Below are 72,089 nucleotides of genomic sequence, written 5' to 3' on the forward strand. Positions count from 1 at the left end.
TTCTTAGCTAAACTCTTGGAGGAGACACTTACCTCCTTACACTTCTCTTTAACCACTAATGGTTGTCCTTCTTCTTGGGGGTAGATTTCTTCACTAGATTCTTCCCCTTTTGCTTTTTCACTTTCACTAGAGGAAGGTGAAGTAGTAGCCTCATCTTGGCTACTATAAATGTCTTGGCCCCTCATAATCATGGTTTTTGTGGTGGGGCATTGAGAAGTAATGTGTCCTCTTCCAAGACATTTAAAGCACTTTATAGAGCTAGTTTTCTCTTGCATACTAGCCTTAGGGGCTTGCTTTTCTATTGTCTTTCCCTTATCGTCTTTGGGCTTAGAAGGTGTCACCCCTAAGATGCCTTGACCTTGGTCTTTCTTTGGATAAGAGTGAGAGACATAAGATTTTGAAGTAGACATCTTTTTAAGTTGTTGCTCTACCCTTATTTCCCAATCTATGTTAGCCTCTACATTGTCCTTCCCATGGAAGTATGAGAGTTTAATGTTAGCCTCTTGAGGCTTTCTTTCCTTTTCTCTTCTATGGGAGTGAGGTCTAAGATGTGACCTATGCCTTCCTTCGTAATAGTCATGAAGTTCTTCACTTAGGCTTTTGCAAGAGTTATGACTTCTATAGGAGGCATGTTTTTCTCTTTTCATTTGTTTCATTATTTTTCTTCTTTCTTCCTCTCTTATTTTCTTTCTTTCATCTTGACTTATTTCTTCCACTCTTTTTTTTCCTTTTTCTTTTCTCTCTTGTTTTTCTTTCCATAACTTTAGGGAACTCAACTCATCTAAGATTCTAGATAAAGGGTCTGTATGACTAGTACCCTCGCCATTAACACTAGATGAATGATGACTCATGTTGGTTCCTAAGTTGCGGTTCTTTCTTGTTGGAGGTTTGAAAACAAAAGGTAAAAGAAATTATGGTTAAAACTATCCAAAATAAACACTAAAAGAGGTGTGAAAGATAAGGTAAAAAACTTATTGGTAAAAGGAAACCTATCTAGGCGGTTTGACAATGGAAGGTAAAGGAAATAAGCTATGAAAGTAAGCAAGAAATGTAAACTAGGCGAATCCTAAGAGTGTTTGGATGACCAAATTCAAGGTTCCCAACAAAACACTCACTATCCTAGGGAAAAAATTGCCTAAAATTATTACACACAAATGGAAGTTTGGTAACCTATTGGAGGCTCCCAACACACTTCCAATGAAAGGCCTTTTTGTTACAAAACTTGAAAGCAATGAAGGTAAGTAAATTGCAAATTACAAAATTAAAAAACGGTCCTCAATTTTGGTGTTTGTTCTCTCTTTGGTGATTCACTCAATTTGGAGTGCTTCTTAGTCCAATAGCTCTTAAGGTGGTTGGCCCCTTGCTTCTTGACTCAGATTCTTCAAGGGATGACACCAATCCTCCTTTCCAATTCCCTATATGGCAACTCACAAACAAGGAAACAAAGAGACAAGCAATAACCAAAGACCAAAAAAAATGAAATGAAAGATAAACCAATGGAGTTTTTAACAAGACAATTTTTCAAGGATTATTCAACAATTAAAGCAATGAAAAGGACATAGAAGCAAGCTAGGACTAAAAGAGAAACTTAGAATGGCTCTAGAGTAGAGTAAAAAAAACTAAAAAAAAAAAAGACTCAACAAACCTCTAGCTTTGGCACTTGTCTTCACACTAATTTTCAATTGAAATTTCCAATTATAGAATAAATTTTGAGCCAAAACAACAAGCACACTTCCCTTTCACCCTTTTTTTTTCTGGATACTGATTTTCCTGCCAACTTGTGTGATTTTTCGTATTTTTTCATTTTATCCAAATCACTTGTTTCTTTTTTTCTAACTTTTTTCCAGATGTCTATAAAATTCAGTAAAAAATTCAGCTCAAAATTCGAAGTAACCAATTCTCAGTAATTTTTACAAGTTTGTATGTCCAAGCTGCCAGCACCAGCGATTTTTTTTTTAAGCATGGTATATTGATTGCCTTGGGCTTACTTTCAACCTTCCTATGTATGTTGAACTCACTAGTATTGTTTACCACAGTTTTAGGAGTTCAATATTCACTTAGGATCAACATTTCAGCCAGCAATTCAATCACCAAAACTCAAATTCACAATAGACACAATCATAAAGAAACCTAAAAGTTTAAGAAAAGGTTCACAATCAAAGACTCTCTAAGAATTTTGCATGAACATGTTAAGGACTAATTAACATGAAAGATTTGACTCAAATCAAATAATAGGCTAAAATAATTTCATACACTCATGAACAAATGAGTTAGACAAAGAAACAAGAAAATAAAATTCATCACAACATAAGAAATCTTATGTGACAAGTTTGATGACTAGACATGACTTCTATGACAAAACTACAACAGGTGAACAAGTCACTCTAGATTTTTGAGGTTTTCTTCTACTTTTATATTTTGTTAAGAATTTTATGATTTAGGTTTCAGCCACAAAAAATAACAAGACAAAACTCAAAGGAACCTAAACTCAACACAATTCATGGTTCAAGAACAAGAACAAGAAATTTGAACCATAGAAAATCAAATGTAGCTTCTATAGCAAGTTTAATCAATGGAAACTCTAAAGAATCAAGTTAACAACATTTAGCACAAGACATATGAGGAGATACATGGAGAAAAAATGAAGAAACAACAATGGAAGAGAAGGTAAAGCAAAAAAAAAATTAATGGAGATTTAAGGAGCACCTACTTGAAGCTCTTGTGCTCTGATTACCACTTGATGGAAGCTTGCTTGTGGGGCTTCTATGGAGGCTAGATCTTTGAGCTTCAATGAGGTCCTTTAATGGTGATTTTCCACCATGGAGATGCAGCGGAAGACAAAGGAGAAGAGGTGAGAGGAGGCGCCATCCACTAGGGAATAAGCCATGGAAGAAGGAGCTTCACCACTAAGATAAGCCTTGGATAAGAAGCTTGAAAGGATGCTTCAATGGAGGAAAAGAAAGAGGGAGAGAAAGAGAGAGGGGGGAGCACGAAATTGAAGGAATAAAAGAGGTATAGAAGTGGAACTTTGAAGTATGTCTCACAAGACTCTCATTCATCAAAGTTACAACAAGTGTTACACATGCTTCTATTTATAGACTAGGTAGCTTCCTTGAGAAGCTTTCTTGAGAAAACTTCCTTGAGAAGCTTCTTTGAGAAAACTTCCTTGAGAAGCTAGAGCTTAGCTACACACACCCCTCTCATAACTAAGCTCACCTCCTTGAGAAGCTTCCTTAAGAAGATTCCTAAAGAAGCTAGAGCTTAGCTACACATACCTCTCTAATAGCTAAGCTCACCTCCTTGAGAGGAGAAGCTAGAGCTTAACTACACACCCCCTATAATAGCTAAGCTCACCCCCATGACAAAAAACATGAAAATAACAAAAAAAGTCCTTATTACAAAGACAACTCAAAATGCCCCGAATTACAAGGCTAAAACCCTATACTACTAGAATGGCCAAAATACAAGGCCTAGACGAAGGAAAAACCTATTCTAATATTTACAAAGATAAGCGGGCTCATACTTAGCCCATGGGCTCGAAATCTACCCTAAGGCTCATGAGAACCCTAGGGCCTTTCCTTGGATCTCTAGCCCAATCTACTTGGAGTCTTCTAGCCAATGCCCTTGCGGGGTAGGATTGCATCACTCTCTTACATAAGAAACTTATACTTTCTCTCTCCCTCTTTCTGGCCGAGTGAATGGCACTTTTCATTTCCTATGAAATCATTGCCTCATTCTGTTTCTAAAAGGTTCTTTTCATTGTAATTTACTGTTTTGTACGTATGTACTCGTATTCAACGAGTCCGTTAACAATCTCTCCAGAAATTCAAGTAGAAAAATAAATTTGATTTTACTTTTAATTTTGTTAATCCTTCAAAGAAAACGAGTGTTATAATATACACAATTTTTTAAAAAAATAAACAAATATAATTATTGATAAACATAAAACACTTGTAAAATCAATAATAAAAACAAAAGTAACACGAACATAAATAGATAAATAAATAAATAACATAAATTCATAATAAAGAAACAAACATAGATAAGTAATAAAATAAGAATACCAATTAAATAAAAATCAATAAATAAATAAATAAAAAGTAAATATAAAATAAAAGGCATCAAAATAAAAAATAAAACTCATCTAAACTTTCTTCACCGGATATTAGAAAAGAAGATAGAAGTGTTTATTCTGATTGAATAGGATATTATATTAGTGCAATTAAACAATTTCTATTGAATATAATTTCTAAAATGCTATATTAATCATAGTTAATAGAAAATACGGTGACTTAAAACTACAGTCAAAATATCGAGTCTCATTTTTTAAGTATAAGAATTGAGTTTAAAAAAAAAATTATAGGTAAAAGTGATTGTTTCTCCAAAAGTTGATTGGTTAGTCACCTTGTCTTGAAGCGGATGCAAAGATCATTCCATTCGACTGTCATATGTTATTCATGCACTCAATCCACTTGTGAAAGTGGCCACATGGAACAGTACGTGAGATAATTATGCATGTAAATAAAACTATGTGGATAATGATGTAGGGTGGACCAATGTGAGGGGCTTGCAACATTGATGAAGGTCAGAGGAGTAAAGGTGTGTGGAAGACACCAATAGTAACGAAAAAGTGGACATCATAGAAGAGGTCGATGTCAGGGTGAAAATTGGGGGATTGTGTGGAAGAAGGTTTGACGCGGAGGATTAAGAAATAGAAGATGAAGCTTCTCCTCCCACATTTGCAATCTGTGTTCTCATTCATGGAGGTCTCAATTTTTTAGCATCCTCGTTACTTAACTAAAGTTGTCCTGCACAACTCAATGGACAGAAAGACGACGTGCAAGTTGGGGGAGAGAAAAAGAGATTTTGAATTATTTTTATTTTAAAAATGAAATTAAATAAAATTATATTATTGTCCTTTAATTTATACTAATCTTAATAAAAGAAGAATGATATTTTTATTCGAATCAGATGGTGTTTCGTACTAATATACACCTTTAATTTTCAATATATATATATATATAATGTATTATTTTAGTGATTTATTTATGAAAATGTCTCACTTTAGTAAATCAGTTTAAAGTTAATGTTTATAATGATTTGCAGTATTTGTTTTTTAGATGATTTAATTTTTGTGTAATTATTAATTAATTAATTAGTTTGGGAGTACCTTTATGAATATTTATTGTAGATGTAGATTGTGACTACATGATTTATTATGTGCTTATGTGCTTGAATCGTTTTGATGTCTTTTTGTAATCAAAGTAAATCGGAGTTAATTCAATTATGAAATATTAGTATATGTTACAATGTTACACACTATTACATATTCACTAAAAAAATATGGTATGCACATTTATATTATATAATTAAATTCATAAGTAACAAAGTGTGAACTACAACAGAAAATTATGAATAACATATAGGCTAATTCTTGTCATTTTTAAAGAACCAATTAGTTACATGTATAACCACCAACTAAATTGTGCGGGAGCACAAGTATCTTGCTAGTTAAACCTAAATGAACTTTACAATATTTATGTCAATCTCTAAAAAAAATGCATATAATGCCAAATTACATAATCCGAGTCACAACATAAATCAACAATTAAAAGAATGTTACATTAATTAGCACCTTGTAACAACGTCCATCTTAAACACACCAATAGGGTCACAAAACCAAATCATTCATTCTCGATTTTCTAATCTCACTTCCCATATATTCCAATGAAATAGATTATAAAAAAAAAAAAAAAACCCCATTAGTAAAATTGTTTATATTTTTATTTTTACCTTCCTAGCACATGCTTGAGTTAGCAAAAAGGTTGTGACTTAATTATGTCATAAGGGTCATGCAAAGCTAGTTGAGAATTGTATCATTTTGATTCAGCAATCTCAAGTGGTTGTACACCCGGGGCTTAGTTAGGGTTTCTAATGATAACTCATCTCCTTACTGGAAAGCTCACTGCTGTCGTTAAATTCTTGGCTTGACATTATTGCCTGTCTGAACTTTATCATATCAGCATTATATTGCATTGTATCATATTCTGAGCTCCCATATGAAGAAGGGTAAGCACTGCTATTCCCATTCCCACTCCCTTTAAGCTTCATTCCATCTTTCAAGTCTTCCAATGAGGCTTCTCCTTCCAGTGCTCTTACAATCTGCCCACAATTAAGTCATACATTATATGAATATAAATTCATATCTCCATATAACTCAATTTTCAAAATGTGGAATTATGCATGCATGTCCAACAAAACAGTGATTTCTCTAAAAGTGCTTGTCATTGAACTCCCAAATATATAAAATGCCAAACATATATATCACCAAGGTGATGGCTTTACTTTGTCATATTCTACATATTTAGTCATATATGGTAAGCATAAGGCAACTCAAACCTTTGCTTTAAGCCCGTTAAAAAAAATAGAATTAGTATTTTTGTAGTTTTTATTATTACTTGATCTAGTGTAATGATAACTAATAAGTTGTATTTTTTTCTTGATAAATGATGTTCAAATCCTCTTAAAGTATTAGTATTTTTATAGTTTTTATTATTACTTGATCTAGTGTAATGATGATTAATAAGTTGTATTTTTTTCTTGAAAAATGAGGTTCAAATCCTCATAAAGGATTTTTTTTTTTTTTACTTCTATTAGTTTTAAAAAGGCGAGGCCTCAGAATTTGTTTTAGGTTTTAAAATATGTTGGATCACTTAATGTCGTGCATATTTGATTTGCAGTTAAAAGTTGAAACTTGAAATTATTGCATGAAATGCACATGTCAAAATAAATCCACCAAATAAAAATAAAACTAAGAATCTTTATGCTTTGGTAAATATATCTTTATGCTTTGGTTAACATGATCTCTTCTTCGCACATGCATCGCATGTATATATATACCTGACTCATTTTTGAACGTTTCTTGGCAGAATGACGAATGCTTGCAGCAGCGCAGGCTGCCATTCTTGTCATTTCTTGGGGATTGTATTTGCCTTCCAAAAATGGATCCACTAACTCTCTAAAGTTGCCATCCTCCAACCCTTTATTCAGGAGTGGTCGAGCCTGCACGTAACACAGTTTCATAATAATTTTAGATTGAAAAAAATAGTTGTAAGACAATGACCGAACTTTAAAACCAAAATAGATACTTAGGGTAACTACTACACTTTAAACCTCTATATTTGAAATCATTCCAATGAGAGGAGAGAAAAAAAATAGAAATGTATATTTTTTTTGTTTTCTTGGTTGTGTTAACTGTTGTTAATAGAAATGTATATAATATAATACTAACCCAATCCACTAAACTTTCATCCATGGCATTTGTCAAATCCACAGGTCGTTTCCCGGTTATGAGTTCCAATAGCATGACCCCAAATGAGAAAACGTCAGATTTCTCTGTCAATTTTCCACTTGATGCGTATTCTGGGGCGAGATACCTGTTTTAACATGCAAAATTAAACTATTAATTCCCATTTTTATCAATTTCTTTATAGTTTCTACGTAGGTATTAAACCATGGGGTGGCGAAATTACCCGAATGTTCCCATGACACGAGTAGAGACATGTGTATTAGTATCATTGGTCAACTTAGCCAATCCAAAATCAGAGACCTGGTTAAGATGAACCATTGGCATAATCAATGAGCTTCCTCAACAAAACATTGGTAATATGTGTGATATATTTTATAGTTAAAGTAAATATATAGACTTTATGAAAAAAATGTCGATATGTGAAACCTTTGCTTCGAAGCTTTGATCAAGAAGGACATTAGAAGCTTTAATATCACGGTGGATAATGCGAGGGCTACCTGAGTTCATTTGTAAATAAAGCAAAAATGAGTAAGATCTTGAAAGGGAAATAAAAAATAAAAAAGAGAAGTAAAATATGTAGGAAAAATCTTTGACTTACAATCTTCATGAAGGTAGGCAAGCCCTTTAGCGGATCCAAGTGCAATTCGCATTCTAGTAGGCCAATCCATCGTAGGCATGCCCTTTCCTGCATGTGACCATCAAATACATTAGCCAATACTTAACTAGACAAAATAAGAATTAAATGTTGGAAACTATACTATGCAACTTATTGGTTTCACAAGTGTGTGACCTTTAGTTATTTTCTACTTGTCCTACACTTTACACATGATTTCATAAAATCATACATATTTTCCCGATCTAAATCAAGCAGATTTTTCGTAAAAAATATTTGCATCAGCATGTTTTATTCCGTATGGGTAGAAAAAGAATCCAACTTGATTTTCTTAAAAAAGAATCAGAACCAAGTCAATTAAAAATAATCATACATCAATCAAAACCATACATAAGCAATATACTTACCATGAAGGTGATGTTCCAAAGTCGAATTGGGAACAAATTCATAGACCAACATTCTTTGCCCCCCACAAATGCAATATCCAACAAGTGACACAAGATGGCGATGATGAACACGGCTAATGATTTCAATCTCAGCTTGGAACTCACGCTCTCCTTGGCCACTACCCGCTTTAAGACTCTTAACAGCCACTTCCTTTCCATTAGGCAAAATTCCCTTGTGGACATAACCAAAGCCACCTTGTCCTATGATGTTCTCATTGGCAAAACCTTTGGTGGCAGCTGCAAGTTCCTCATAAGTGAATGTGCCACCATTGGCGTTGAGTGCAAGAGAAAGGCCTGGTGAGGAAGAACTCATTCCCAATGAGTAATTGGAGCTCATTTCACCACTGCTCATCATAGGATGTGGTGGTGCACCCCAGCCACCACTATGAGGACCCATTCCCATACCCATCCCCATTCCCATTCCCATTCCCATTCCTTGTTGTTGTTGTACCCTCATAACATGGTCACCCCCATGAGGACCTGAACCTGCTTGCCAACTAGGGAGAGGGTGTTGCCCACTGTTGTAATAGTTACTCGCTGTGCAAATTATTTTGTAGCCAGTTAGCTAAAGGGGAAAAAATCCAAAATTCTTTGAAACAATATTATAGTGTTAATAAAGAAAGTTCTTGTTCCGAAGTACAAACAAGTTTAAGGATTAACTATCAAAGTTCATTGTTCTAAGTTCTTCCAAAACGATTTTCTTTTAATAAATGACAAAACAGTCATTCGTAATGTCATGTAAGAGTGTATAATGTCAAATATATATGATGAGCATTATAGTTTTCGTGTACTATACTATAGCTTTTATATTTGTTAATTGTTCATTAAATATGACTAAGAAGAGCACTAATTAGACACAAACTTCACTATTAATTGAAATTATCAAATTATGAAAGAAATAAAAAATAGCACTAAAAAAATTATAATTTTTAATGAATTTCGTTAATAATAAAAAATATGTTAAAAAATGTTTTAAAAGTGTATTACTAATATTTCTTTATAACTATTTAGCATAATATATTCCACCTCTATATATTAAGTTTAGACAAACATTTCTTTTAATCATATTATATTTATTAACTAAAGCAATATTGATCATCTGTATGTATAGTTAAGTGACAAAAATTAACTCCTCTAAGTGCTTAGGTTGTCAATGCTCGTATGTTTCCAATAGATAAGTAGAATTATTAAAAGGCATATTGATAACCAATATCTTTAATGCATTGATTGATTAAGAAATTAAAAATAGAATGAGCAAAATTATATTTTTTATGATTTTTATTATACTCTTTTATAACTTTCATAATAAACATTTTTTTATTTTAATTCTTTAATCAATATCTTAAACGCACTAATTAACATGGTCCTTATAAAAAATAATGTTTTAGACAATTGTTACCTTTTCCTTGAGAAGGATCTGGATAATAATACTTTTGCTTTCGTTTTTTCTTCTTGCACCTCCAAATGAAACACACAATGACTAGCACAAGAAGAACAAACCCTACTCCAATCCCAGCTCCCATTGCTGCTTTATCACCACTGTCATTGTTTGAACCCGATGATTTCGCATTCAATGATTTATTTGGCGAATCTTTTCCCGATGTTGGAGTATTGTGTCTCTCCATTGAAGGAGGGGACATTGAGGAACTTTTGTGTGACCCATTGGAGTTATCGGGCGTGGAGTTATCAGGCGTAGAATTATCAGGTGTGAAATTGTCGGGAATGGAATTATCAGGAGTGGCATCATCAGGGGTGGAGTTATCGGGAATGGAATTATCGGGAGTGGCATCATCAGGGGAGGAGTTATCGGGAGTGGAATTATGGGGAGCAGAGTTATGAGGGGAAGACATTATTGATTTCTCTGGGTTCCGGCGAAATATTTTATATGTTAAAAATTACTGCAATATCGCCGGAACACCAGTTTTTCCCCTATCTCTTTCTTCTCACAATAGTTGAGCCCTGCCGATGATATAAAAAAAATTATCAACAACAAAGTAGATATTAATTTTGTTTGCAATTTGAAATGTTGTGACATGCGTTTTAATGTAAATCTAAAGGATAAAAACAAAATGAACATAAAAACAAGATGTATGATCCGTTGGTAAAATTACTTTCGCTTCAAACACAATTTTGTAACAGATTCCTAAACATATTAATCTTATCCCTATTAGATGACGTCGAATACATGAATCACATGATGTGATTCTCAATACGGTTAAAAATCAAAATTTTCGATCCATAAAAACGAATGGTTTATTCCCAGTTAGATTGTGGGGTTTGGGAAGAACAGTTTTGCAGAAAAAAATAAAATATTACCTGGAAGGAGGCCAATAAGAATTCTCGAAAGAAGGAAAGGGAAGAAACTATTGCATAGGAAAAGAAATATTGTAATACAAAAGGAACCAACCGTTCCTAAGAATCCTCTCAATGCACCTCCAACAAAGGAGGGCTTCTGCCACCTTTTACTTAGTTTAAGTCATTTATAGACCATACCATTTTCTGGTTGGTGTTTTTTTTATCATCAACAACCATTATTTGCTTTGAGGACTCATTTAACAGAACAAATATTAACCAGAAATAGCTTCTAACCTCGAAATATATCCATTTATATATAAATGTTTTATAACATTTTCTTCACTACGTATTTTAGATATTTTGTTTGGATAAATTAACAAACATAATGGAAAATTATTTTACCTATTAGCATATCATATAGTTATGAACATTATTAACTTCCACAAAAAATGAGTGGTTAATGAAAAAAAAATGCTATTCAACCTGAGGTTTTGCTTAATTTCCCCGTGCCCATACAAGGTAAAATTTCCTCATCATTATGTATTTTCTTTTTAGTGAAGAGACTTTTTTTTTGTGAAGCATTATGTGTTTTTTTATATTGACTTTATATTTTTCAAAGTTTTTGTTAGTCTTTACCCACTACTCAAATTTTCGAATTCCTAATGTACCCATCATGTAGTTGTCACTTGTCATTGTTCCCTTGACGAGTATTATATATTTGCTCTCAATTTTATGATTTATTATAAATCTATATTTATTTTCTCTTTCATTTCATTTCCATCTTCTTTCAATTATTTTATCATTTTTTTATTTTTTTTTCTTATTTATCTTTTTTTCTCTGTTCTAACTCATCCCAAAATAGGTAACGTTTAAATTATTTTTTGTGGTATTTACTATTCACTATTCACTATTCACTCTATTGACTCTACCGTGTAGTTTTGATTCCCACCACATAACCTCAATGAAATTTGTTGATGTTTTCATGTTGGACATATTAAAATGAGATAACGCAGCAGCGTAACTTGAGCTAATTACCATTTTTATTCTTTGTTTGAAAAGTTAAAAATCAATTGGAAAAAATGTCAATTCTTCAGGATTTTATTTTAGCATTGGCTCAAAAACAAGTAATTTAAATCATTCTTATTAATTTGCCTTTGTAAAAGATGTACTTAATACATTTTTCGTCATTGGTCATAGAGAAATGACATTATAAATCCAAACACATTTTGATAATTAATTTGGGGAGTTCTTTATTTATCTACTAGATCTAAATTGTTTAAGAATTTAATTAATATCTATCAAATAATTTTTTGGTAAAAGGAAACGAGAGCAAAATTTAATATAACTTAATGTAATTAATTTCATAGCAGAGGAATAGCTAGGGATAAAAATATCTCAAACAGCTAGACATATGACCTAGCTTTCCACAGGCACACATCACACCATATATTTTCACAAAATAGGTCAAATCAAGATTTTTAGTAAATTGTATTTAATTAAATACGTCAAATCCTTAAATCATTCAAAAAGTTTTATAGACCTACCATACTTGCTTATTTAAAAAATGTTTAGATATATTTAAGATCACATTCTAAATGATCGAATTTTGTTGAGTTTTTAATAAGATTTTTTTTTGTTTTGAGTTTATGATATATTAAAATTTTTATTTTGAGTTTATGACATCAGTTAAATGATGACATGTCATTCTATAAATTGATTTTTCTCATGTTATCAATGATTATTATGGTATCACATTATCATTTAACTGAAGACAGAAATTCAAAATAAAAGTTTTCATACATCATGGACCCAAAATAATAAAAAAAATTATTAGAAACTCAACAAAATTCAATCATTTATCATAAACATTAAACATATTTAAGTGTTTAAAAAATCATAAATAAAAATTCATTGTTGGTATTATTATTATTCTCTCTTATTTCAAAATTATTGATGTTTAAGATTTTCAAAGAGACCCATATAATAAGTATTCCAAGAAAACTAATATTTATTAAGAGACAATTTTATTAAAATATCCTTATTTTCTATCTTAATTTCAGTAAATATATTATTAAATCTTTCAGGATAACATTATTTATTATAACACAAAATTAGAATAAATATTTAAATATTTTTTTCTCTTTTTCTCATCTTCTCTGAATCTCTATATATTATCTAGAGTTGTCAAATGAGCAACACAGGTTAGCCTAACCTGTTGGCCAGTGGGCCCGGACCAAATTAGCTGATTTATTTTTGTAATTAAAACGTCTTCTGTATAAAAAATAAAAAATAAAAAATAAAACTTAGTCACTTTATTGCTCTATGGCTAGCACAGGACCAAAGGCAGCTGTTTGTATTGTTGTGCCACCTAAGATGCTTCACGACTCACCAGCATAATAAGCTCCCACCAAATCAAAAGACATGATATGAGCAACAACAATCGCGTGAAAGCTGAACCATGGCATATTGAGCCTACACCGCTCCCTCGCTCGCTCAACATTACATTGCGTGTGCCTCACGCGAGAATTTAGGTTTGTCTGAGAAGTCACAAGTAAAAATGGTGAGCTTATTGGATTCTATTCCAATTAGCTTGGTTCCAATGAGGGAAAACAAACTCAATGCCATAAACAATACTCATCTCACCGTCCAATTTGAAGATCAGGACCACGTGGCAAGTTGTAAAATTCATGTGTATTGGAGAGATAAAACCATCAAAATTCCGTCAATTTTTTGTTAGATAAAAACAATTGCAAGCATAAACCGAGGGCCCCCCCATTGGCACATTGCATGGCAGTTGACTAGTCTTACAGGACCAAGTTTTGCGCATTGTTATCATCAAAATAAATGTGAGGCAGAAATTGGAATAATTCCACGTAACAGCAATAATTTATGACCTAGCCACGTCATTACTACAATAGGCACCAAATTTGATCGATAGGAATCATTTTCATCATAAGAAAGAAAGAACTATCTACAGGTGTTTTTACAAGCTTTTTCCTTTTTCTCCCACCAAAAAAGTACTCTCAATAAACTAGAGGATTTTGAAAAACAAAAAAAAATTGAAAAGGTTCCCACCCTTTCCCTCCAAGCACCAGCCAGTTCCTTTACAAGCCAACAACACCAGCATCGAGCACATGACCGAGCGGTAAACCTCTGATAACTGCCATTTGAATATTTAATAGAGTAACGGCTCTATGTGAAAGGCAAGAGGGAAAAAACACTAACGACTTTTTGAACTAAACACATTTCCACCCAACATACAATTCTTTTTTTTTTCCCCTAATATGTCCTCTGTTCATGAGAGAGCTAAATTCCTAAAAACTAATCAATCGTTCTTCTATCTAAAACTGAGGTTTCCCTGCTTCCAACACATGGAAGCCTGAAACAGAACAAGAACATTGATATATATAATAGAAGTCAATGATGCTTCTTGGGTGACTTCGTGAATGCTACCACATCGTCATCGTCGTCCACGTCCTCTTCATCATCCCTCTTCCTCTTGTGGGAAGAGTCAGGAGGAGGCAACACCTGATCATCGTCGTCGTCATCAACTTCATCCTCCTCTTCACCATCGTCATCATTTCCACCATCCACATCAGCTCCTCCAGCATTGAGAGCATCAGACTGTCCAACTGGCTGAACAAGATACCCAGCACCATAGTCTTCTTCCTGTCATTACAGCAAAAATTCCATAGTTTGATTAAAAAACTGAGACATACTCATGAATAAAAATCAGGAAAAAAACAACAAAATAAAACAAAAAGTCAAAAGACAATAAAAATAAAAATCAGGAAATCACCAGCTTAACCAAATCACCAATCGTAGTTTCTTATTTCTTATGTTTTAGTAAACCAACTCACTCACAGCACATGGACATTCTATATTCTATCCTTTAACATTTTATTACCAGCCAAATCATTCAAAATTTTCTTGCAAAATCCATGTATTATAACAGTTTAGGACAAAAAAACCAAAGCAGGGAAATTCAAAAACTAAAATGATCATCAATCATTCTGGACTCTTGTCTAGAGAATCATAGCACAAAAAAATAAGCAGATCATAACAATATATTATATAGTATCTTAGTTTTGATATATTATTATTTAGTATAGTCTACAACCAAAATAAGCTTACAGAAGCATCAGAGCAGAAGTAGCACATGGAACAACAAAATCTCAGGAAACAGTTTTCGACCAAATGATACATGTCCCCAACGTAGCACATCAAAATCCTGATCCTAAAAAAATAACTTTGGTACAACAAACATATTACAACAAAACATGTTAAGACCCCTAAAAAGACAAACATTACAATCCTGAAGTAATCAAAATCAACATTCAAACAAATCGGGACTGCCAAACACATGTCATTGAAGAGAATAATACTAAAAAAGACACAACAAATTTCCTATAATCAAAAAGAAGAATTCCACAGAATAAAAATACATGGAATTACCAAAAAAAAAATACACAAACTCTAGAGTTTTCTTGCAGACAAATTAAAAATATCAAAGCTATTGACATTCAAAACTGAAATTGCAGCTTATACAGCTATGCTGTTTCTGGTATCTGCAAAAGAAATCATTTTAATCTCAATTCCTGCATCAGATAAATGCTTCAAGGATGAAAAAGGCACTGGTAACTAGACAAATATGCACAAAAAGTGCTTACATTTAGATTTAGATACAAAACAACTACAGGATATCAAAACAACAACACACAATAATAATACATACTGTTCATCAGATAAGACGGTGACAAATAGCTGAATTAGCGCATTCAAAATCACGGACAGTTGCCACTAGTTGGGTGTAGAACACAAAATATCACAAAGCCCATCCATCCATGCAAAATTGGCAAGGAAAAACCAAGACTACTCATTTAGTTCAAGTACAGAACATGCAAGACACAAGTCGTCCAAATACCACACAAAAGATATAAAAACACATGATGCAAATAAATTAAATCAAACAAACAAAAGTTCAAATCCATTTAGCAAAAAGCATCAGTCAACAAAAATTTCATAAATATCAAGAGCAACCAAAACCATCTCTTCTTCAGCAATCTGACAACATCAAAACATGACACCAAATAGAAGCCATTAGCACAAAAATATACAAAAATCAGGAAGGACAGACATCAACAAAACATGCATAAGTAAACAAGCATGCAATAAACAAAAGTCACAAATCAGAAGGGTTATCTCACTTCATCGTCATCTTCAAACTCCCCATCATCTTCGACCCCCATCTCATCCTCCCCAGTCTCCCCATTATCATCCTCATCCCCATCCTCCTCCCCCTGCTCATGCCCATCAATCTCCCCCTCAGTACTCGTCAGCCTCCCGGTACTCTCGGGTTCCGCAAAATCACCCTCGTCGTTATCCACCTCTTCCTCCTCCTCATCATCATCCTCGTCATCGTCCTCGTCATCGTACTCCTCCACTCCATCCTCATCATCACTATCTTCAATCTCATGAACCTCCACCACATCATCGTCATCCCCCTCCTCCTCATCAATCTCCTCCCCGGAATCATCCTCGTCATCCTCCTCCTCCACGTCGTCACCCTCGACGGGCGCAACCCGAAAACCGTTCTCCCGGTGGCCCTCCCCATTAACAACCATCCGCCTCGACGACTCCGTCTCCTCCTCATCCGCGTCACTCTCCTCCTCATCATCAGCATCAACAACACCATCAGCGCCCTCACTGTGCCCATTGTTAATCCCAAACGGACGATCCTCCTCACCTCCGTCAATCTCGCCGCTCCCGGGGTCATCCTCTTCTAACTCCTCCTCCTCCTCCTCGTCCTCATCCTCGTCCTCGTCGTCACTCTCGGGCCTCTCGTTCTCCTCCGCATCCATCTTGTCCAAGTACTTCAACGACTTGATCAACCCGAAAACCCTAGATCGATAGTCCTTCACGCGCGTCACGGGGCACTCGTACAGATCCAGCGAGACCAGCTTCACCTGCGCGAGGGGCGCGAGATCCTCAATGTACTGAATCCGATTGTTCGACAAATCGAGGTCGCGCAGCGAATCCAGCCCCGCCTGCACGAGAAACTCCAGCCCGCCGGCGATCCGGTTGTCGGAGAGGTTCAGCTTCTGCAAATTCCTCAGCCGCGGAAACTGCTCCAGCGACGAAACGCCGACGTTCGCTATCGATAGGTGCTGCAGGTTCTGGAACCGCTCCAGAAGGCTCGGCGGAGGTAACCGCCCCTGCACGCACTTAACGGCGCCGTCTAGGGTTAGCGTCCGCGCCGCCGCGTGGTCCTTCTCGCCGTCCAACGCCGTTTCCATAGCTCTCTCCCAGATCTCGTCCATCAAATACGATATCCTATGTCTCATACAAAACGACACCGTCTTAAAGCCCCCCCAACGCTTGTTTTAAGTATCGCCTCCGTTAACCAGTGGCATGAGAGTGGTGCGAGCGAACACACACACCAAACGCGTTTTTTGTTTCGAAATTGGATTGAATTGAAAAACAGAAAACCCGAGTGAGTTCTGGTGACGATGGTTTTTGGAGAGTTTTTTAGGTTTGTGTTTCTCTCTCTAAAGTGTTGTTTTATAAATTTCTCTCTCTCTCTCTCTCTCGGCAAGGCGAATGGGAGGATAAACCTCTTTTCTTTTCTTTCTTTCTCCTTGTGACTGGGCAAACGGGCTCGGGGTTTGGGTCTGACCTAGGGTTCAGGTGGGTCGAGCCTTTGTGGTTCGGGGCGTTTTGTCTTGTAGCGAATGGAACCGTTGGATTGGGTGCGACGGGGATCGGTGACGTGGAGGAAATGGACGGTTCAGATTGGGGTTTCTGTGTTTGTTTTCGACAAGGGTGAAGCGCGTATTGGACTGGCCATTTTCGAACACGTCATGGATTATGTAAATATCGGAAAAAGGCTTGATATTTGCATCTTTTTGAGACGGGATTTACCGAAATGCCACGCATGCGGAGTGTGAACTGCGTGAACCGGATATGGACGAAATCAATAATATTCATGACTTTCCAAATTCCATTTCCCAATTTCATATTAGAGTAATTTTAGGGGGGTGGATTTATTATTAGTACTACATTTTATTAAAAAGGCGGAAAATTATGAGTGTAATATTATTCTATTAAAGGGAAGAAACAGATTCATGTTTCAAAAACATGTAAATTGAATTTTTATTGTGAATATGAAAATTTTGTCCGTGAATAATCTATTAGTACATCGATAATCATTCAAAATCTAACTTAAAAAAAATTATAAGAAAAATATTGTTGTATTAAATATGGAATGAGACTTATATATTTAATAAGGTGTAATATATTTTAATATTTTAAAATTGGTATAAGTTTGGATTTAGTTTCTTAAATTTAAATTTGATGTTTTTAATCCTCCTACTCAAACATACTCTTCTATTCTCTTTTCTAAGTTAAAAATAATAATTTCATACTTATTAAGAAAATTATTTAATTTCATTAAATTATGTTATTTTTAATTAAAAAATAAATATTTTTACTAAACTACCCTTCATTAGAATTTGATATTAAACATAAATTATCTATTAAATAAAAGTATTTTAAACATAGTCTCATTAAATGAATCAAAAGTAATTAAAATTTGTTTATAAGAAAACAAAAAAAATTATTTTTGTAAAAATCCAACTCAAATCAACTTGATCATAAATGAGTTAATTTGGGTTCATCAATCAAGTCTGATCATTATAATTAATTTTAAATTTTCTAAAGGCGAAATAGAAATAAGAGATAAGAAAATAGTTAAAATTATCTTGAAACTAATTACTTTGATATTGATATGATTCTTGTTATTTATAAAATCACAATAAAAAATCAAAATGAACAATTGAAAATTTTAGGATTGAGATTTGATATTTTACATATTAATAAAATAGAGTTTAGCACTTGATTTCATTTAAGCATCTAAATGAGTGAGTGAACTGTTATAAAATACATTTAATTTTGTAATTTAAAAATACATATATGAATAAATAAATAGATGATAATTTCAATCATATGTCAACAAATTGGGTTTGCAAGTTTAAAAAATAAAATGTGTAACCTAACTTATACATGAACATGTTTGAACAAGTTAGGTTAGGTTTGACTCAAATACTAAAAAAATAAAATCAAAAGTGATTAGGTTGATCTAGGTCAAATCAAGTTTCGAGTTATTTGTACTCATGAACACCCATAGCTTGGGCAAAGGAGCTAAAATAAACCTTTTTTTTTCAAATTATAAGGACTAAAAAGATAAATTTTAAATTTAGAATACCTAAAATAAATTTACCCTAAATATGACTTTGAATATGGATGTTTGGCGGGGGGCGGGGGGGGAGGGTGAAGAACCCAACTCATCAGTCTGTTGTGGCCCGTCCCGCCTAACCTGTTAGCCCAACGAACCAATGGTGGGGCGAGACAATGAGCAATCACATAAGTGAGTTTGACATTATACTTTAACCCAAAACCTTAAAATTTAGATTTATGGGTATATACTTGTTTATGTGGAATTTCACCTCACACTTGTACTCCAACCATCTCTCCCTCAAGAGTGAGTCTTTTTCACATGGTAGTCTCTCCCTCGAACATGCTCTAATACATTGCACTGCCACTACTCCTATGGGATCCAATGCCTAGCATTCATGCATGGGCTCATCCATTATGAAGATTTTCAATACAAGGGATCTCCATGCCCATGGATCCACCACTGTCATTTACTCATTTGACTCAGTCACTAAGTTAAACCATTAACTTTGATACCAATTGTTGTGCAATCGTAGGGGTAAACACCAGGGAGATATACACCAATGGGCCATGAGCAACCACATAAGTGAGCTTGACATCATATTTTAACCCAAAACCTTAAGACTCAAGTTTATAGGTCTTATCCTCACTTATATAGTGTTCAACCTTCTCATTCCTATTAGATGTGGGACTTTATCTCATATTTGTACTCCAACAAATTGTAAGATAAATATTTGGGATTTTATTGAAATAAGAGGTGCATTTGTTTATCCTCATTTGAAAATAGGTCAAGGGGTTCAGACATAAGAGGATGCAAAATATAAAACTTTAAAATATATATATGCAAATTTATTAAAATGAAGGGTACATTGTCCACCTTCTTTAATAAATAGGTCTACCACTGGTAGAAGCATTAAAAGCTCGAACACTAACTAGTATGAAAGCATTAATAGATAACAATTTATGTTCCCTACGCCTCAACTTCTGAAAAGTTAAAGAAACTAGTAAGGATAAGTGTCTTGGTTTTGTTTTCTATTTTTTTTTTCAATCTATAAAATTTTTACTAATGATTACTAAAATGCTATGTTATTTTGTATTCTTTTCTTGCTTTCACAATTTTGTTAAAGAAATATAAAATATGTTTAATCATAACAAAATATTGTTTTCACCATTCCTTTCACAAAATCTTGATAAACAGAAACAAGCTTTGAAATCTACAATATCAAATAACTTACCTTTCCTCATCACCCAAAATATTTAAACAGAGAAAAACACTAAACCAACGTACCAAGATCATTAAAACTTTACAAGTGAATTTATTTCTAATTTATCAACCATACCCAAACTTCCATGTACTTATGATCCCCATATTGTTCATACAAACAAGTTTAGACCTAAAACTCATTACTTGAAAGAAAAAATTGAAAAATACTCTATTGTTGAATGTCCTTAAGATGTTCAGGCAAGGAAGACAGTTAATTCACATTATAATATATCACCAAGATTATGCAGACTACCCTAATTTACAATTACAATTTATAGTTTGTTTTCTATAAACACTTTCAACCTTGAGAATCATGATGATCACACTACCTAAATTAACCAATGATAATAGAAAAAAGAGTCAATTGAATCAAGTACTATAAAGCTCCTACTACTACGGGTATATTGTATAGGCAACCTTACTTTGCATTTACAAGAGCTTGATTCCTCAACCTTGAACCTGTCACCTTCCTAGTCACATGGCAGCTACTCTAAGTGTTGCACCAAGGATCCCCTTTAACTTCAACAAGTAAATAATATAAAATGACAAAAGTGGAAAATCTAGTTCTACAATGCCAATTTAATAATTAGTTGCTCAATAACAAGAATTCAATCTCAACAATTATCAATATTCTTTCTCTTGTCAATTCTTTTTCCAAACAATCTAACCTCCTAACCACACATCATTTCCACATTATCTTAATTGTATCACCCAAGTCTATAATCCACACTATCCAATTTTACTTCTTCCTGCTATACTGAATGGGATTCAATCCTTATATGAGTGGGAAAGGGAAGGCCTACACATTTGCCTCCTAGTTCCTATTTCAATTTTCAACAATGTCATGCTCAATTTTTTCAAACCCATTAGCAAGCATATCGTTGTAGTAGCCAATTTTGCAAACATAGCAATATCTTTGTTAAAACAACAGGGCCACATATGGACATTCAATTTGCATCTTTGCAAAGCCAAGAGTGGAAGATAATTGAAAATGGCACAAATCATATTAGAATTGAATTTTTGCAAGACAAGGAACAAAATTTGTAACCAAGCCAAAAAGTTTTTGATAACCGTAAAATATGAGCTATTTTTTATAATAAAAATATATTGAAAATATCTTTAAAAATATTTATTTAATAGTTATTTTTGGCTTAAATGTTAGGAATTGATATTTTCTTATTTATGACTTGCAGATATCAAAAAGGGGCATTAAAAGCAAAAAAGATTTAAAAAATATAAAAAATATGAATAAGAAATATTTTAGGCATCAAGTCCAAGTCCACTCCAACAACTATATGAAGGGAGTCAAGCCAAGGAGAAAAGAAACCACACCGAGTCTCAGAGCACTCTAATATACACCTAAAGCCTAAAAACTTCTCCTTAGGAAATTCTTTCTTCTCTTTCATCATTTTCTATTCCTTTTTTCCATCTTTTCTCCTTCGTCAATTCTTATACCCCTTTTCTAGTATAAAGCCCATTATGGCTATGAGAGGCTAAACCCTTAGTTGGGTCTAACAGGTCTAAAAAGCCAAAAGATGTATTGTACACTTCATATTTATCAATGCAAACAAGTGTTTTCTTTCCTATTATCCTTTCTTACTTTTAATTTCATGCATCATTCATCATTGCATCATCTTTGGGGGTTAGATGCTCGACAGAGGTAATCCTTAATAGAAATACAAGGAAGGTCTTGTATACATCTGTTTTAGGAATTAGTCACTCAACAAAGGGTAATTTCTAATAAAACTAAAAGAAAGGGGTATCTTAATAAAATCATTGTTAGACATAGAGTGATTGCATTATGTCCATGCATCAAAGTAAGCATCTAGAATTAGAACTTCATGCATTTTATCTATTGACTCTTTACAAAAATATTTGAGACATCAGGGACAAGTATTCTAATAAATGTGGCTAGGATAAATTCACCTGATTGATAGAGAAAAATCACAAATAATACCTCTTAGGTAAATAAGGCATGCTAGGTCTTAACATTCCCATCTCATTGAATTCCCTACTATTTCTTTTGTTTTATATTAATAGTTATTATTTTATACCCTATTCTTTTAAATTTATCTTTTATACATCATCTTATCTTTTTCTCTTATAATTTGAAAATTATCCAACACAAATACAAAATAAAGTACCTATGGAAATTGACAATTGAACTTTCGAGTATTTTACTACTTGAGACAAATTGGTACACTTGTCAAACCGTTTTGCAAAAACTTGTTAATGGTTTGACAAGTGTACCAATTTGTCTCAAGTAGTAAAGTACTCAGAAGCGGAACCTGAAGCCAAACAGCCTGATCCCACACCCAGGTTCCTCCTCCGTCATTGCCACCATGTCACTATCTCCGACAACAACCTCACCATAAAATGGAACCCGAAGCCAAACCCACGATTCGGCACAATGCATGTCAACAATAATCTGCAAATAAACTCAATTTTGTTTTTTCTCCCAAACATAGATCACATGCATTGCATTTTTCACTCCATGAATGGAAGGTGGATTTGTTGGGGCTCGACCCTGGACAAAAGAGACCTCGTCAAAGAACACTATGAGTTGGAACGATGGTTGAAGAAGGGAAGAGAAAGGGATTCTGATCTCATAGTATTGGTTTGCCTTCGAGTTGTTAGTCCATGAAGTCGATGGGGTTGTTGGTGTTGGAGAAAGTGAAGGTGGTGAAGAGATGAAGAAAAAATACGTCGCTATCGGAAATCTCCTCTGGCAATAACGACGGTTGTCTTTAGAGAGGTTACTAGTGGGGTTAGGGATCTAGTGCCAAAGGACCTATACTAATAAAGCTAATCTAATGGTTAAAAATCTTGGTCCATTTTGGACAACTTATGATATTGATCCACCGAAACAATGGCCTTAAACTCAATCCAAGTTTTACATTACAAGATCACACTTAATAAACAAGAAACACAAATAAATCCAATCTATTATTCGAATTGTATAGTATAGTGGAAATTTTAATTAGAAGGAGAAGATGTAACAATTGTAGAATGTGTAACAGAAGGCAATTGAAGATCGAAGAAGTGCAGAAATGTGTTAGCGATCTCAACAATGGTAATATCTCTAACCTCCATGACATAGCTGGTCAAATCCTTATAGGCAGCCTTGAAGGCTTTCTTCCAAAACCGTGGCAACCTGATCCCACAATTATTTGTGTACATGTCCCCCATGTGCCTCACCACCTTCTCTCTCTCCTACATTTCTTGCACTTAAGATCCCACGTCAACTAATGATATGACCAAATTAAAGTAGATAAATGAAAACAACCATAGTCCTCGTCTTATGAGTCGGTTTTATATGATTGAATTAGGCCCAAGCCTAAATTCTATAAGGAAAAACTTACGAGGATGTTGAGGTGGTCTTCAAGGGGCACGTGGAGGTTGTGGGAGAAAATGTTAAGTGTGTTGGACTAGCAAAGAGAAACTGTGCCAGTGAACATGGACCAGAATGCGAGGAGCAACATGGCCAACTAGCGCCTTGAATTTGTAATTGCCTTGTCCAAATAAACCAAAGGCATGCCCTTGGAAGAGATTGAGATGGTTTTCAACAAAAAAAATCCAGTGGGAAAAATGTAGCAATAGAACATGGTCCAAGATAGAAAGTGTAGTGTGTTATATCAATTAAGATAATTTTGACTAATATATATTAATTAGGATAATTAAGACTATTTTAAATGAAAATAATCAAATTAATATTAATTAATATAATTGCAACTAATATATATTCTTCTTTTTCTGCCACCCCCTCACACATCCTATTCTTGTGTGCATTTTGATGCCTATTACTAGTTCTTTTGAAAAAGTTTGCCATAAATAATGAAAATATGAATGATGTTTTATTTACAAGAAAATAGGAAAGATGTTATAGATATGTTAAATTGTACTAAAATGCTATAATTAAGTTGGTTGAGTAAGGTGTGTGAATTATTGTAAACTCTCTGATATTTGTCTTCAATTCTTACAAATAAAAAATATATATATTAAATTGTTTATGTCTTTCTTTTATTTTTTTAAATTATTTCTTCATCTTATTTTTATTCTCTTATTAGATACTTTACTTCTTTTTTTTATATATATAACAAATGTTGTCCAATATTTCAAGGGGAAAGGATTTTCTCCATTGAATTAACATGAGGGAGTAAAGTGCTTTCATCCCGTCCATTCATACATTTTAAACACAACTTCATAATAATTTTTATGAAATAAATTAAATAATTTTAATGGTTAAGATCTCATTTATCTAAAATGTTACTACAAAAGATCTCAACCTGTGTTTTAAAGGCATTAGTTTTTTCTTCGATAAATAAAATGTTTAGGTAGTTGGATTTTGAGGATTCACCAGGGTTACGATATGTCTCAAGATTCACTGAACACTTACAAAAATACTTATTGATCACTTACCAACAAGGTCCTCACATTAGCAATGGATTTAAACCAGCGTCCTTGTGGGATACAAGTCCGATCCTTACCAACTGGATCAATCTTTGTTAGCTTTAAGGGCATTAGTTAACGAAGTAAAAGAGAAAAGAATTTTATTCGAATGTATTAAAATCTTCTTTGCTAGGATTTTTAAATGTGCTCTCATATGATTAAAAATAAAATCTTTATTTTCTTAATTGGGTACTTTTTAGCAAGACATATTTCTTATTTCTTCCCTTAACATTTTCATTTTTCAATAAGTCGTTGGTCCAAATGATACTAGATTTGATTTCCTTAAATAAGATCTTAGATTCGAGTTATGTGGATGAAAAAAAATAATTGTAGTGAAATATCACATTAAAGATAGTTAGTCACCAAAAAGATTAATCATCACCGAAAATGATAAATACTCTGTACTAATGTCATAATAGAAAAAAAAAATATTTTCATTTAACATGTCGATAAATACATTTTGTGCAGGGAGATGTTTCCTAGTTTAACAAATATGGGAATATAATTAAGTTGATCTATCAGGGACAAGTATTCTAATAAATGTGGCTAGGATAAATTCACCTGATTGATAGAGAAAAATCACAAATAATACCTCTTAGGTAAATAAGGCATGCTAGGTCTTAACATTCCCATCTCATTGAATTCCCTACTATTTCTTTGTTTTATATTAATAGTTATTATTTTATACCCTATTCTTTTAAATTATCTTTTATACATCATCTTATCTTTTTCTCTTATAATTTGAAATTATCCAACACAAATACAAAATAAAGTACCTATGGAAATTGACAATTGAACTTTCGAGTATTTTACTACTTGAGACAAATTGGTACACTTGTCAAACCGTTTGCAAAAACTTGTTAATGGTTTGACAAGTGTACCAATTTGTCTCAAGTAGTAAAGTACTCAGAAGCGGAACCTGAAGCCAAACAGCCTGATCCCACACCAGGTTCCTCCTCCGTCATTGCCACCATGTCACTATCTCCGACAACAACCTCACCATAAATGGAACCCGAAGCCAACCCACGATTCGGCACAATGCATGTCAACAATAATCTGCAAATAAACTCAATTTTGTTTTTTCTCCCAAACATAGATCACATGCATTGCATTTTTCACTCCATGAATGGAAGGTGGATTTGTTGGGGCTCGACCCTGGACAAAAGAGACCTCGTCAAAGAACACTATGAGTTGGAACGATGGTTGAAGAAGGGAAGAGAAAGGGATTCTGATCTCATAGTATTGGTTTGCCTTCGAGTTGTTAGTCCATGAAGTCGATGGGGTTGTTGGTGTTGGAGAAAGTGAAGGTGGTGAAGAGATGAAGAAAAATACGTCGCTATCGGAAATCTCCTCTGGCAATAACGACGGTTGTCTTTAGAGAGGTTACTAGTGGGGTTAGGGATCTAGTGCCAAAGGACCTATACTAATAAAGCTAATCTAATGGTTAAAAATCTTGGTCCATTTTGGACAACTTATGATATTGATCCACCGAAACAATGGCCTTAAACTCAATCCAAGTTTTACATTACAAGATCACACTTAATAAACAAGAAACACAAATAAATCCAATCTATTATTCGAATTGTATAGTATAGTGGAAATTTTAATTAGAAGGAGAAGATGTAACAATTGTAGAATGTGTAACAGAAGGCAATTGAAGATCGAAGAAGTGCAGAAATGTGTTAGCGATCTCAACAATGGTAATATCTCTAACCTCCATGACATAGCTGGTCAAATCCTTATAGGCAGCCTTGAAGGCTTTCTTCCAAACCGTGGCAACCTGATCCCACAATTATTTGTGTACATGTCCCCATGTGCCTCACCACCTTCTCTCTCTCCTACATTTCTTGCACTTAAGATCCCACGTCAACTAATGATATGACCAAATTAAAGTAGATAAATGAAAACAACCATAGTCCTCGTCTTATGAGTCGGTTTTATATGATTGAATTAGGCCCAAGCCTAAATTCTATAAGGAAAAACTTACGAGGATGTTGAGGTGGTCTTCAAGGGGCACGTGGAGGTTGTGGGAGAAAATGTTAAGTGTGTTGGACTAGCAAAGAGAAACTGTGCCAGTGAACATGGACCAGAATGCGAGGAGCAACATGGCCAACTAGCGCCTTGAATTTGTAATTGCCTTGTCCAAATAAACCAAAGGCATGCCCTTGGAAGAGATTGAGATGGTTTTCAACAAAAAAAATCCAGTGGGAAAAATGTAGCAATAGAACATGGTCCAAGATAGAAAGTGTAGTGTGTTATATCAATTAAGATAATTTTGACTAATATATATTAATTAGGATAATTAAGACTATTTTAAATGAAAATAATCAAATTAATATTAATTAATATAATTGCAACTAATATATATTCTTCTTTTTCTGCCACCCCCTCACACATCCTATTCTTGTGTGCATTTTGATGCCTATTACTAGTTCTTTTGAAAAAGTTTGCCATAAATAATGAAAATATGAATGATGTTTTATTTACAAGAAAATAGGAAAGATGTTATAGATATGTTAAATTGTACTAAAATGCTATAATTAAGTTGGTTGAGTAAGGTGTGTGAATTATTGTAAACTCTCTGATATTTGTCTTCAATTCTTACAAATAAAAAATATATATATTAAATTGTTTATGTCTTTCTTTTATTTTTTAAATTATTTCTTCATCTTATTTTTATTCTCTTATTAGATACTTTACTTCTTTTTTTTATATATATAACAAATGTTGTCCAATATTTCAAGGGGAAAGGATTTTCTCCATTGAATTAACATGAGGGAGTAAAGTGCTTTCATCCCGTCCATTCATACATTTTAAACACAACTTCATAATAATTTTTATGAAATAAATTAAATAATTTTAATGGTTAAGATCTCATTTATCTAAAATGTTACTACAAAAGATCTCAACCTGTGTTTTAAAGGCATTAGTTTTTTCTTCGATAAATAAAATGTTTAGGTAGTTGGATTTTGAGGATTCACCAGGGTTACGATATGTCTCAAGATTCACTGAACACTTACAAAAATACTTATTGATCACTTACCAACAAGGTCCTCACATTAGCAATGGATTTAAACCAGCGTCCTTGTGGGATACAAGTCCGATCCTTACCAACTGGATCAATCTTTGTTAGCTTTAAGGGCATTAGTTAACGAAGTAAAAGAGAAAAGAATTTTATTCGAATGTATTAAAATCTTCTTTGCTAGGATTTTTAAATGTGCTCTCATATGATTAAAAATAAAATCTTTATTTTCTTAATTGGGTACTTTTTAGCAAGACATATTTCTTATTTCTTCCCTTAACATTTTCATTTTTCAATAAGTCGTTGGTCCAAATGATACTAGATTTGATTTCCTTAAATAAGATCTTAGATTCGAGTTATGTGGATGAAAAAAATAATTGTAGTGAAATATCACATTAAAGATAGTTAGTCACCAAAAAAGATTAATCATCACCGAAAATGATAAATACTCTGTACTAATGTCATAATAGAAAAAAAAATATTTTCATTTAACATGTCGATAAATACATTTTGTGCAGGGAGATGTTTCCTAGTTTAACAAATATGGGAATATAATTAAGTTGATCTAGGAGCTAGTTCAACATGATTGAGATTGCTAGATTATCCATATGCTTCAAGAAGGAAACTTTGTGCTGATTTTCTTGCAATAAAGTTGGGTTTAGATCCCCCCTACTTACTTTCTGATGTAACTGGGATTCATTGATATTATAATTTTTTATTTTCTTTGTTTTTTTTTCTCTTTGTAAAAAAAAAAAATCATACAGAAAATTAATTAATTAAATTAGTAATGTGATACAATGTAGTAACATAATATTTTTTGTTATTTTGCTATTTTTTACTTTTTGATTTACTTAAGTTATAAAATTATACTCAACTAGTCCAATCTTTTCAAATGTAGAGATATATGAGTCAAATATTCAACATGATAGTAAAAAGATAATAATCCGAATATTTTTCATCAATCAAAATTACGCTAAATTAATTTAAAGCAAATTTAAAAAGTATTAACAAATTAAAGTAAAGAATTATTATAGCAAAGAATTACAAAAAGAAAAGGATTATTATAGGACGTATTTTGAAAATGAAAAAAAATTATGTCATTATATTGTGTGAGTATCCACCAATTATATTGGTAACTAATTTTTTTCAGAGAATTTGACCATTTGTTTTTAGTGAGTTTTCTGACCAACAAATAGTAAATAAAAGTAATTTGAAAACAAATAGTAAATTTTTGGAAAAAGAAAATGATTATTTTAGAGAGAAAATTGTGACAAGGAAAACATTATTATAGCAAGAAATTCGAAAATAAAAACCATTTTGAACATTTAAAACAATTATAGCAAAAAAATACTATAGCTAAGAATACATTATTAATTTTTATTTTTTAAATTATGAAATTATACCCGAGCAATCATCCTACAAATACAATGATATAATTATTTGAATTTTAAACTTTTATTTGTTAATTTTTTAAATTATACTTTAATAATATTAATTAACAAGATGTAAAAAATTGATGATAACGTCCCCCCTCCCCTCCAAAAAATTTAAATGATCTTTCATGTAGTTAGTATTGTGAAAATATATTCTTATTTTTTTCTTTCTTAATCAGTATACTTTTTTTTGGCAAAAAGAATCAACTGCTTTCCATTAATATTACTTTTAAAACAAATTTTTTATTTTTATTTATTTTCTATGTAAATCTTGAAGATGACATCAATTATTATTATTATTATCTTACTTATATCCCTATCCCTATCTGCCAATATTTTTTATTTTTAAGCACTCATAGATCCAAGAAATTTAATCAATTAACATATGTCAACTATAAAAATAATGCTTTGTCACATGCATAAAAAGTATAATAATTATAGTTTTTTAATTTTTTGTTATAATAATTTTTATCTAGTGTACTTTTTCTAGCTTACTCTCGAATGACCTGTCCTATTTTATTAAATATTATATTTTATTTATAATAAAAAGTATGACCAATATAGAAATTATACATTTATACGTAAATGTAAATCTTATCATATTCAAATAAGTTATTTAATAATAGTTTCAGTATGGCTGCAGCCACATCCGATAGCTTCTGCAAAATGTCATCTCTATCACCTATGGGTGATTGAGTTGAGCCAGAGAATTTCTTGTCGCAAGCATTTACTTCCTTTTTTTTTAACATAAAATATGCCCAAATTGTCAAACCCAAATTGTCCTTGGCTTATGGCATCAGCTGCTTGTGGGAGAATGTACATCACAACTGGGGAGTAAGAGTCAGCACATAAAGCCAATTTATGCTCCAATTCTAAGTCTGGAGTTATCTTGATATGCTTTTTAATGTAATTCAATGTGTCAGTAGCATTTGCTAGAATGGCATTGACCATTATGAGGGCCAAACCTTTTGTATCACTTTTGGGGGCTAACAGATTTGACCGTAAGACAGAGTTGCAAAGGTCATTTAAAGGGTATTTTTATGCATATTTGGTCTACCAAATCTTTAGAGGATTGAGTTGGTGTGAAAAGAATACAAGATAGAAGAAGAATATGGAGTAGAAAATAGGACACTAAGAATGAGCTCCTCCTCATTTTCTTAAGTGAGGAAACGAATGAATGGCCAAGTTCTTTCTCGGTTGTTATTTAAAGTTAGGTTGGTCATTGCTAAGTTAAAAAATTAAGCTTTGACTCAATGAATGGGTTTTAGTTTGCATTATATGCTAAGTTTGTGAGAGATAATATGTGTTTAATTTTTGCAAATATTTTTTAAAGATAATAAATTTGAAATCAAATATTAATTTTATATTCATCTCAAAGAATTGAAGTTTATATGAATATTTTAATGTCTCACTCAAGAATCACTTAAAAAAACATATATGAATAAAAAGACTAGGCCTTGGGCCTTACAACTTATTTAGCTTGATATGCAAACCTATTTATATACATAGTTATATATAATACACATGTTATATAATATCTTTTATAATATAAAATAAGCACTTTTTTCCACCAACTTTAAACATTTCTTTTTCCGTTATTTAATTTTTACTTATTTAATACATAATAATATTAATTAGAGAGATAATTAATAGAAAGTGGGTTTTAAATGAATTTAATAGTATTATTAATGAGTATTTAAATTCATGTATTCATTAATTGACTATTATGTATTTATTTATTATATTTATGAGTTTTTTTAAAAATAAAATACCATATTTAAAAATAAAATAAAAATAACAAAAAAATATTAATATGTTTTTATTAATAGTGCTAAAGGTATTAATATATAACTATTGTTTCATTTATCGTTATACTTTCCTAGTCTTAAATATTGATTAATGTTAGTTAATCACAATTAATTACACCAATTTTATTTAAAAGATAATTTTTTTTAACTTACTTTTCATTAAAACATAAATAAGATAAAGTTAGATAAAATTTTCTTATATTTAAGACAATTTTTTTTTCTTATATTTGAGACAAAAGGAAGTAATACACAAGTTTGATAGTTTGTCAAAAATTATTATCACTTTTTTTTACCACAAAAATTATTATCACTAATATCACATATATTGGAATTTTATGTGTCTTGCATAATAATAAAAAAATTCCTCTACAAAAAACTTTCTTTGTTATTAAGGATTTGTTTTTATTCCAAATATGTTGGTTATTTGTTGGATTTCGTTCAATAATAATACTTATACGAATTAATTTTATATTTCACTCAATATTTTTATTTATTGTTTTACTCTTAATAACATTAACTATTTTTAGATTTTAGTAAACAAAAAAGGACCTATAATAACACTCCCACCCTCTCTATTTACTGTGAATTACGTCTGATACCTCTATGCTAATTTTATTAATATAATATTTATATAAATATATTGAATTTTTTATATAGTATTAATTATTATATTTATTGAATTTAATAAATATAATGATTATATGTATATTAAATGAATTAAATTTTCATATATTAAGAAATTATTATTAAATAAAAATAATTATAATTTTTTTATTGTGGGTATATATATATTAAACTAGAAAATATAGGGAATCTAATGATTTGGACTTTCATGTTTTTTTATGCCCATTCATTTTGTTGAATTTTTGACTTAGCGATGCAAAGAAAATGATGTCAGGCTCATGGATCTTGGTTGAACAATACATAAAATCTAGTGTGTTGAATTTTACAGCATGTAGCCCAGAATGCTACATAATCACACCTATTCTCTCAAATGGTTTTTCTCACTGTAACACTATAACACACTACACTTTCTATCTTGGACCATTTTCTATTGCTACATTTTTCCCACTGGATTTTTTGCTGAAAACCATCTCCATCTCTTCCAAGGGCACGCCTTTGGTTTCAGGAAGGAAAAAGTAGAAGAACACCCAAGCCACTATAGATATTCCAGCAAACATGAAAAAGCTCCCACCTATAGTGATCGCTTTGTACACCGAAATAAAACTCATGGAAACCACTGCATTCATGGTTCTATTCACTGCAACTCCTATACTAGCCCCTTGCGCCCTCAACTTCAAAGGAAATATCTCCGACGCATAGACCCAAGTAACAGGCCCAAGCCCAACATTAAAGAAAGCAACATAACCATAAGTGGCCCCAATGCTAAGGCTCAAAGCCCACAAGAGCTTTTCACTAGAACTATCCACCATAGTCAAACTAAAACCCAAAAGTGTGAGCCCACAAACCATTCCCCCAGTGCTGATTTGCAAAAGACGCCTTCTACCAACTTTGTCAAGCAAAAACAAAGCCAAGACCAAGAAAATGATCTTTGTGAGGCCAATACCAACCGTTGCAAGAAGAAGCTTATCTTTACTAGTGACACCAGCTTTCTTGAAGATTCTTGGACTATACAACATCACAGCCTCAATGCCCGTTGCATGCTCGAAGAAATGAATCCCCACGGCTGCAATCAGCATCCAACGCACTTTTGGCGTCGGTCTCACCAGCAACTCTTTCCAAACCCCTTCCCCTTGAGACTTGTAAGAGGGCTTCACATTTTTCTCCTCGACTTCACAATCATTAAACCCCATCACAACTTTTATTTCACCGAATCGGAGTTCGGCCTCCTGTTCGGTGTTGGAGACACGCAAGAACACGTTCTTTGCGTCCGCAAGCCTTCCCTGCATCGCCAACCACCTTGGGGACTCTGGCATTGCCAGAATCCCCAAGGCCAAAGCGAGCGAGGGAAGTGCTGCTACACCAAGCATCAATCTCCATCCTAGCCTCAAAGTCAATTTCCCCAAGAAGTAGTTTGATATGTACCCAAGTAAGATCCCAATGCCGATGCAAAGCTCGGGTAACGAGGTTAGAAACCCCCTTGACGATGCAGAGGAGATCTCTGCTGAATAAACCGGTGCTATCATGAGAGCAAAGCCTACACCAACACCACCAACACACCTTCCAAGCATTAGAATTGCGTAGTTTGGACCATACCCCATGAGAATTGCACCAACCATGAAGAGGAGTGAGGCCAACAAGATTGTGTAGCGGCGACCAATGTAATCGGAGGTTCTTCCTGCGGCCAAAGACCCCACCAATGCGCATAGGTTCAAGATTCCTGCTAGAACCTCTTGTTGGGTGTCGCTGATTCCAATGTCATCCTTGATGAATATCATTGCTCCACTCATAACGCCAGTGTCTGATGAAATTATGCATGTGAGTAGATAGAGTTAAAAATAAATAAATTTAAGCTCGTGCATCAAATCCATCTATAAATAAAACATAATCATCAAAATTAGACTTAGTTTTTTAGATGCTTTTGTTATGGTTTCAAATTAGAATTGAAGTTTCACTTCGTGTTGATAGTTTATATTGAGTTTTTACATTTGTTTTTTTACTATTATTCAGATAAAATTCTAGTTTTGATTAGAGAATAATACTAAAAACACTGTCTAAATGTCTTCATGCAAGTATATAATTAAGATATTTTGGCTAACAAAACTAATGTACAAGTTACAATTATGTGTTTTTTTTTGTTTTTGTCCAGAACATCCTCAACTAAAAACCAAAAAATTAATTTCTTGAACTATCAAATATTTAACTAAGGTGCTGAAATGTTCCAATAAATATTTTTTTATATATACATAGACCTAAAAATTAAACTTAATCACATATTTAAGGGACATGATATTAAGAAATATAATTAAACTTAAATATTTTTTTAATTTTTACAATTTTATGTTTTTTATTTATTTTTAGTCCGTGTAAATTATATTTTTGTTATCCTTAAGATAACGTTTTTTTCAATGTTGAAAGTGTTCTAAGGATCAGACCAAAAAAATGTTAAATGTTAAATTACAAAAACAAAAAATGTGATATGACTTCCTAATATAGAGTATTATTTGTCTTTCTAATTAATTACGTACTTAGTAACTACTTACATAAGAAAAAAAAATTAATACTACTACGTCATATTAGTTTTGTAAAACAACAATTAATTCAGAACAGTTTTTTTTTATTCTAAAACAGTAAAATGGAGGGAGTAGTGTGTTATCGTGGAGAGATTACAAAATGGTGGAGAATAATAAAATATACGAGAAATAATTATAGCAATGAAAAAAGTAATAATAGAAACAAGAGCGAGAGAGAATGCAATATTACCATAGCCAGATATGATGGATACCATTGAAGCAACAACAGCACAAGCAAAGGCATATTTGTTGAACGTCGTCGTCTGGTCTTCTTTGCCACCATGCTCCATTATAATAATACTTATCAAGGTGTCTTTGGCTTCCTCTCTATCTAGTATCTACAAAATTTCTCTAGGAGTAAAAGACTACTTAAGGTGATTTGATTTGATTTTGAGTCCAATTTTCTTGAATTCCAAACACATGTTTATATAGGAGACGAAGTGTGGACCAGGAATCGTTGATGTGATATGGTTTCGACTAACTGTGTAATAGTCAGAGAAACTTGCTGGTCGCTGTTTGGTTTCGACATGTTATAATATATTACTAAATATCACACATATCACAATGAGAATTTAAGAGTATGTTTGATTTGTATTTTTATTTTTTAAAAATTATTTTTATTTTTAAAAGATTAGAATTATGAAAATATGTTTGGTTTCATTTTTTATTTTCTGGTTTTAGGAAATAAAAACATTGAAAATTTATGAAATATTGACTTATTATCTTTTTTGTATTTTTAGATTTGTTTAAAATTACATTCATTGTTATCACATTTTTATTTTATCCAAAATGTGGTTCCTGTTTGTAATTAAAAATATTTGAAAACAAAATTTTATTTTTCTCATTTTCTGGTTATTTTCTATTTTCATTTTCACTGAAAATGTTTTCAAAAATTCAACCAAACAAATTTTCATCACCATTTTCTGTTTTCAGTAAAAATGAAAATAGAAAACAGTCAAACTAAACACTCCTAACCCCTACAAGTCTAACAAAAATAGGGAAAAGAAAGAAAGTGAAAAAACACAAGAGATAAAGTTGGGCTTGAATTAGTTCATCTAAGTGGACACGGTTGGCTAATGAACGAAAATCAATGAGCAGGGTTGGGTTTAGAATTCCTCAATTTTGTCGTAATCTATATATATGAATTTATCACCTGCCTCCGGAAATTTAATTAAGACTAATTAATTATAATTACTTTTGGATAAGAATTGATTATAATACACACCTAATTTAATTAAGACATTTTGCTGACTGAACTAGGACTTAGCTGTTTTTTTTTTCTTTTTTATCGAAGAAAATTTAGTTGAATTGATTCTTGGAAGCTCAGTATATGATAAAGACAAATCTTGAGACTGAATGGATATTTATAAATTGTCCACTAATGTACAGATTTACAGTGGCGTGGATGTAGCTGTTTTAAACTTAACATAGTTGAAAATCATCATGATAAACATAGACTTGCATTAAAAGAAATTCAGTGGTACCTGAAATTTAAAGATTTTGGTACCTAATTCTTTTTCTTTGAGGGAGAAGATTTTGGTACCTAATTGAGAAAGAAAAATAGTATTTCGTGTTATCATACGAACTGTTATATCTTAGAAAACATATAGATTCTCATGTTTTTAATTTTCTTTTAATTAGTTTATTTAAAAAAAAAACACATTGGTCCAAGTAAGCATTCCTGCGTTTCGTATTGTAATGTATAACATTGCTCGTTGAGAAACTTGTTCTTCGATCTTTCCTTTTCTTCTTCTTATTTTAGCTTTAAACTCATTCAACTATTAACCCAACAATGTAAATGTTTATTTTTCTGGATATCATAATAATTCTCTTAATTGTATTAATTCTGAGTCTGAAGTGAATAAATTGTAACGTTAATTTAAAATGGATAGAACTCTCCTGTACAGCCAAATCCTTAATTATGATGTGTTCCTTATTAAAGATTAATACCAATATGGAAGGAATTCAGGGGACTGAAGCTGGAAAATTTCAAAAAAGAAAAAGGGATAGCTCGGTACAAAGTAATTTTCCAACTTCGATGGACATGATTAAATTGGGAGCGATAAATTAAAAGGACCAGTTCTACGGAGACAGAAAAAAATTAAATGAGATTTTAGCACTTATGGAATTTTCTTTTCTTTTCTGAGTAGCACTTGTGGAGGAATATGATAACATTGTAAAGAATCAAGAGAGATATAATTTTTAAAAAGACATTAAACATATGCATGATATCAACATGATGGAGTCCAGTAGAACTGTAGAAGTGATTAGTTTTCCACAAATTTGGAATCGCTATTTAAATCTAGAGTTTGTATGATAAATGTTACTAATAGTCTAATACACCCTTTAATATGTGTTTTTTTTAATACATTCTTTATTATTAACTGATATTTATTAAAAATAATAAATTTTTATGAATTCCACTTCTTATTTAATAATTTTTTTTTAGTTTTGAAGAAATTTTAACTAATAATATATATGTTAACATTTTGTTACGTTTAGACGTGAAAAAAATAATCTATTTAACTAAAGTTTTTTGGGACAAAAAGTGTATGTTTATTAGTAACTTTCTTGAAAATTGCATTAAAATTTATAAATAAAAATATTATATAGATATTTTATTATTAATAATGGGTATTTTAATAAATTAAAAGGAATAAACTAAGTAAGATTTTTAAAATTGAAGAAAAATATGAAAAATAATTATTAAGACAAATAATCTTTATTGATATTTAGTTTATCTAATAAATTAAAAAAGATATTTTCAATTTAATATAAAGAATCGAGATTTAAATATTAAACTAAATTGAAATTAAATATAAGTAATATAATTTGACATAATTATAAATAAAAACAAAATAAATATTTAAAGAAGGATAAGTTATGTAACTTAGTGAAGTTAAGAATAATTTTTTAAAAATCTCCCATTTAATAATAAAAACTTAAATTTATAATATAAAAAAATAACTTTTAAAATTTTCCATTACTTACTTTTTTATCATAAGCATCAAATTCAGTTAGCAAGAGTTTATTTTAGGTTTGAGAATAATGTGTTCTCATTGATATTTTTTTTTCAAAATTAATATCTCTTTCCTAAAAAAAGTGTTAGGGATAACGTGACTGACATATAAGAAATTGATGGAGGTCATATGTAGTTCAACTATTTTGTGATTATTAAAGTTTAAAATAACAGTTTTTCTTAGAACTTTTTCTTCAAATATATAACTTCTCTTGTTTAGGGCAAATATAACTTCTCCTTGGGGTTTGGTGAACAACAAAAAAAAAACTTCTCCTGGCCGTTTCTCCTTTGTTGCAATATTTTTCTTTAATTTACCTCCAAAGTCAGATTCCTTTAAAATGAGTGAACTCTCTTTCTGAAATTATAAGTTGGTATTTTTTCCTTTGAAAATTTATATTTTTCTTTGTTTTGGGATATTGGCTTATTATGTGGCCATCGTTGTCATCAAAATACGTTTGAACTCGATCGAATGTAACAAGAAAAGAATATGCGTGATAGCTTATGTTCATGAATGAGGACTATAGTGGATGATGGGTGGAGGGTGGAAAGCGATGACACGAGCTAAAAGCAAAAGGCATAAAATATATATTGCCACTAGGTGAGGCTCCAAACAAAAATAATAAGATATTATAATTTTTTTCTTAAATAAAAGACCAATATAGTATTAATCATTATTCAAGTTTAATCGGTAATAAGGAGTTTGAATTTTAGATATATAATTTCATCAAATAAAAAAATAGTGTGAGGAGGCTATCATAAATTCTTAAATAATTCTTATTTATTTATGATAGTCCTAAGTTTGAATAAAATTATGTATGTTCACGTGACAAATAAAGTGTTTAAGTATTTCTAAAATTTTATTTCTTAAGTTTAACTACACGTTTCTTGTAGTGTATATTAATGTGAGGAGACTTTTTGTTGAGTTTTTATTTTTTTTGATAGATGAAGAGATCATTCATAGAAAAAGTCCATCAACACTTACAAAGCATATAAAAGCTAAACAGAGTGTTATAACAGTGTACATTATTAACGCTGACAGATTAGAAACTTACGAAGTAAGGATTTGTATTTTTATTTTTTTTCTTTCATTTCTTATTTTTATTTTTTGGAAATTGTTTTCATTTTCAAAAGATTAAAATTCTAAAAATATGTTCGGTTTGATTTTTTATTTTCTATTTTTAGGAAATAAAAACACTGAAAATTTATAATATACAGACTTCTTATCTTTTTTATATTTTTAAATTTATTTAAAATTACATTCATTATCATCTCATTTTCATTTTATTCAACATGTTTCGGTTTTCAACTAAAAACACTAAAAATGAAATTTTATTGTTTTCATTTTCTGATTATTTTCTGTTTTCATTTTTACTGAAAATATTTTCAAAAATCTAACCAAACACATTTTTATTATCATTTTTTATTTTCAGTGAAAATGAAAACAAAAAATCGACAAACCAAACACCCCTTAATAGTTTAGCATTGTTGAACTTACAAACACAAAGAACATAAAAAACCCATAGAAATCACATTCTTTTATTGCAAAAACTTAAGAGACAGAGCTAGCCATGAACTTATTTTTCACTTTTTTGCTTTCTTTGTTCCTTTAGTGATCACACATATCTGTCAAAGGCTCGAGGTGACTTATGGGCCAGCCGCAAAACCTTTTGAGGACCCGAAACGTCTTGGTGAAATTATTTCGTCGTCAGAACAGTAATATTCTTCTTCCTTTGGGAAATCATGCTTATAACATATATTGGACCTATATTCAAGAACTCATTCTAGAAGAAAAAAAAAATTGTTTCCAAATAAAAATCTTGCGGTTCATCGTGGTGTTTTTAGCGAATTATAAGAACCTACCTCAGATGGAGCGTACCACAATGTTTTAAAGGCCACACGGAATTAGGCTACACCTTTGTTTGTGCGCAACTAGTACTCTACTGAGGTAATAGTGAAAGAGACCTTACACAATAATTTGTTATAGATTAATAATTATACTTTGAAATGTAATATCTCACACGGCACCAGATATTTATCACATCATATAACTGTAAGCAGCAAACTACAATCAACAATTTTTTGGACAGTTCTAAGGTATTTCACACTCTAAATGTGACCAGTTATTAAACTGTATAAATTAATATAAGTAACATAAAATATAAATATATGTATTAATTGTGTTATAAGTTTAATAGTTAATGTTGATAGTTTAATGGTAAGTTAGTTCATTAAATAAATTTTAGATTCATGATTCAATTTTTAGTGTACCATTTTTTGTATTTTTAATTAAATTTTACATTTTAAAAAAAATAATAAATTTTGATTTAATTGGACCAGCTGACCGGTTTAATCATAGAATTGGTTAGGTTAAAATGATTTGTATTTGATTACATCAAATTGACTACATAATCAATCTGTTAGATATCAACTCGTCATATCAATTAAGTCAGTTTGATTAGGAACACTGAGATTGACCATCATAGTATATAAGTCGGTAATAATTTTAATTTATAACAAAATTATTTGTTTAAGGTTTATAAAATGTAGTAGTTAATTTGACCTTAATTTTTAGTTTAAATCTTAGTTGTGTATAAGTATAAAAATCTACTCAGATGTTAAGAATGGTTTATTTAGTTAACCTTCTGCTAATGACAACTTTATCATGAGTTCAAAATTTTTAAGATATATTTTAACTAACTATTTGATATTAATCATTTTTTAAATGTAAAAGATTAATTGAAGAGGATTTTATTTGTTTAGAAAATTCTTTTATATATATATATATATATACACACACACACGTAACTTAAAAGAATAGCGCAAAGATATGCAACTAATACTTTCTTTTATGATGCATGTAAAATGTGATCGACGCAGCACTAACTGATGAACAAAAAAGAGCCTATTAGAATTTGATAAAATTTGAGTTTTTTCAAATCATCATGTTAATCAAATGGTTTGAGATTAATTTATCAGTTTAATTTCCATTTTTACGACCAGTGCAAAGGTTTTTACACTAAAAATACAATGATATAACTTTAAAGTAATTATTAGTATACAAAAGTCAACAACAACTTTATTATATAGTATGACGATATATAATTAAATGACAGTATACTATAAAAAATCTTTACACGTTTAAATTAAATCCTTAATTATCTATGGAGATTGGAGCACGAAGCAGTGCTAAGAGTACTTCCTAAGGGACGTTTTTTGAATTCGAACCTTGCTCTGTCTTGAATGTTCAGTTTGTTACTCATAATTTGTTTGTCATCGGATTGCTTTGCTCATGTATTAATATTTATTTATTTATTTTAAAAAGTACTTATGTTCCAGTGGTAATAAGTTTATAGCTCGTTTGGCTTGTGCATCAGTTATAGTGCTACGTTGATCATATTTTATATGCACAATAAAAGATAGGAATAAAGAATAAGAAAGTGATAGTAGACGTATCTGCTTAGTCAACTTGATTTGATTTATGACTTTTATGCTCGTGGCTGGCACAACAATTCGAATTTTGCTTTCTTTCTTTATATAGTTCACACCTCAATCCCCAATTTCGCATGAAAAATCAAACCCAACTTCGGCAGGGTGAGTGGGAGCTAAATAAACATTTCTTTTCTTTTCTACGCTATATGATAACCTATGTTGGCAGAAGAAGCTGATAAAATTTGGCAACTTTATTTTGACTATAAGTTTGGTGAAAAGTTTGATTAAAACACCGTTATCAATATCACATCCACATTGGTTTTCTTGTCGATGCGGTGACGAACAAACTCTAGTTGGGCTTTTAGGCCGTTTATCTCTCCCAAATTGTTTGGTTTCTGGGTTGTATTCCACTAAGATTCGGATTTCATTGGAATGGTCCTACAAAGTTTTGATCTACCGGTGGGCATGAGTATTAGAGTTATATTTGATATTTAAAAAGATGTGTGGTTGTGATTATAGTTTGCCAAAATAAGTTCTAGTTAAAATAAAATTAAGTTTGCAAAAGTAACTAAGTCTTACTTCTACATAACTAAGTTTTTAGAGAAAATTTTAATGGGCAAACATATTTTTAAGGGTAATTAAACGTGTCATGAACCTGTATTTGGAAGACCCCAAACGAAATATCAAACATAGCCTTCATTTTCACACTTGCACACTGATAAGATGTTACACTTAACCCAAAATCTTAAAGCATTAATATGTTCTTTCTTAATTATATGTTACTCAATTTGCCAAGTAATGTGGTTATTTTTAATAGCGCGGTTAAAGGAAACTTCATAGGTGAAGGAAGAAGGTTTAGGGAAATGGTTGTTGATTCCATGGATGGAGGAAGAAGGGTGGTGGTATTTGGTGTGACGAAGAATGGTTTCTTGTGTTGGTTGACGGTGATGTGTTGTTATGAATAAGAGCAGAAAACAGCAGGACGCAGAGCAAGAACCAGAACCAAAAAAGGAAGAAAGGGCAAGGAGGGAAATCTACAAACCTCAGTACCTCAGATGCTTCGTATAGGAGGCTGAGCTGGCAGCATATTAGTGCTCTTCCATGATTGTTGTCAGCCATTATCCAAATTCTATTAGAAATGTTTATTTTGATTTCCTCCAAGGCATATAATGCCAAAAGCTGTTAGAATATTGTAATAGGCTGAAACTCTATATATACTGAAAACATGTATTCAAATGGCAAGTAGAAAATTAAAGTCTCATTCCCTCTTATCTTAGCTTTTCTGGAGGAATCCTGGACCTCGAATACTAGGAAAATATTCAGCTCATAACATGTGTACTGTAGATTGCTTTGTTTCTTAAACAGTTGATTGGGTTTTCTTTTTATTTTTTCATTAACGGTCAAATTATGCAATGAAGGTTGGTCTGTTTGTTTTTGAAGGGAGATTGAATTACCTTGCCTTAGGGTGGAGAAGGAAGAGATTTGTGAACGATGAATAGTTTGTTGTATGTAGCATGACGATGCTGATTAGTTTTAGGCATATTTGATTGTGAATTTTGTTAGTAGGATAACGTTGTTAATGGATATTTACAGAGAAATTATTATCGACCGAAGTAAAATGTGTTCAAAGAAATTAATCTTTTTAAGCAAGGTATCATGTCAACGTGGAAGAAATAATATATCACCAAAAGGCAAATGTCTCTAAAACCAAACCCGACAACTTTGTTAGTCTGAAAAAAAGTTCCTTGAAGGCAATTATTCGTAAAGCTTTTCTGGTTTCATTTGACAAGGTCATCACACCAGAATGTGCTCTCCTTATACGTGTTGCATTTTGAACAGAATTTCCCTATTTACCAGTTTTCACTGTTCACAAGATTTGATACACAGCATTTTTACCAGGTTTACATTTCCCAACATTCAAAGCAGAACCAGATACCCTTTGTTCCAAACCTTTGCAAACCTCTTGCTTCTTAATGATAGTATTATGATATAGTTTTTGGAAGCACTAGTTGTTAGGAATTTTATCATTTCTAATTAATTAATTAGTGTGGGCTACATATTATATTTATCATTTATATTAATTATTTATATTTATGGGTTGATCTAATTTGATGAACTTATTGGACTATCTTCAGAAATTAATATGAATTTGATAAGTGAAAACCAGTTTAGTCCGTTAGGAAATAATGAAAACTTTAACAGATTAAAACCTAAAGTAAGGTTGTGATCCCCAACACACCAAATCATAAATTGTATTCTTTTCTCCCCATCTAACGAGAAACCTAAGGTCCCAGAAGGAAAACGGTGATTTGGTTGAGGAAGAACACAAAACCAACCGTTTCTCAGACTCATCAATTTGCCTACTTATCATGGATCCAGGTATTTTTTTCATAATCTCTCTTGATAATCTAACATAATGTATTTCCGGTGATTATTGATATTTTATTAAGATCCATAAAATTCAAACAGGTGGTATCAGAGCCACCATTATTGTTAGATTATTGGGAATTAAAGTTATTTGATTTGTGTTATACCTGAATTATTCTGTTACATGAACCCTAGTTTTATTTTAGGATTTTATCTTTGCAATTATAAATATGATTGTGAGTTTATAATTTTTTTTTCTTTTCGATCACGATATAATAATCATCATATGCGCGTTCATGTTTTGTGTTCGGAATCCATGAGAAAAACTATTTTTTTCGCTCCAGAATAGTCATCCAATTTTTGTTTCTCGTTCATGTGTTTGTTTTTTTTTTTATGGCTGTTGGTTTTGTTTCCTTTTGCATGTCATGAATCCATGTCATACATGCCATGACATGATATACATGTGATACATAATCTTTGACTTTATTATATCATCATAAGAAAATCCCTGTTGCATACCGTTAAATGCAATTTGGCTTGTTTTTATTTGTGAATTATGTGTATTAATTAGTGATTCCCATTATGTTTTGGTGTAAATTCAGAAATTACAAACCCTCAAAGTTATTCCTTTTTTATGTTTGGTAATTTTGATTGAGTTGATTGAAAAGCAATCTCTAATGCGTAAATTAATTTAATTAAAATTGCATAGATATTTGTGTAATGACCCGTCTCGACGCTACAATATCACCACTAAATACCTTGAGAAATTCAATTTTTTTAAAAACTCCCTTACTTTGCTTATGAAAATAGAAGTAATTTTTGTCTTGACATACATTCACCAAACAACACACCATCACTTGAGTGAATATATATATATATATATATATATATATATATATATATATATATATGAATAGTAACTTAGTACACGTCATACACATAATGGAAATTAAATTTGTTCATACATATAATTAAAAATCTTAGCTTTACATCTCTAGTTTAACAAAATGAATCATGAACTAACTATGCAGGAGTTGATTAACAAAACACAATTTTCTCCCAAAATAATCCCAACGTTATCACGTCGGCTCGGTGGCTCCTCAATAGAATCTCACTTCCTACACCCTACTGCTATCATCTTGCTCCCACGAACAAGGTTCGCGATCATTACAGGTATCAACCACACGATGCAAAATTGTAAGGGTGAGTTCATTATAAAAAGAACCAATACTAAATCCAAATAACCACAATTAGTAAGAGAACATAGACAAACATCATGAGCTTACACAACATCATTTGTTAATCATCACACATCCAACAATTATTCATCATCCATCCATGGATCCAATCAATTATGCTCAGGATGATGCATGCACCTGACCTCAACTCTCAGATGCAATGTGGTACGTACCATCCCCAAGGAAATAGCCTAAGCGTGTCCACACGACACCTCACTTAAGGAAACTATGCAGTAATTGTCGAGGCCACCCAGTCGTGAACCGTAACTCCCCCCCCCCCCCCCCCCTCGGTAATCAGCCTGGGCCACAAGGGAGTTCCCAAACCAAGAGACGCACCCCCTAGTACAAGTAGTCCTCCTCATAAGGAACTACAAGTACATAGTGCCATAGTTTATACTATTTCGTATGTCATATGAGGCATGAAACATGGGCGTCATCAAGTACAATGACCATGGATGAATTAAAGATCCTAAACATCCCCTCAGAAATGCTTAAACTCTTTAACCACTTTATTTTCCCCTACCAGGGACATCCGACAAGGTCAATGCACCCCCCATGAACATACACAACATACAACATATGAATGTGGGCGTCATCAAGTACAATGACCATGGATGAATTAAAGATCCTAAACATCCCCTCAGAGATGTTTAAACTCTTTAACCACTCTATTTTCCCACACAAGGGACATCCGACAAGGTCAATGCACCCCCCACGAACATACATAACATCCAACGTATGAAACATGGGCGTCATCAAGTACAATGACCATGGATGAATTAAAGATCCTAAACATCCCCTTATAGATGTTTAAACTCTTTAACCACTCTATTTTCCCATACAAGGGATATCCGATAAGGTCAATGCACCCCCCATGAACATACACAACATGCATCATCTCAATGCATTTCCAACATCATCAACATTTCATTTCAATATCATTCTCAACATAAACTTCATCTCATCTCAATGACATTATCAACAACAACAACAATCTCATTTCATATTAACATAATCATCAATAATAACATCAATTCATGTTGACATGATCATCATTAGCAACACCATCTCAAATCAATATCATCATAAATATCAACCTCACCACGTATCATTTAAAGTCATTAATAGCAACATCAACAGTAAGTCACATTCCGCATGTACATATATCTTTCATGCCTGAGATTCACACTCCCCAGGTCTTCAAATAACACAAGTCAAATAAGGATAATAATTTTATTCATCAACAATATATATATCGCATCCCATTCGTCAAAAACATGGTTTTTTTTTAGAAAAAATTTCAGCATGCAACAGGAATAGACATATATTCTCATAGCTAGGTTCCCTGACCCTAACCATGGTGTAAAAATGGTAAATTTATAATATACTCACATCACCTATCGTGAGCTTCCCGTCGGTTCCTCTTTGCGTCACTTAGAGGTCTCTCTCTCATTCACGCTTGTCGGTCCAACGCAAGTCTCTATTACGCCAAAACGAAGGAAATTACTATGGATTTCATAAATAAAGTTAACAACAATACTCTAAGTCAAATACTCATGTCACTACATGAAAGGGCTGAGGGTTGTTTCAGATTTTACGAAAGGAACATCATTTTGAAATTTCGATCACGCCAATGTGACCGAGGTTTAGTGAAGATCATGAAAATAACACCCATTTCATAAAAAGATAACTTTTACAAAGTCTCTTTCTCTAAGGTTTTTTGAAGGAAGCGTAAAACATACAATGATGGTTCCAAAGTCAGAAAAGATGCAAAGATAAGCTTAAACTACCAAGGAACAAGCTTAAAATCATGGTTACCTAGAAGAAAACCATGAAGGTCAGATTGGGCTTCGTTCTCTACTGAAACCTCGAGACAAGCTTGGAAGATTTCACTTCGATTAAAGGGTTCCTCTCGGTGTGGGGTTTCAATGGACAACTATGGCAGCTTGTGGCGGCCACAGGTGGTTGTGGGTGGTGGAGAAGAAGCTTGGGACGTTGGAAATGGTTTTGGGGAAGAGGAAGAGAAAGGAAAGGCTGTTTTTCCAAGGCTACACGAAAAATAAGGCTTGCAACACTCAAGTGTTTCTGCTCTCAGGAAAGGAAGCGTCTCGAACACATCAGAAGTCATATTGCAGATCGCAACGGTCTGATCGTGGACACCTGTCCTATGAACCTCCAGACCAAATTTCGAGATGATCCAACGGTTAACGAATACAGGAGGACATTTTTACCAAGATAGCTTCAGGCAGCTTTTTTGAGAAGCTTCCTTGAGAGGCTTCTTTGACAAGTTAGAGTTTTAACTGCCCACACCCTTCTAATAACTAAATTCACCTCCTTGAAATAAAACATGGATAAAACAACACAATAAATAAAATTAAACATCAATTATAATTACTAATAATATTTCAGGGTGTTACAATTAGTATAAAATTATTTATGCGAATTGTGCTCAGCCCAAAGAAAGACGCAATTTGGTCAAATAATTTTGTACTTGTGATGATAAATGTATGACAATTATAAGGTATTTTTATGTGAATTATAGTCGGTTCAAAGAAAGATTATGATTTGACAGAATATATTGTCAATATTTGATCATTGCGTTGAGAGTACGAATTACAAAATTAATTTCTCTGTCCAAAGATTATGAATTAATTTTGTGTTGGGTATCTTGTGATGGGTTTGTTATGTGAACTATTTTGTACATGTCTTGTTATGTATATGTTTTATATAACTTATTGGTTTATTTGTGAGCTTGTAATTATTTTTATTTTTATTTTTAGTATTATTCAGTTTCTATTGCTAGTGCTGCAAATGTATATGCTCAAGTGAACAATATCCCTATGTTGAATGAGACAAATTTTAAGGTCTAGAAGAAAGTCGTAGAAATTGTTCTCGGCTGTATGTATTTAGATTTGGCACTGAGAACGGAACGACCCACTTCCACTCCGGAAGCCTCCAATGGGGTAAAAATTGAAAAATGGGATCATTCCAATCGAATGTGCATTATGATCATAAAGCGTTCTATTCCAGAAGCGTTTCGAGGCTCTATTTCTGAGGGTAAAAATGAAAAGAAATTTATTGATGAAATTGAACAGTACTTTGCCAAAAAATAAGAAGGCGAAGACCAGTAACCTTTTTGCTATACTCATCTCCATGAAGTATAAGAGCAAAAGTAATATAAGGGAGTACATAATGGAAATGTCTAACTTGGCATCTAAACTGAAAGCACTTAAGTTAGAGCTTGGTGAAGACTTGCTCGTGCATTTAGTAATATAAGGGAGTACATAATGGAAATGTCTCACTTCCTACACACTTTGGGCAATTCAAAGTGAGTTATAACACTAAGAAGGACAAATGATCTCTTAATGAGCTTATATCTCACTGTGTTGAAGAGGAAGAGAGGCTGCAGAGAGACAGATATGAAAGTGCTCATTTAAGCTCCACCTCTCAGAATAAAAAAAATAGAAAACTAAGGGTGCTGCTGAAGGGTCTTCTCAGCAAAAGAAACCAAACAAGGATGAAGAATTTACCTTGCTACTTCTGCAAGAAGTCTGGACACATGAAGAAAGATTGTCCCAAGTACACCACATGGCGTGTAAAGAAAGGTAAATCTCTTGCTCTTGTTTGTTCTAAAGTTAATTTAACTTTTGTACCTAAAGATACTTGGTGGGTAGATTCTGGTGCTACTACTCACATAAGTGTAACCATGCAGGGTTGCCTGTGGAGCCGACTGTCAAGTGATGATGAAAGATTCATATAGAAACTTTTAGATTGCATTTAAAGACTGAATTTTATTTGGATTTGTTTGAGACTTTTATTGTACTGTCTTTTAGACAGAATTTAATTTCTATTTCTAGTTTGGACAAATTTGGTTTTTCTTGTTCATTTGGAAATAATAAAGTTAGTCTCTACCAAAATTCGAATTTGATTGGTTCCGGTTCCTTAATTGATAATCTATATATGTTGGATGTTAATTGTTCCTATAATGAAATACTGCAAACAAATTCATGCGGTACAAAAAGGAAATTAAAAGAGAATTCAGCCACTTTATGGCACAAACGCTTATGTCATATCTCTAAACAGAGAATTCAGAGACTTGTGTCGGATGAAATTCTTGAACCTTTAGATTTATCAAACTTTGAAGTCTATGTTGAATGCATAAAGGAAAAACAAACAAACATAAGGAAATTAGGTGCCGAAAGAGCTAAAGATATCTTAGAACGGGTACATACGGACATTTGTGGTCCTTTTCCAACACCTTATTGGAATGGGCAACAATATTTTATCTCGTTCATAGATGACTACTCTAGATATGGTTACCTTTATTTGATACATGAGAAGTCTCAATCCCTAGTCGTTTTTAAGAGTTTCAAGGCTGAAGTTGAACTTCAACTTGGAAAGAAAATTAAGGCTGTCAAATCTGATCGTGGTGGTGAGTACTATGTTAGATATGATGGATCAGGAGAACAACGTCTAGAACCTTTTGCGCTTTTTCTCAAAGAGTGTGGAATTATTTTGCAATACACTATGCTAGGCAAACTTAGCATGATTGGTGTTGCAGAACGAAGAAATCGAACTCTTAAGGATATGGTGAGAAGTATGGTTAGTCATTCTTCTTTGCCAGAGTCACTTTGAGAAGAAGCCTTAAAGACCGCAGCTTATATCCTTAACAGAGTGTCAAGTAAAGTAGTTAATAAAATCCCTTATGAACTTTGGACTGACAAAAAGTCAAACATTAAGCATTTATATATTTGGGGTTGTCCGGCAAAGGTGCAGCCTTATAGGTTAGTCATTCTTATACGTGTTCTCCTTATATGTAAAGCTTTTCTAGTTTCATTTGACAAGGTCATCGCACCAGAATGTGCTCTCCTTATACGTGTTGCATTTTGAACAAAATTCCCCTATTTACCAGTTTTCACTGTTCACAAGATTTGATACAGCATTTTTACCAGGTTTATATTTCCCAACATTCAAAGCATAAGCAGATACCCTTTGTTCCAAACCTTTGCAAACCTCTTGCTTCTTAATGATAGTATTATGATATAGTTTTTGGAAGGACTCATCAGGACAGTGACACTATATCAGCGCCATGCAGCATAGTGATAGCTCCCAATAGCAATGCTAATAATATCAAAATATATATACGGTCCATGTCGCACTTCGTTTTGTGCAAGATTGAAATCAAATCAAACTATTTCTATGTTAGTTCTAGGTTTGTACCTAAGTAGTTATGGAGTTTAGATCCTTAAGCATTTAGTGGATTCCCTTGTTGTCTTTCATGATTAATATTTTTAGTGTGATTTTAATTTTTCTAATGTCCTAGCTGGTTTGGTTTACATGTCTTCCACTTTGAATGAAACTCAATGTCATATGTCGTTATTTTTTGTCTAGAGTGTGGTCAAGTCAAATAAGACTATAATGCACCGTAAAATTCTCTTCTAATTATCTAATGTGGTTGTTATATTTAAAAGTTGAACTCAAAATTTCTAATTAAATTAAAATAATTTTACATCATATTATTAACATGTTCAATAATCATATATCTTATTTAATGTAATATATACTGTGATATGCTAGGCTCTATCTAATAAAATAAAGTGGCCTCTATTTAGTTTGAATAATTATATTTTGACAACAAAAAATTTTAAACACCCAATCAACAATATATCTTGACCCAGTTGGAAAAGCAATAGTGAGACCCAATAGTGAGACCCAACATGAAATTTCATGGGGATTAATTATGTAGCGACCTTTATGTTCCTGTACAAACACACACATAGTTAAATCAGTATGCTCGCAAAGTGTTGGTATTGTTGTTAAGTCAGAGACACAGTTAATATTTGGATGCATGGAGAATAGATCAGAGCTTAAGCGTTGAGTAGCTAGTACCTACTCCTTGAAAATATTAGAATCTACATTGTTCATAATTTTTTTGTTTCACTTGTTAGAAAAAAAATCAGCTCTAGTTTGTAGTAGGGTTGAAAGCTGAAAACAGTTAAATTCTGTGTTTATGAACAGGCACATGCACACCAGGTGCCAATACTCTATTTGTTACTACTAAGATATATATACCGAGTATGGAAACAGAAAAAATGGATCAGGAATAGGGAATCTTTTAAGAAAAATATGCACACAATCGAATATTAACAAGCATAGATAGTAAAAACCACAATGGTGCTGGCTTTATTTAAATACCCCTTTAAAAACAATGAAGGTTTGCATAGTGAGGAACACAGCAATGAAGAAATAAAGAGACAATGATAATGAAAAATTAGAGAAATTACTCCTGCCCCACAATTTTTAAGTTCATGAACCTTAATAGAAACAACTAAAAAGAAAACGAACTTAGATGAGCTCTATATGCACTTAATTTATAATATACTAACTTATAAACAAGTCAATTTCAAATAAGAGTTAAAATCATAACACGTATAAAATTATGGGCAGGGAGTAAGTTTTGTTTACATTTATTCTCCTTAATATTTACTTATAAAAGGTAAAGTTTGCAAATCCAGTCATTGCATTATGTGATATCATTTTGATGATTATCCATGTAAAGTTTTGATTAAATTAAGTATTTATAGGTATGTAATCTTGTTGTCAATATTTACTTATATTTTGAAAAACATATTATACGTCAAAACAAATTTAATTGATGAAATATCAAATAATTTTAAATAATATAAAAAAATAAGAATTCTTAGCCGGTGCCCATCAATGAAATATAAGAAGGAAATCCTATAGCAGACCCGGGGATACCCAGCCACCTTACCACCCACTTAAGACACTTGCTATTTACATTCCCCGTTTTCGCTAAGTACACCCCAACCCCCCTTTTTTCATTATATCCTTTTTACTTAAAGGAGTACACTCCTGGAACCCATTTTTCTTTTCAGAAATATCTTTTCAGAATATCATATATTTTCGAAATTATATATTATAGTTTCATAAATACATTTTCAATATATATATATATATATATATATATATATATATATACTTCTAGAAAGATACTTTTGGTAGTAATAAAGTTAAGATCTTTGAAGTTGTAAATGCTTATCTTAGATCCTATGCTTGTTTGTCTTATTTTTATCCTATCATTAGTGTTTTTCAAACTCTATCTAAAATCTTATTTTTATTTTATCTTTATTATTCTTTAAACCCTTATTTTGAACTCCATCTTCACCTCATGGTATAGAGAAAAAAAATATGATTTTGGCAATATGTTATGCCAAAAGTTATACCAAACTTTGTTAGGAGTGTTAAAATCTATGGAGATGGAGTGTCAGGATTCATTAAGAAGCTCGTTCTTGTTGATGGTAAATTAAGTTTAACTTTAAATTTTAATTTATAATATGTTTCTTATAATTTTTTCATCATGTTTTAAAATTAAATAATATTTTAATTAGAATATATATTGACAATATGCATATTTTTTTTTTTGTCATCCTATAGTAAATTGTTTTATAACTGAAAGTAATTAACTTTTGTAATGACTATTTTAAGAGTTACATTTAAATGATTTCATGTATATATATATATATATATATATATATATATATATATATATATATATATATATATATATATATATATATATTGATTCATTTTGTAAATTTTTTTTAATAGCTAGTATATTAAAATTAAAATTTATGAAGCAATTATATAGCACATGGAGCATTTTTTGTATAAAAAAAATACAATTTTTTCTTGGTATCTTTTTTATAATTAATTGTAAATATTATCCTTTTATGAATCATTGAATTGGAATATGATATGAGAATCAACAAAAAGATAAATGTGATGACGAAGAAAACTAGGTGTACCACTATACATTAGATGAAGGCAATATATAGTTGGACACATTGAAGAAGGTGTGTTATGAGTTCAAATTGATGGCAAGCCTTGATGGAGGATACATAATAAAGTTCATAGTCAAATACTACATCAAAGGCGATGAACAACTCATACAAGAGTTTGTGAAGGATAACTGAAATTTATATAATGAAGATGAGTTCAAAAATAGGGTTTAAAGAACAATATAAGATAGAATAAAAATGTGATTTTAGATATGGTTTAAAGAACACTTATGATAAGATAAAAATAAGACTAATAAACATGAAGTGTAAGATAAACATTTACAATGTCAATGATCTTAAGTTTATTACTATAAAAAAAAGTCTTTTTGAAATAACATATACCTATTATAAAAATATATTTTCGGAGTCATGATATATAGTTCCAAAAATATATTTTCAAAATAGATATATGGTACTCTAAAAAGACATTTTCAGAAAAGAAAATGGGTATTCAGGGGTGTACTCCTTTAAGGAAAAAGTGTATAATGGGTAATTAGGATGTAAAAAGGGGAATTGGAGGTGTACCTAGAAAAAATGGAGGCTGTAAATAAACAGTGCCTGAATTTAATATACATACTTCCTTATTTGGGCCTTTTTTAATTGCTAAGCCCATGCAACTCGTGCCTACTTCCACCCATGTAATTTTGTATATCGATCTCTCCTCACCTCTCTAACTTTTCATCATATTTAATTAATTTTCAGGCGAACATACACTCTTTTTTTAAAAAATATATGAAAGAACTGATATTAAATAAATAGATTTTAACAAATTTAAAGTTAGATAAATAACTATTTTAGTCCTTGAATGCGCGATACAATGACAAAAATATTCCCTAAAAGATAAAAAAAAAATCAAATATAATCCCCAAATATGAAAAAATGTGATAAATTAGTATTATCATTAATAAACATTTTAGTCCACCGAAAAATTTGTAAAACTAAAAGTTTCTAGAAACTTAAACAATTTTTTTTTATAATTTATGTTTGTCATATCATCACTTAATTATTGAGGTTAAATTCAAGAACTAAAAATAAAATAAATAATTTATGAAAAACTAAAAATAAAAATCAATATAAAATGAAAAACCAAAAATATATATTACTCTCCAAAATTTAATGAGGTGGCTCAATATGGACATACACAATGGTTGTAGAAATTTATCAAAATAAAGTAGCATTCAACTGTAAGGGGTGTGTGTACTAGGCCACTCGATACGATACCCAACATAAAGAGGTGCATCTGCCGGCAGATCCATGTACGGCCTTTGACTAAGAAAGAAGCATTTATAAATGCCGATTTTTTTTATTTTTTACTTTAAGCTTTCGTTTATGGGTAACGATTTGAATGTCCATAAGATAATGATTAAGAAATTAAAAAAAATATATTTATTATACAAATTATAAAAGAGTATAAAAAGAATCATAAATAATATATTTTTTGCATTTTAATAACAATATTTCTACTATTAAATTTCTTAACTAATATTTTTAAAACATTAGTTAACATTTTATTTGTTTATTTTTTATATTAACTCCGTTCTTATTATATATTAAAAAAACAAATGCTTAATTCATCTAACATCAATAAAAGACAACATTTTAATTGAAAGTCATTTTTAGTATTTTTTTGTTATGAAAATAATAAATGTGATAAAACCTTTTTTTTATATAAAAAAAAAAGAGATGAAGGATTATTTTTATCAAAGTACACTATACTGTTTTTTTATAACTTTTACTGATTAAATTTTGTTTAAAATAGTCCTAGCATTATACTCTATTTCGTGCAATTCATGCACTTTTTTTAATGATAGTTCTTTGTTAGTATTATTTTAATAGACAATTTTATAATCAATTGTCTTTTTATAATATAAAATTACTTTTTTCATTCTTCAAGCTCATTTTTTATGACTTTTGTATTCCCATTTTGTATAACAAAGTTTATACAATATGGCTTAAATCTACCGAGCTTAAATCATATTATATTGTATTTGAATTAATATTGATAAAATCAATTTTATAATAATATTTTTTGTTAAAATTGATTTGAAGTAATGTTATTATGTTTAAATGTTTATTTTAGCATAAAAATGAAGTCTCACCTTATAACTAATTCTTCAAGGTGAAACTAAATATGTAAGCATATAACTTAAATCATGTTAACTAATATTTTAAAAATCATTTCTTTTTGGATTTGTTTGAATGATTTTTTTCCCCTCTAATTGGTTAATTTTATTTGATTTATGGTTTGTATTTCTTAATATGAAACTTATATAATGTGTATTACTTTCTTTTTCATATAATTTTTTCAAGATTATTTGATTTAAAATAGATAAAAAATTTGTAAAAAATTTAACGTATTAATAAATTTTATAGATTATTTTAACAATTTTCAAGTATAATTTAATTTAAAAGATGAAAAAGTATATAAATTTTAATAAAAAAAATATGTCAATAAAAATCACAAAAATCAAAATCCAATAAAATAATAATTTGATTTAGTTTTAAATTTTATTTTAAATAAAAATCGAATCAAACAAAATTGCATATATTTTATAAGATTGATTCCAATGAGTTTTTTTTTTTTAAAATCGAATCAAATCCAAACATAAGTACTCTTATGTAAAATAACTTAGGACTCTTATTAACCGTGGAGTTAGTATACCAGTGCAAGAAAAGATCACAAAGAAATCCAACCGAATGTAAAACAACAATAAGAAGAAGAAGAAGAAAAAGTAAACGTGGCAAATGGACAGTGGTGCAAAACAGTGGAAGGCCATCGTGGGTTCTTTGACTTTGTGTATTTGTTTGAGAAAATTGTTTTGTTACCAATATTCATTGTTCCGCGCTTCTGCTCTGTCTATCTGTCTGTATCTGTCGGTTTCTACAGAATACGGATTACAAGACTCCCACCACTAAACGACAAACGTGCCATTAAACAATCTTCCTCCACTCTTCTACCCATTTTGCATTTCCCTCCACAAGTCTAGTCCACGATTCCAACTTGGACACCCCAAAAAATAAAAAACAAAGTTTCTCCTTCCTTAACTTTATTTAACCCTCTTCATTACCACTTAACTAAACTAATCAAACCCACTACATAATTTCTATCGCTGCCTTTCCCGTTTAAGAAAAAACCCATGTTAACTTCGGAATGTGTAAATTAGAAAACAATAGTAGGAGGTTGTTAAGTTAACTAGTAAAGTGTGAAAGCTGAAAAGTGTTTCCGCTGGGTCGTGGCTGTTAGGGTGTGAACTTGCAAACTCATCAGAAGAGGACTTTGTTTAAGGATTCTCGTTGTTTTAAGGTTAAATTTTGGTGGCATTATTATTGGAGCTGGTAGGTAGATGTGGCGAGGGTAAATAAATGAGAGAAACGAGGGTAAATAAAATAGAGAAATAACTCTGCATGTTGACCGGTGGATATTAGAGTAGTAGTAGTAGTAGAAAGAATAGAAATAGAAATAAAAATAGAATCCCTAAAGAGAAATCAACACCAACACCAAAAACCAAAACCAAAACCAAACCAAAACTTTATCCATCCATCCCAAAAAGTTTGCTTTGGTTAATGCCCCTAACAAATTTCCATTTTTATTTTCCCTGTTTGTGACTAGAGAGTTGGGTTCCCATGCCGGTTGATTTGGACAACGCTTCCACAGCTTCAGGGGAAGCCGCCAGCGTCTCTTCCTCCGGCCACCAAACAAAACCCGCCGTCCCAAAGAAAAAACGAAACCTCCCGGGCATGCCAGGTAGCTGTAACACTAACCTTAACTTCAAACTCAATCTAACAATCAAACAAACACACATATCCTCTATCAACTCCATTTTACTCGTCCCAGTTAACTTTATTTTCCTCGTTCGAACTGATCGTTACTTTAATTGAATCATTTTCTTGTTAATTTCATTTCACTCGTATGAGTCGGTCACTACTTTAATTGGATCGTTTTCTTATTAATTTTATAATTTAATTGAATCATTTCCTTGTTGTTATTTTTTTTTATCAGATCCCGAGGCAGAGGTGATTGCTCTATCGCCGACGGCGCTCTTGGCAACAAACCGTTTCGTGTGCGAGATATGCAACAAGGGATTCCAGAGGGACCAGAATCTGCAGCTTCACCGGCGGGGCCACAACCTGCCGTGGAAGCTGCGGCAGAGGTCAAGCAAGGAGGTGCGAAAGAGAGTGTACGTGTGCCCCGAGCCCACGTGCGTGCACCACGACCCTGCCAGAGCTTTAGGGGACTTGACGGGGATCAAGAAGCACTTCTGCAGGAAGCACGGCGAGAAGAAGTGGAAATGCGACAAGTGCTCCAAGAAGTACGCTGTTCAGTCCGATTGGAAGGCGCACTCCAAAGTCTGCGGCACCAGAGAGTATAAGTGCGACTGTGGAACCGTTTTCTCCAGGTTCCCTTTTTTTTTTTTTTTTCTTTCTCTCTCTTGGTTTTGTCTAATTTGTTTTGTTCTGTTTTACTCCGCTCCACTCTAAAGGCTTGTTTGGTTGTTGGGATTTGAAGGAGGGATAGCTTCATCACTCATAGGGCGTTTTGCGATGTGTTGGCGGAGGAGAACGTGAGATCTCACGCTGTTGTGAAAGATAATTCGGAGAATGATTCCAAGGTTTTAACCTTAACCGGTGATTCGCCACCGCTACAGCCTGTCTCTGCAACGGTGGCTACTACTACTACGCAGACAAATAGTGCTATGTCCTGTGGTTTGCAGACGCAGAACCTAGGTACGTTGGATAATTGATACCTTAATTGGGAAAGCATGTGATTTATTTTTTTGTCGCCTGTGATGTGGTTAAAACCAGACAACAAATTGAAAGTTTTGTTTTTGTTGTTGTTTGTGTATGGTGAGCTTGGAGGATAGTAGTTTTTTTTTTTGTCTGGTATTGTTTTTTGGTGGGACTTGGGAGTGATCTGAGATTCCAGGGGCTAATTAAGTAATGGAAATATACAACTTAAAAGGTGATCTGAATTGTGCAATTGATAACAAGGGAGATTCAAAGCTAAAAAGAGGAAAAAGATTTGTTTGTTTTATTGGGGTGGGGGGGAAAGGAAAGGGGGGAGTGGGTTTTTAATAGAGGAGGAGAAACTATTATTTTGTTGTTTTCTTCTGAGCTTTAAACTTAAAAAGAAAGGCACCAACTTTCCTGAGTCTGCTGTGTTTTCAAGTGGCTGCTTTTGATCTTCTTTCTTTCTTACTCCTATTTAATTAATAATAGTAGTTCATTATAATAATGTTGTTTTTGTTGCTTTGCTTTTCTTGATTTTTGTTTGTGGTGTTTCAGAGTTGCCAGAAACCAATCCCCCGCAAGTCATTGAGGAGGAGCCACAAGGTGCTACTGCTGTAAGTGGGAGCTGTGGCAGCAACAGCACCTGCTCAACAAGCAATGGCGGTGCTACTAGTAATAGCAATAGTAGTAGTAGTGTGTTTGCGGGTTTATTTGCTTCTTCAACAGCATCTGGGAGCCTACAATCTCAAACACCAGCATTCAGTGACTTAATTAGAGCCATGGGGCCTCCGGAACACCCTGCAGATCTTATCTCAGCTCCTTCATCATCCGAGGCCATATCTCTTTGCCTCTCCACCACCAGTGCCTCACCAATCTTCGCAACAGGAGGCCAACAGTATGTGTCGTCGCCACCGCAGCCTGCCATGTCAGCCACTGCATTGCTGCAGAAGGCAGCTCAAATGGGTGCTGCTGCCACAAACGCCTCCCTTCTTCGTGGGTTTGGTATTGTGTCATCATCATCTTTGGCTTCGACCTCATCGGGGCAGCAAAATGGCCTGCAATGGGGCCAGCAGCAGTTAGAATCCGAGAGCGGCTCCGTTCCTGCAGCAGGGCTAGGACTTGGTCTTCCATGTGAAGATGGTGGTTCTGGACTAAAGGAATTGATGATGGGAACACCCTCAATGTTTGGTCCTAAACACACCACTCTTGATTTTCTAGGATTGGGGATGGCTGCTGGTGGCACTGCTGGTGGAGGCTTATCTGCACTTATCACATCTATTGGTGGTGGTTTGGATGTAACTGCAGCCTTTGGCAATGGAGATTTTTCTGGCAAAGATATTGGAGGTAGCTCTTGATATAGCAGTAATAATATATTTTGGTAGTAAGAAAGAAAGAACAAGAGCTGCACTTATCAGGGCAAAAAGTTATATAAGACAGTGTAGAATTAAAAATGTTGTCTTTGTGTAGAATCTTTAGTTGCAATGCACCAACATGCACAAATGAGGGCCTTTTTAGGATTGTGTTGCTCCCTTTAATGCGAGGGAGAGAAACTGTATTTAGTGTTAGAAAACGGAAAGTTGGCACAAGTTACAATATGCTTGCTCTGGATGAAGGGTAGTTGTTCAATTAAGGGTGTTTTGCCAAAGGGTTTGAACTTTGATATGGTTGTCGTAGGTTATGGCGACAGTGGCACGTTTGAAGATATACTCAACAGTGTTGATTGAATTTGAATTAAGCCGTTGGATCATGGATGCTTTGGTTCGTAGCTGTTGGCATAAATCAGGAAACTTTGATGATGTTGTAGTTTTCTTCAACTGTCGATTTATTGTAACGAGGTGGATTTCCACGTACGCCCCATTGTTTTGTAGTTAATGGTTGATTGAATTCTTCTAGTGAGTAAGTAGTGTTTTTATGTAAATGTCATGAAGAATTGTTGTATTCCGTATTTCCTTTTGTAGTTAAAGTTGCTGTTTTAAGCAGCTTTATTTAATTGCCAAGCATTTACGATATTAGGAGTGTCATATTTTTAGAACGCATTTACTATTAATGGAAGTTTTTTTTTTTTTTTTATCGAAGATTAGGAGGAGGATACAATTTTTTCTTTGGCAGCATGAGGAGGATAAATTGCTCATATTAAATTATAAGCTTAATTATCAATTTGGTTTTTGAATTATTTTAAATAATTTAATTTGGTCTTTAAATTTTTAAAAGGTTCAATTTAGTTCTTAAATTTTTAAAAATAAATCAAGTCCTTAAGTTATTAAAAATTTAAGAATCAAAATGATTTATTTTTAAAATTTAAAAATCAAATTAATTATTTTAATAATTTATAGATCAAATTGAACTATTTAAAAATTAAATTAATAATTAAGGATAAACTATAATATTACTGTATTTTTAATAAAGTTTTTTTCCTTGTTAGTTTCTTAATTGAAAACATCCGTTAATAAGCACCACATATGATACTTATTATACGGGGAGTATTTTCTTTCTTCTGGCGACATTGTAACTTCACTATTATATGATACTTATTTTATATTTTTTTAAAAGTAGAAATTATTAATTATATTTAAATTATTATATACTGATATTTATTTTTCTTTCAAACGTCAATTTTAATTACTTTTTATATTAAAAATTCTTTTTCAACTCAAAATTCAGTTATAGTTTCAAATGATAATTTTCATTTTTCAAAAACTGAATATTTTTCCTAAAATTTAAACCATTTATATGTTTATACTTGTGCATTTATACTGTATTTATCTTATAATTTTTTGTTTTTTAATGTATAATAAACGTAATACTTTATAATTACTTGATGAAGTAAGTTTTAAATAATTTTTATATTTTTAAAATAATAAATAATTTTCTATTAAAATATTTAATTTTTAACTAGTATTTTAAATCATCAATTAAAATTTGTGTTCGTTCAAGAGAATATTATGAAAAATATATTATTAGTATCCTTATAATAAATATACATTAACAAATTTTGATACGAGACTAAGTTGGATTTTTAGGTCTTATAGGAGAAATTATTTGGTGATTTAGACCATCTTAAGTACTCGCACTAATCTTCACTTAACACATAGTTAAGGTTATTAATTCTTTTATATATATATATAAATTTAAAGTTTAAATACATTTCATGTGGAGATTAATAGAGATATAGAAATGCAGTATTTCCGGATGCCCCATGCCTAGCACATGAGCTGGAGACTCTTGGTCCAACTTGGATGCTTGATTGAGTGTTCGTATGGTGGTTGTCTCACTTTTTCATTATAACTTAGTGTGAAAGAAAGGAAAATATTGGACTGACTTTTAATAGCTGAAAGAGAAAACGAACGTTTTTTAAAAGAAGCAAGAAAATGAGTGTGCTTTACTAACCATTTTTAATATATTTTTTATGAGGATAAAACTGAGGAATATTGCTTATTATTTTTAATTAAATAAGAATTTATTTCAGTATGTCAACTAATAAAAGTTAATATTAAAAGTCAATATAAGTTATCAGTATTATTATTTCAGTATCTCAAGTAATAAAATAATATTAAAAATACTACTATTGTATTTTTAATCAATACTATTATTTTCTACCAAACAAACAATATTATTTTTTCCCTAATTTTTCATATTAATTAAAGTGTGATAAATTGATATAAGTATGGATTAATATTTAATACTGAACAGGAAAGATGAACACATATATTAAAGTTATTATTCACGCAAATATAAATTTAGATACGAGAATTTTTTAAAAGTGTGGGTATATGAGTATTATAATATCGTGTCCATTGTCATCCATAGTGTAATATTATGTTTATATTAATATTATTTATCTCCAAATATATATCACAAAATATACTTTACTTATAGTTATATATTTTTAATTTTACAATTTAATTGCATACAATATTAATATTATGATAAAATTTTGAATTAACTCAATTTTATGTCATATTTTCATAAGATTCAGATTCAAAGAAACAATCTCATCATAATTTTACATTTGATAAAAATAAATATAAGTTCTTCCTAATAGCGAGCCCAATACTTGATATCTATGGTTGTTGGAGGTCCCGCGAATTGAGAGGGAATGACCAGGTACAACTTTGAACTTACAAAGTCTTGCCCCATTTGGGGCATGAAGAATTGAATATGTGTTGTGTTGTGTTGTATGTGATATAACACTTGTAATGGTCCTAGTCCACAATATATAATAATTCTATCAAAATCCTTTACGTTCCTAACCTAACTCAATTTTGTTTTACTTGGCGAGAAAATAATGAAATAAAGGAATAGAAAAAAATAAAAAATATTTTATGGATAAAAAAAATCATTTTTTTATTTAGTGAAAAGGAGTTGAAACCATATGCATTAAATAACTTTTATATCTTTATATTAAAAGGGTGAATAGGCTAACGGAGAAAATTAGTTATTCCTAAAATATCTTTTATTGAAACTTAATATTATGAATAAAAAAGTTACTAAAAATAAATTATAATTAAGTGAAAAATATTTTAAAAATAATATTATTAAATTGGATAAAATTAGTTAAATTTATTTATTTATAAGCTTAGGTTATAACATATTTTTTTTCTTATAATCAATGCAATTTAAAAAAAAATGTGTAAAATGTAAAGTACACGTAATGAATATAGTTTTGTCTAATCATTGCAATTTTAAATATGCAATTTCTCTATTTCGCTAACTACCATATATGGTTTGTTATTTCAAAGACGGATAATTAACTTGTCCTTTTTGTTATATAGTATTTTTCTTGTTCTATTATAATTGTCGTATAAAATAATATTTTAATATAATTATTGTTCTTATTATATTTGATAAAACCTATTCATGGTGACCATCCTCCATTAGCTTCTTCACATTTGTTGGTGAAGTGTACCTTTAAAGACACTCTGACGCTCAAGTTAACAATGTAGAAGTATATATCTATTGTAATATAAGTTGAATTAATAGTTGTTTTACCAAAACTTTGATGATTCCTTTTTGTAGAAGTGAAATTGGATGATAAGATTTTAATTTTCCTTTTAAGATAATGTAAATAAGGAAAGATGTGATTTTATCTTATCTTTTCCTATTAATATATTATACTCGATTTTAGGGGATATATCTATCTTTCTGCAAGAAGATAGAGTTTCCCTCTTACCTTAATTAAATCTACCAAATTTTGTGAATTTGAATAGTCTACTTAGCCTTTTGCTGAGTACGGAGGCTTGCCAAGTCTGAGTAGTACATAAGTCCCCCAAGCTTTGAAGGTAGTTGTAGGAGCTTTATTAAAAAAAAAGCCTAAATTCTCAACTTTGACTTTGCTATCTACCAACTGAGTTCAAGTGATACTTATTGATCTGGTTGTAGTCGAGTCCAAGTGGAATGCCCTCTTTAGCTAAGATTTTAACTTAGTCACAAAGGGAGATAATTTTTTCTTTATCAGTGTCAAGTCCAAATGGTGGAGTATTCGAAACGACATCTTGTCAACTTGTTACATCTGTTTTAGACACATTTAATGTTTTTGCGCTTTTTTGAAAAAGGTGTAATGATTGCGTCCTTTGAATTTTGAAACGTTGTTGGGATAGCCAAAGGTCACGTCTTTCCCTCAACCGTTGATTTGTGACTTGAGGGAATGATCTAAAGGTCTGAGAGAATGTGTCCTTTCGGCCTCTAGAAGTTTCTAGAACTTATAAGAGAGGGAAAATCTCTTCGTTCTCCATCTTCACTTTTGTTTGAATTTTTTCTTTGAGTTTCCTTCTTTCTCGCTTTCCTTCTTCCTTTTTCCAGTTACTCCTTGGTTCCCCTCCCATTTTTGGTCCAAGTACACTTCTCAACCCCCTTTAAGTTATTCATTAGGTATTTTTGGTGGGGGTTCTGAGTGCTTCGATGAGGGCTAAATGTTTTCACCGCAAGTTCATCCAATAAGGGAAAGTTCTAACGATGATCCCTTTCACCATCATGGTGGCAATGATGCTACCAGTGATAATGTTTCCAACATCTATGCTTGTAACACTACCCTTATTGGTGGCGTGGCTTCTCTTGACGTCGACGTTGTTGCCCCTGTGGGTGGTGCCACTACTGCCAAATGGGGGCTTCGTCCTAATTCTAGTGTGTGTGAGAATCCCCTTCCCAATGTAATTTATTTGGACTTAGAGGCCACTATTGTGCACATCATAGTGCCTCGTCCTTTCATTCTTCTTTCTCCTCCACTCAGAAAACCTAGTAAGGCCAAAAATGTTTTTTTTTTCTTTTAGTGTCCTTCTAGGTTACACCTTGGTTCATGGGGAGGTTAATTCTTACTCGACTAGTTTTTGAACTTATGAGTCTATCATAAAATTCCTTGAATTTGTTGGGTTTTGTCATCTTGATCATTTTGACATGATGGTCATCGAGTTCTACTCAAAGGACGAAATCATCTTTATGCATGCCTCTCTGAATGAAACTCCCTTTATGTGTGCATATGTGTGTGTATTATACTCTCCTCTCTCATTTTCACCTCATTGTCTTTTTCAACAAGTTTGAGGTTCATGTGTTGAGGGTGTTGAATGTCGCCCTTACCTAGTTGCATCCTAATGCTTGGGCGACCACCTGTGCCTTTAGGGCTCTATGTGATGATTTTTTTTCATTATTCCTACTACTTCCAAGTTTCTTTACCATTACAACGTTAAACAAAATAGGAAGGGTGGTTGGTTCACCCTTACCGGTATTCCTGGTAGGGTTGTTATTGGTCCTTCCACCTCTTTTTACAAAGATTTTAAGGTCATTTTTTAGAGTGTGTCTTGGAACTGAGTCAAAGCCAATTTGTTTTACTTGCAGGGGGACCCTTGGTTTCCTTTCTACTGGACCCCTTCCCCTAACAAAGATACTCGGGAACTTGTTCCATATATGTCTCATTTTGATCAAGAGGGTATGATTGTACTCTATAGGTTTCCAAGAGGGCTTCACTGTAAGACCTTGGTTGATCTCCTATTCTCCAAGACTTCAAAGGAGGACTTGGATTATGAGTTTTCTTTACTCTACTTTTATTTTCTTTCTTTTTTGCTTACTTCTAACATTGCCTTTCTTTTTTCAATGATTATGGCCAAGTTTGACTATCTATTCATAAAAAAGACTCAAGCCAAGACGGCTAAAAGGGCTAAGGCTACCAATGCTCAAGCTGGGAAGGCCAAGGAAGAGCAACATGACCATGTCGAAGATGAATGGGTTCCTTTTCCTCCTCCTATCAGCTTGGGTGCTGCTAAGAGGGTGAATCCAGTTCCTTAAGATAATGGGCCTTCCAAAAGGCAAAGTGTGAAGCCAGTGCCAATTGCTACTCCTTCCACTGTCGAGAGCCACCTTGTTTTCCTATCTATGAAGGAAGGGATTTCTTATTTATGGAGTAAGGATTTCAATCCTTGTGCTTTCATCCAATCCTCTATGCTCAGCCAGTTGGACCGAGATATGCTAAGCGAAGTGGCCCCCAAAGCATCAATGGATTGCATTGTGTATTTCCAAGCAAGGGCTTAGGGGATTGCTATGTTTTGGAATGATGAGTTTGAGAAGGCTAATGCCAAGTCCCAAATGGTCGTTGCTGAATATGCTAGGGCTGAATGAGCCCTAGTCGATATGGGTGTTCATGGTGCAGTTTGGTGTGGTTTATGGAGTAAAATTAGTTTGAACCAAATAAGAATATTATGTGCGATTAGGTTTAGATTATTTATGAAATCTGAAACAAACTAAACCAATTTTTTTAGGTTTGGTTCGATTCAATTTATGTAATTTGAAAACTTTGCTAGTGAGTGTTAAAAGAATGACCTAAAAGGAAAACACTTTGTTTTCAGGTAAAAGCCATCCATGCTAAGGTGGGCTCCAAAGGAGATTTCAAAACGAAAGCACTAAGTTTCAAGCAATATCAAACATTTGGAATAACTTCCTCAGTGCAACAAGCTTCCTAAGTAATGATTTAATTTTCATAATAATTACAAGGACAATTCCAATGGTAAGATACACATCTCAATTAATTTAAATGATAAATGAATATTTGTGTAGAATGTTTTGTAGGGAAAATAGAAATAAACTAGTGTAGGGAATTGAGAGAATTTTATGAGATATAGAAATGACAGGTCGCATCATCACAGGGAGTGCAGATTCACGATACATAGGCAGAGTTCAACTTCCACAAGAGAGGAAAGAGTGGAGGTTGTAGACGGAGACGAAGAGGGACACGTTGGAGTGACTTGCAGTCACAGAGACCAAAGATAATGTCGAGGGAGACTCGAAGAGACTTCAAAGTGGAAATGACATTGACGCATAGACTTGCAGGAAACTGAAGACATAGACGAAGACAGAGAAACTGGAGTCGCACTGCCGTAAGGATGGGAGACTCTAAGCACGGGAGTAGACAAATTGAAAGACTCTAAGGTTAAGCCTTTTAGATTTACTAAGTGTAAGCGTTGTCGTTTCACTTACAAGTTGGATGTTATATATGACTATGAGCCCTATAAAATATAAATACGTTAACAAGTGTGGTTTGGTTCAATTTCCATGTGCCAACCAACAAATTGAATTCCATGATTTGAAAAAAAAAACAAACCAAACCAATGAACTTCGGTTTTTCTATGGTTTTTGGTTTTTCGACCGGTTTTAGGTTTTACGCTCGGTTTGGTTTGGTTTTGAACACCCCTACTAGCCTAGGCCACCAAGATGAATGAGACACTGCTGCAATCGGTCGAGGATTCTCAAAAGTTTCTGGAGGATACAAAAACTAAGTTGAAAGACCAAGCTTACTATTGTTGAAAACCTGGCTAAGGCTCTCTAAGACGAGATCAAATGCCTTAATGATGAATTTTCCCTCTTCATGGTGAATGTGAGGAGACTAAGGCGAAGCTTAAGAGTGATCTTAAGAGGTTTAGCCCAAGATTATTAAAACTCATGAAGTCAGCTTCTTCAGGGCCACTCATGAAGACAAGTTCTTCTTCAAGGAAGCCAATCTCTATCTTCGATATTGACTAGGATGTGACCCTCCAGGGGTAGTTGATTCCTGAAGCTGAGGCGCTCACTAAAGGTGCCATTGAAGAGCCTGCTACTTACGAATTAATGCTTATATGAAATATAAATAGATATAAAGTAGACTATTTTCAAATATTCACCATAAAAAATTGTATACTTAAAAAAAGATAATTTTGTTTTATTATGTAAAGGCTTGGACTCAACCTATCTAATAGGGTGCATCTTTTGATTAATATATATATTAGCGCCTTTTTTTAAGTATTGCATTTAGTTTTATTCCTTTTCTAATTCCCAATTAGGAACTACTTGATAATACAATCACTTGAAGTTTTTAGATGTTCTTAGTCTATTGACTCTTAGCCGAATCTCTCAATTAGTTTCAGTCTCAAGTTTTTTAGCTAAATGACTTAGTCTAATTTTAGTCAAGCATTGTAGTCTAATTTCCAATCGAATAAACTAGTTTCTTTGGTATATTTTTAGTCAAAATAATTTATTCTATTGTAGTAAAGTATCTTTTACCTTTTTTAGTCTATTTATAGCCAATTAACTTAGTTATCTTCAGTTATTCTTTAGCCGAAATAATTTAGAATATTCTAGCTGAGTAACTTTTTCCTTTTTGGTCTATTTTTAGTCAATTGACTTAAGTTATCTGTGGTCTATCTTTACCTGAGTAACCTAGCTTTTTTGGTCTTCTTTTAGCCAAATAGCTTAAGTTATTTGTGGTCTATCTTTAGTCATTTGTGGTTGTCGGTCTATTAGTAAACCAAATATTGAATCGATCTTATCTATGCCTTGGTTTAGGTCTTTAGTAAGAAAAATTTGTTATTCTTCTCAGATCTATAAAGTCAATAATATTGATGAAAATAATGCTTTTATTCAATGCAAAATTCAGGTGTGCCTCATTAAAACCTCTCTAACAAAAAACCTCATAGGAAAAAATGTTAGAGTAGGAAAAAGAGTACATAACCACTTATAAGTTCAACTATAATAGAATTTGAGATGAGTGGCATTCCATGTTCTCAAAATTGCTTTGTTGGATAAATACTCTAGTCGGTAGGCTCCAGTTTTGAGTGATTCAACAACTCTAACAGGACCTTCCAAGTTTGCAACAAGCTTTCCTTCTTTGGCATCTTTTAGGGCTTCTCCATATTTTCTTAGTACCAAGTCACCTGCCTGAAGTTTCTCAGCTTGACCCTGCTATAATATCTTTTCTCAGCCTTTCTATAGTATAACTCAACTCCCATGTGGACTTTTTTGATGGTCTCTTTAGCCAAATCGAGTGCTTCATTATGCATCTCATTATTTTCTTCCTCTACAAACTTTATGTTTTGTAGAGATGGTTCTCTAAATTCTTCTAATATCATGGCATCTAACCCATATGAGAGTCGAAAAGGGGTCTTACCTATTGATGAATATGGAGAGCAACGATAAGCCTAATGGATAACGGAAAGCTCCTTGGCCCAGTTACCCTTGGCTTTTCCAACTCATTTCTTCACTTCTCCGAGTATGACCTTGTTGGCTGTTTCAGTTTGTCCATTGCTTTGTGAGTGTTCCACTGAAGTTTCTCTATGCCTAATTCCTAAGTTATCTAAATCCTCAACTCTCGATCAACAGGAGTTACACTCACTATTGCCTTGTCTATGCTTGGTTCTAAGATTGTTTCCTGGATAACTATTCTGTATTGACCTTTCTTCTTTTTACCAGCGAGCTTCGATAGTAAGTTGACTCTCTCATTGTTTTCACTTACGACGTGTCAAAGCTCAAACTTGGTGAAAACCTCTTTAAGTCAGGTAGCCATGTGATAGTATCTTTTCATTTGAGGATCTGCAGTTTGTTGTCTCCATTTAGCTTACTAGTGACAAGTTTGGAGTCACTCCAAAACTTCAAGTGCTTGGCTCCTACTTCTTTTTCTAATATTAGGTAGACTAGGAGGGCTTCGTACTTGGCTTGATTGTTCATTATTTCAAACTTGAACCGTAGGGATTGCTCTAGGATTTCTTCATCTGAGCTCTCTAAAATGATTCCAGCCTCACTACTTTTTTCATTTGATGAACCATTTACATACAACTTCCACCATAACAATTTTGTTTTTGTAGTGGTTGTTAATTTAGCAATGAAGTTTGCTAGGCATTGAGCTCTCATTGCCCCCCTAACTGGTACTTGATCTTGAATTTTGATAGCTTAAGGGACCAAGCTATCATTCGACCTATGAGTTCTAGTTTCTTCAAGATTGTTCGAATAGGGTGATCAATTTGAGCCACTATCTAATGACTTTGGAATATGATGTCAGTCTGTTAGAAGTAGTGCCTAGAGCTAAGGCTAACTTTTCAATGATTTGATATCGAGTCTCTGTAAGACTCAACTGACATAGTAAACAATATTTTGACTTTTTTTCTTCCTCTACTAGATTACCTAAATTATAGCATGTTTTAATACTGCAAAGTATAAGATCAAATCCTTACTCGGTCGAGGCCTGGTGAGGATGGGTGATGACGTGAGGAACTCTTTGAGTTTTTGAAAATGGGATTCACATTCCTCATTCCAGCCTATTCCCTTTTGCTTTTTCAGTAGTTTGAAGAAAGGTTTGGCTGTGTTAGCTGCTCTTGGCAGGAATTTGGACAATACTACTAATTGGTCATTAAGTCTTTGCACTTCTTTCAAATTGTTCAATCTTCTCATTTCAATAATGGTCACATACTTCTTGTACCCCAAATATGAATTTTTCCAGGTTTAGTCTCATGTTGTACTTTCTTATTTCTGCAAAGATTTCTACTAAGTCTTCTACGTGAGAGGTGGTGTTTGGGATTTTGACCACCATGTCATCTACATAGACTTCTAAATTCTTTCTGAGCTGATTTACAAATATCTTGTCCATCAACCTTTAGTAGGTTGCTTCGACGTTCTAAGACCGAATGACATGATTGAATAACAATAATTAGTCGTATAAGTCATGAATGAAATTTTATCCTCATCCTTTTTAAACCTCGGGATATGATTATACCCAGAATATGCATCTAAGAAACTGAGGATGGGGAATCTAGATGCTCCATAAGTAATAAATACTCGAAATGGGGTATGATTCTTTAGGGAAAACTTTGTTTAGGTCTGTGTAGTTGGTGTGCATCGTCCACCGCCCCTTAGAATTCTTTACCATTACCATGTTAGCTAACCATGTGGTGTATTGTACTTCTTTGATGAATCCTACACTTAACAATTTCTTTGCTTCTTTATCCACAACTTTTCTTCTTGCAGAGTCGAGTTTCCTCTTTCTTTGTGTGACTGGTCTGGCCTCTGGACAAATGACTAGCCTGTGAAAGTTGAACTTGGGGTCGATTCCCAACATGTCTGATGTTGACCATGCAAACAGATCGACATTCTTTGTTAGTACTTGAGCTATGGATTCTTCACTCAAATGCCATATGAATATAGAAATAGAAGATACTATCACACCACTGAATGTGGAGAAGCTCGTCTTTGATTCTTTTGGATCAAGATTACTTTCTCTCAGGTTGTTGTTGAGAGAGGGGCATGCTACTAGTTATATTGTGGACTCTGGCATCTTTTTCCCTTTAGCAATCCTGAGACTTACAACATAACATTCCCTTGTAGATATGATGGCCCCTAACTTGTTGAGTGAAGGACGTCCTATCAATATATTGTAAGACGTCAAGGTGTTGACTAGAAGGTACTTGATATTGATGGACTTTGACCCTCTTTCATCTTCAAAAGTAGTTAGCTAGTGCACAAATCCTAATGTGTATGTTGTCTCTCTTGCAAAACCTATGAGTTGCTCTAGGAATGGCTCATTCTAGCTTTCTGGTATGCCTAGTTATTTAAAGGTTGACCAGTACATGACATCAACCAAGCTCCCATTATCAAGTAGAACTTTGGATACTAAGAAGTTAGCAACCTCTATCTTGACCACCATGGGATCATTGTGACATTGGTCTTTCCCGTCGAAATTCTCATCCGTGAAAGCGATGGGGGTAGGCTTCTTGTGGGCCTCTTTTTGAGTGTGATTGAGTTAACGAACTTAAGGTTGTGAACATAGTGCTTGCGTGCCAAGTTTGAACTTCCTCCACCTATGAATCCTCTAGCTATTGTGTTGATTATACCTCGAAGCGAAGTTTCAGGTTGGATATTCTCACCCTGACATTGTGTTTCCATTGCATCGTGAGTCTTACTGCATTCTCAGTTTCTATTCTCTCTCCCTTTCATGGTCCTTATCAAGTGATGTGTCTTAGACGAAATTCTGCAGATGCCCTTTTTGGATAAATTTTGTATTTTATCCTTAAGGGTAGTGCCATCTTCAATGTTGTGACATAGAAGTATACATGTATCAAGTTAGCGACATAGAAGTATACATGTATCAAAATATAAGTTGAATTAATATTTGGTTTACCTGAACCTTGATGATTCCCTTTTATAGAGGTGAAGTTGGATGATATGATTTCAATTTTCCTTCTAAGATAATACAAATAGAAAAGATTTTATTTTATTTTATTTTTCCTCTAATAATAGATAATAGCCTGTTTAAGGGATATCTCCACCTTTCTGCTAGGAGATAGAGTTTCTCTCTTACCTTAATTAAATCTTCCAGATTATGTGAATTCAAGTAGTCTACTTGACCTTTTGTCTACTATGAAGGCTTGCTGAGTCCGAGTAGTATAATTGTCATTTTAACTTTTTAATGTAACATTAATTATTTATTTCCACTCATATCCCTTATATATTAATGATGAAGTACAAAATCTAGAAATGAATTAATGATGATGTAAGATCAATTTTGTAAAGTTACTACTCTATTTAATCTATTTATTACTTTTTCTTGATATGTGTAAAATAATCTAGGATGACTATTATTTTAAGATGAAGGGAGTATTATTTTTGGATTATCATAACATTATTGTGGAGTATTTATCCACTTTATTGATCATGATTTTTCAATGAGAAACTTGATTGACTATTTTTACATTGTATTTTGATTTGATAAAAGAAAGGGAGTGAATGGAATGTAATATATGAGAAATTAAAATAAAAAAGAACAGAAAAAAGTAAGAAATAAGGTGGAAAGAGAGGTTGTTTGGTTGAAGAGAAATATATTAAAATATAGAGAGAAAATATTTGAATTAAAATTGTTTGGTAGGTAAAAAAAGAAATGAAGGGAAATTAAACTACTGCTTCTTTTTTATCCTTAATTAATTGTGAGGTCTATTAATGATATATGCTCACTTTTCATGAAAATATATACATTTACATCATCACATAAATTGATGACAAAAACTCAAAACAAAAGTTTTAATATATCAGAAATTCAAAACAACAGAAAAATTTATTAGAGACAATACCCCCTCATCCTAATAATAAAGATAAGATTGACTTAATATTATCTTACCAAAATAATAATATAATCATAATAAAGATAATGTAATTATAATATTATCTTGCCATGATAGTAAATATCATTATAATATTATAGGACCCATGGATTTGATGCCCATTAAAATAGTATATATATGGTGAGATTCTTGAGGTAAAGGGAAATTGTTCATTATCATTATTTTACTATATTGAGTGATATTTGATTTGAATGTTAGAATACTTTCGTAGGTATCCCCTTTCTTGGCTCTTGGAGGAAGGTCTTGGACACGAACGCAAACACACAACTCAGCATAACAAAGGAGAATTACAATTGTACTCTTTCGTAGGTATCCCCTTCTAGGCGCTTGGAGGAAGGTCTTGGACATGAACACAAACACACAACTCTACATAACCAATGAGAATTACAATTGTTCTCTCAAATAGGTAAAAGTTTAACTCTTCATCCAGTACATTAACTCTAATAGTGAGACAGGAAGGCACCAAATGGGTGTGGGGTTGTTATCATAAGCATCCACATTTTCACACCATCTCTTACTTTGAGTCAAAACCAAACAAGACCCAAAATGTAAAAATATGTGCGACATCAAAAATCAAAGAAAAAACATAGGTTGGGTTTTACCTTAGATATATCCCTAAATCTTTATTTCGGCTTTGGACAAGATTTGTCACCATTGGAATACTATGCTACATGGTCTTCGTTGTCAAAATTTTTACTACACACTGGTGAACGTGAATCTAGAGATGGTGGTGTCAGTGACAACGAGGGAGCATGATGATGAGTAGGGATGAGTATATGGATTCAGGCTTGCAGATTAGCCTAAAAACCCGTGATCCATGCAAATTATGGACCTAAAAAATATAATTTGTAAAGGATTTTTGCCTCCCCAAAACTTATGGACTTTACATGCTTAATCTGCAAAACCCATGGACTACTTGTGTAACGAAAACCACTTTTTATTTTAGTCACTTTACACTTGATATTTGATGTTTTGTATTAGATAT

General features: G+C 32.4%; 4 protein-coding genes, 1 long non-coding RNA gene and 1 pseudogene across 5 annotated transcripts; 1 reads left to right on the plus strand and 5 right to left on the minus strand.

The window, feature by feature from the left end:
• Nucleotides 1-5,428: 5,428 nt before the first annotated feature.
• LOC100805872 (proline-rich receptor-like protein kinase PERK4) lies at nucleotides 5,429-10,790 on the minus strand. The gene is made up of 9 exons (XM_006599322.4): nucleotides 10,685-10,790; nucleotides 9,768-10,327; nucleotides 8,330-8,905; nucleotides 7,908-7,994; nucleotides 7,736-7,806; nucleotides 7,533-7,609; nucleotides 7,292-7,436; nucleotides 6,901-7,062; nucleotides 5,429-6,162 (listed from the first exon to the last, which is right to left on the minus strand). The coding sequence occupies exons 2-9, from the start codon at nucleotides 10,216-10,218 to the stop codon at nucleotides 5,932-5,934; spliced, it is 1,800 nt and encodes a 599-aa protein (XP_006599385.1). The 5' UTR covers nucleotides 10,219-10,327; nucleotides 10,685-10,790; the 3' UTR covers nucleotides 5,429-5,931.
• A 2,799-nt stretch (nucleotides 10,791-13,589) lies between these two features.
• Nucleotides 13,590-17,334, minus strand: LOC100783409 (acidic leucine-rich nuclear phosphoprotein 32-related protein). The gene is made up of 2 exons (XM_003547943.5): nucleotides 15,871-17,334; nucleotides 13,590-14,332 (listed from the first exon to the last, which is right to left on the minus strand). Exons 1-2 carry the CDS (start codon nucleotides 17,005-17,007, stop codon nucleotides 14,081-14,083), a joined length of 1,389 nt encoding a protein of 462 aa, XP_003547991.1. The 5' UTR covers nucleotides 17,008-17,334; the 3' UTR covers nucleotides 13,590-14,080.
• Nucleotides 17,335-29,638: 12,304 nt separating this feature from the next.
• LOC100806395 (uncharacterized) lies at nucleotides 29,639-30,409 on the minus strand (annotated as a pseudogene).
• Nucleotides 30,410-31,780: 1,371 nt separating this feature from the next.
• Nucleotides 31,781-34,473, minus strand: LOC100806930 (probable polyol transporter 3). Its single transcript, XM_003548847.5, has 2 exons — nucleotides 34,256-34,473; nucleotides 31,781-33,293 (listed from the first exon to the last, which is right to left on the minus strand). Exons 1-2 carry the CDS (start codon nucleotides 34,353-34,355, stop codon nucleotides 31,906-31,908), a joined length of 1,488 nt encoding a protein of 495 aa, XP_003548895.1. The 5' UTR covers nucleotides 34,356-34,473; the 3' UTR covers nucleotides 31,781-31,905.
• A 9,350-nt stretch (nucleotides 34,474-43,823) lies between these two features.
• On the minus strand, nucleotides 43,824-46,211 carry LOC106796497 (uncharacterized). Its single transcript, XR_001385445.2, has 3 exons — nucleotides 45,937-46,211; nucleotides 45,511-45,598; nucleotides 43,824-44,018 (listed from the first exon to the last, which is right to left on the minus strand). It is a non-coding gene; the product is annotated as an uncharacterized lncRNA (long non-coding RNA).
• Nucleotides 46,212-55,064: 8,853 nt separating this feature from the next.
• LOC100783947 (zinc finger protein GAI-ASSOCIATED FACTOR 1) lies at nucleotides 55,065-58,695 on the plus strand. Its single transcript, XM_003547944.5, has 4 exons — nucleotides 55,065-55,722; nucleotides 55,978-56,374; nucleotides 56,485-56,702; nucleotides 57,261-58,695. The coding sequence occupies exons 1-4, from the start codon at nucleotides 55,602-55,604 to the stop codon at nucleotides 58,058-58,060; spliced, it is 1,536 nt and encodes a 511-aa protein (XP_003547992.1). The 5' UTR covers nucleotides 55,065-55,601; the 3' UTR covers nucleotides 58,061-58,695.
• The last annotated feature ends 13,394 nt before the right edge of the window (nucleotides 58,696-72,089 follow it).

Source organism: Glycine max, chromosome 16 (genome assembly GCF_000004515.6).
Source record: "Glycine max cultivar Williams 82 chromosome 16, Glycine_max_v4.0, whole genome shotgun sequence".
In the NCBI taxonomy this organism is placed as follows: domain Eukaryota; kingdom Viridiplantae; phylum Streptophyta; class Magnoliopsida; order Fabales; family Fabaceae; genus Glycine; species Glycine max.

What these genes read in the sequence shown, in the direction of transcription:
- LOC100805872 (XM_006599322.4), bottom strand. Translation starts at nt 10,218, where the DNA reads ATGTCTTCCCCTCATAACTCTGCTCCCCATAATTCCACTCCCGATAAC. An exon ending in AGATCCTTCTCAAGGAAAAG is followed by an intron (nt 8,906 to 9,767) that starts GTAACAATTGTC and finishes TAATTTGCACAG; the next exon opens with CGAGTAACTATTACAACAGT. An exon ending in AACGTTCAAAAATGAGTCAG is followed by an intron (nt 6,163 to 6,900) that starts GTATATATATAC and finishes AATTGTGGGCAG; the next exon opens with ATTGTAAGAGCACTGGAAGG.
- LOC100806930 (XM_003548847.5), bottom strand. Translation starts at nt 34,355, where the DNA reads ATGGAGCATGGTGGCAAAGAAGACCAGACGACGACGTTCAACAAATAT. An exon ending in ATCCATCATATCTGGCTATG is followed by an intron (nt 33,294 to 34,255) that starts GTAATATTGCAT and finishes TAATTTCATCAG; the next exon opens with ACACTGGCGTTATGAGTGGA.
- LOC100783409 (XM_003547943.5), bottom strand. Translation starts at nt 17,007, where the DNA reads ATGAGACATAGGATATCGTATTTGATGGACGAGATCTGGGAGAGAGCT. An exon ending in AGTTTGAAGATGACGATGAA is followed by an intron (nt 14,333 to 15,870) that starts GTGAGATAACCC and finishes CTGTAATGACAG; the next exon opens with GAAGAAGACTATGGTGCTGG.
- LOC100783947 (XM_003547944.5), top strand. Translation starts at nt 55,602, where the DNA reads ATGCCGGTTGATTTGGACAACGCTTCCACAGCTTCAGGGGAAGCCGCC. An exon ending in TGTGGAACCGTTTTCTCCAG is followed by an intron (nt 56,375 to 56,484) that starts GTTCCCTTTTTT and finishes TGGGATTTGAAG; the next exon opens with GAGGGATAGCTTCATCACTC. An exon ending in TTTGCAGACGCAGAACCTAG is followed by an intron (nt 56,703 to 57,260) that starts GTACGTTGGATA and finishes GTGGTGTTTCAG; the next exon opens with AGTTGCCAGAAACCAATCCC.